A 72,089-nucleotide genomic window follows, 5' to 3' on the forward strand; every position below is an offset into this window, starting at 1 on the left:
TAGGCTCTAGGTTAATAGGTTAGTCCCAAAAATCATATAAAATAGCATATAAATGCATATAAAACATCCAAGGTTGATAATATAATAGCATGGAACAATAAAAAATTATAGATACGTTGGAGACGTATCAAGCATCCCCAAGCTTAATTCCTGCTCGTCCTCGAGTAGGTAAATGGTAAAAATAGAATTTTTGATGTGGAATGCTACCTAACATATTTATCCATGTAATTCTCTTTATTGTGGAAAGAATATTCAGATCCGAAAGATTCAATACAAAAGCTTAATATTGACATAAAAATAATAATACTTCAAGCATACTAACAAAGTAATCATGTCTTCTCAAAATAACATGGCCAAAGAAAGCTATCCCTACAAAATCATATAGTCTGGCTATGCTCTATCTTCATCACACAAAATATTTAGATCATGCACAATCCTGATGACAAGCCGAACAATTGTTTCATACTTTTGATGTTCTCAAACTTTTTCAATCTTCACGCAATACATGAGCGTGAGCCATGGACATAGCACTGTAGGTGGAATAGAATGGTGGTTGTGGAGAAGACAAAAAGGAGAAGATAGTCTCACATCAACTAGGCGTATCAACGGGCTATGGAGATTCCAATCAATAGATATCAATGTGAGTGAGTAGGGATTGACATGCAACGGACGCACTAGAGCTATAAGTGTATGAAAGCTCAAAAAGAAACTAAGTGGGTGTGCATCCAACTTGCTTGCTCACGAAGACCTAGGGAATTTTGAGGAAGCCCATCATTGGAATATACAAGTCAAGTTCTATAATGAAAGACTCGCACTAGTATATGAAAGTGACAACATAGGAGACTCTCTATCATAAAGATCATGGTGCTACTTTGAAGCACAAGTGTGGTAAAAGGATAGTAGCATTGCCCCTTCTCTCTTTTGCTCTCATTTTTTTGTTTGGGCCTTCTCTTTTTTAATGGCCTCTTTTTTTCTCTTTTTTTCGTCCGGAGTCTCATCCCGACTTGTGGGGGAATCATAGTCTCCATCATCCTTTCCTCACATGGGATAATGCTCTAATAATGATGGCCATCACACTTTTATTTACTTACAACTCGATACTTAGAACAAAATATGACTCGATGTGAATGCCTCCGGCGGTGTACCGGGATGTGCAATGAATCAAGAGTGACATGCATGAAAGAATTATGAATGGTGGCTTTGCCACAAATATGATGTCAACTACATGATCATGCAAAGCAATATGACAATGATGAAGCGTGTCATAATAAATGGAAAGGTGTAAAGTTGCATGGCGATATATCTTAGAATGGCTATGGAAATGCCATAATAGGTAGGTATGGTGGCTGTTTTGAGGAAGGTATAAGGTGGGTGTATGGTACCGGCGAAAGTTGTGCGGTACTTGAGAGGCTAGCAATGGTGGAAGGGTGAGAGTTCGTATAATCCATGGACTCAGCACTAGTCATAAAGAACTCACATACTTATTGCAAAAATCTATTAGTTATCGAAACAAAGTACTACGCGCATGCTCCTAGGGGGATAGATTGTTAGGAAAAGACCATCGCTCGTCCCCGACTGCCACTCATAAGGAAGACAATCAATAAATAAAGGGACAATTCCATTTTTCCCCTAACTTTGTCCCGACCTCATATTTACCCCTAAAAAATCAGTGCTCAACTTTGCCCCTCTTCCGTTAGGAGCCCCTATGGAAATACCCTTCCGTGTTGTTTTCGTCCGGTCAAAGGCCGTTGACCGTCATCCAGACATTTCCTGGACATAGTTGCCCCTCTGAGCTTATTTCACTTACATGTGGGGCCTACCTTGTAAAAAGAAAAGAAAAACTATCTTTCTCTCTCACCTCACCTCACCTCTCTCTTACAAGTGGACCCGGGACCCTCAAGCAAAAGAACATTCAACCTCTCTCTCCCTGACATGTGGGCCATAGAACCCATGGCCAGGGTCAAAATTGGTCCACGCTTGCTCGTGGTGACGCATGGGCGGCTCGGCCAGTGGCCGTCGCCGGCGAGGGGCGCTGCGCCTGAGGGTGAGGACCATGGGATCGGGCTTGGGGTGGTCTGGCAGAGGGTGTGGATGTGTTGGTCGAGGTGAATGGCTATGGACGGCGATGCCATGACCGGCGGCAATGAGATGGAGCGGTGGCGGTGAGCGGTGAGCGATGGGAGAGTGGCATAGGAGGAGAGGGAAAAGAAGGAGCGATGCAGAAGCTTCACACACTCGCATTGAGCATACATAGTGGGTCTGCGAGGTTGGAGGCTGTGACGCCCCCAGACTGATGTGCCATGTGTCCTCCAGTTATTCGTTCTTGTTGCCTTGTCTTTTGCTTGTGTGTTGCATCTTGCCATGTCATCATCCGCATTGCATCATCATGTTTTCAAAACTTGCATCCGTCCCGGTCTCCTCGTTCCTTCCGTTGTCCGTTCTGAGCCCAGACACAATTCCACGCGCCTGCGGCATGTCCAAAATAGTATTTTATAAGTGGCCGGAACATGTTCTCGGAATGGGATGAGAGTTGACGTGTGGTCTTATTATAGTGTAGATAGACCGCCTATCAAGTTTCATCGCATTCGGAGATCGTTTGATGCCCCAACGGATAACTATAGCGGCAGTATAGCCGGTCTAACGTCGGATGTTTTCGGTCTCTGGAAACCGTGCCGGGCCGCATCTCTCCCCTCTTCTCTCAGACCAACCCGCTCTTCACAATCCGCCAGACCCAACCTAACCTCTCTCGTCAGCCCGCGACCCTCCTCGCGCGCGCGCCCAAAAGTTGTCCCGGACCCGACCCGGGTTGTCGCTACCATTGTGTCCGGATCATCCCCAAACATCTACAAAACGTCTCCGTTTCTTATTTAGACTTTCCTAGCCTATTTATTCGCGACCGTCCGATTACGATCGGAGGGACGAGTTAGCCCCTAACAAAACCCACTTGCTATATATTAGCCTAACCTAAACCAAATCCCTAATTCCTAGGGATCCATCCCACCGCCGCCACTCACTTCCTCGGATTCCACGCCGAACCAATCCCTGCATCTCTCTCGATCCAAACCTCCACCAACCAGATCCACCCCGATTCCTTCCAACAAACCACCTGTGCCCGAGCCTCCCCTCGAGCTCCTTCTCCTCATCCAACCGTAGCGCCTGCAGCCTTCCCCCCGCCTCCGTCCAGTCAGCCACGCCACCGGCGGACCCACAGATGAGCGTCGCCCCCTTATTCTCCTTGCTATGCTCCTCCCATTTCTCCCTCTCTCATCTCTCTCTGTTCTCCCTTTTCTCTGTCGACAGGAGCAGCATCGCCCACAACCATGGCCGCCTGTCCCTGGAGATGGAGCCGCGCCACCCTAGTCACCTGCCAGCTCGGGTCGCCTATGCTTCGTCCTTGCCGCCCGCTCGTGCTCCGGTGAGCCCTGCCGCTGCATCCCTATCCTTCTTTCTTCTCCGTCTGATCTCTCTATGTGTTCGTCAGGAATAGGAACCCGGCGCCTGACGCCCGAGCCCCATGGCCACTGCAGCGCTGAATCAGCTCGACCTCACCTTGGCTGCGCCTCCACCGCCCGGATTCACGCTGCCGGCAAGCCCCTACCTCCTTGCTCGCTTCGCACTGCGTCGCTCCCAAGACCGGTCGCCGCCCTGCTGCCATGTTTCGCTGCACCGAACCGGTGCGTTCTTCAGCTTCGTCAGAACACGAGCGAGACCAGGCTTCGTTGACCCTTTCGATCGAGCCAAGCAAGCCGGCCCAGCGCGCCCTCTGCGGGCCTCCTTCCTCTCCACCGCCTTGGGCCAAAGCCCAGGGTGAGGCCCAGTGCCCCCCTTTTTGTTTTTTTCTCTCTGTTGGTCCAGCCTGCCATGTTTCGACCCATTGGTATTTTTTTCAGTGCGGCGATTTTCCTTTTATTCCAGCGAATTACAGTTTTACAGAAAAACCCTCATACTCCATGCATATTAAAACTCAACAACCGTGCATCGGATTAAAACAATTTATATATGAAATATGCTTAGTTTTTCATCTAGTTTCATAATATGTCATTTTCATCCATGTTTAGAATGTTTAAAATGTTGTTTGCATATAATTTGCCCCTATGCCATGTTAAAATGCTTTAATTCATAACTAAATAACCGTAACTCGGATTTTAATAAACTTTATATGTAAATGGGGTAGAAAAATGCCTAGTTTAACATGATGCACTCATCTAGCATGTTTAACAACTCTAAAATTATGTTTAGGGCAGAACAGTACCAAACCTAATATATGCATATGAGGAGTTTCCGGACTTGTTGTTTTGTTGTTCCGGCCTCATTTAAACTTGCCTAGATTAGATAGTTTCATCATGCTTCCCCTCTTGCCATGTTTAAGAACATTTAATATTGTTGGGTACATAAACGAGATCGAACTAAATAACTTGCAAGTGGTGTTTCGTCAATGTGCAACGGAGTTGCATGTTGAACTCCACTTAATTTGTAGGATTGTTTGTGCATTTCGCCATGCCATGCTTCATTAAACCGGACATGCATCATACTTGATTTTGCATCATGCCATGCTTATGTCGTGGTTGTTTACTATGTTGTGTGCTTCTTTCCGGTGTTGCTTCTTCGGGTTGGTTCCGATAACGTCGCGTTTGTGAGGACCCGTTCGTCTACGTCTGTTTGTCTTCTTCATGGACTCGTTCTTCTTCCTTGCGGGATCTCAGGCAAGATGATCATACCCTCGAAATCACTTCTATCTTTGCTTGCTAGATGCTCGCTCTTTTGCTATGCCTGTGCTACGATGCCTACCACTTGCTTATCATGCCTCCCAAATTGCCATGTCAAACCTCTAACCCTCCATGTCCTAGCAAACCATCGATTGGCTATGTTACCGCTTTGCTCAGCCTCTCTTATAGCATTGCTAGTTGCAGGTGAAGATTGGAGATCGTTCCTTGTTGGAACATTGTTTTATTGTTGGGATATCACTATATTATCTTGTTATCTTAATGCATCTATATACTTGGTAAAGGGTGGAAGGCTCGGCCTTTTTGCCTAGTGTTTTGTTCCACTCTTGCCGCCCTAGTTTCCGTCATATCGGTGTTATGTTCTCGGATGTTTGCGTTCCTTACGCAGTTGGGTAATAATGGGAACCCCTTGACAGTTCGCCTTGAATAAAACTCTTCCAGCAATGCCCAACTTTGGTTTTACCATTCGCCACCTAGCCTCTTTTTCCTTAGGTTCCGCGGACTCAAGGGTCATCTTTATTTAAACCCCCGGGCCAGTGCTCCTCTGAGTGTTGGTCCAACCTGTCAGCTGCCGGTGGCCACCAGGGGCAACTCTGGGATGGCCTACCCGTACCTTGGACAATCCGGTGTGCCCTAAGAACGAGATATGTGCAGCTCCTATCGGGATTTGTCGGCACATCCGGGCGGTGTTGCTAGATTTGTTTTACCTTATCGAAGTTGTCTTGTAGAACCGGGATACCGAGTCTGATCGGAATGTCTCGGGAGAAGGTTTATCCTTCATTGACCGTGAGAGCTTGTGATGGGCTAAGTTGGGACTCCCCTGCAGGGTTTTGAACTTTCAAAAGTCGTGCCCGCGGTTATGGGCAGATGGGAATTTGTTAATGTCCGGTTGTAGATAACATGAACCTTAACTTAATTAAAATGAATCAACTGTGTGTGTAACCATGATGGTCTCTTTCCGGTGGAGTCCGGGAAGTGAAGACGGTGTTGGAGTTATGCTTGACGTAGGTTGTTCTAGGATCACTTCTTGATCATAGTTTTATCGACCGTGCCTTGCCTTCTCTTCTCGCTCTCATTTGTGAATGTTAGCCACCAAACATGCTAGACGCTTGCTGCAGCTCCACCTCATGCCTTTTACCTTACCCATAAGCTTAAATAGTCTTGAGCGCGAGGGTGCGAGATTGCTGAGTCCGCGTGACTCACAAATTACTTCCAAAACCAGTTTGCAGGTGCCGATGTTACCTAGCAGGTGACGCAACCAAGCTCAAGGAGGAGCTCGATGAAGATCTTGTCCTTTGTGTTGTTTCGTTCTAGTTGATCAGTAGTGGAGCCCAGTTGGGGTCGATCGGGGACCTTGTCGCATTTGGGGTTCTTCTTTTATTTTGGTTCCGTAGTCGGACCTTGATTGTATTTGGATGTTGTAATGCTGTATTCATGTATTTGTGTGAAGTGGCGATTGTAAGCCAACTATGTCTCTTTTCCCCTATTGTATTACATGGGTTGTTTGCGAAGATTACCTTACCTCACTTGCGACATTGCTTTGAATGCAGTTATGCCTCTAAGTCGTGCTTCGCACATGGGAGATATAGTCGCATCGAGGGCGTTACAGAGGTGCTCGGAGACGACCTCCTTGTCATCAATGGCGCACACCGATGCAGCTGCTCGGGGAGTGGTGGCTCGGGGACGCGAGGATACTCGTGGGTGCGCCACGAGATTTCAAGGGTCATTAGAGAGCTACATAACCTGAGGGAATTTGTTAATGTCCGGTTGTAGATAACATGAACCTTAACTTAATTAAAATGAATCAACTGCGTGTGTAACCGTGATGGTCTCTTTCCGGCGGAGTCCGGGAAGTGAACACGGTGTTGGAGTTATGCTTGACGTAGGTTGTTCTAGGATCACTTCTTGATCATAGTTTTATCGACCGTGCCTTGCCTTCTCTTCTCGCTCTCATTTGCGAATGTTAGCCACCAAACATGCTAGACGCTTGCTGCAGCTCCACCTCATACCTTTTACCTTACCCATAAGCTTAAATAGTCTTGATCGCGAGGGTGCGAGATTGTTGAGTCCCCGTGACTCACAGATTACTTCCAAAACCAGTTTGCAGGTGCCGATGTTACCGAGCAGGTGACGCAACCAAGCTCAAGGAGGAGCTCGATGAAGATCTTGTCCTTTGTGTTGTTTCGTTCTAGTTGATCAGTAGTGGAGCCCAGTTGGGGTCGATCGGGGACCTTGTCGCATTTGGGGTTCTTCTTTTATTTTGGTTCCGTAGTCGTACCTTGATTGTATTTGGATGTTGTAATGTTGTATTCATGTATTTGTGTGAAGTGGCGATTGTAAGCCAACTATGTCTCTTTTCCCCTATTGTATTACATGGGTTGTTTGCGAAGATTACCTCACTTGCGACATTGCTTTCAATGCGGTTATGCCTCTAAGTCGTGCTTCAACACGTGGGAGATATAGTCGCATCGAGGGCGTTACAAGTTGGTATCAGAGCCTTCCCCGACCTTAGGAGCCCCCCTGCTTGATCGAATTAGCTGACGAGTTGAGTCTAGAAAAATGTTTTGAGTCATTTAGGAATTATATATCGTAAAGTTTAGGAATTCTTTTTACTCCTCAGTCCCTTCATCGCTCTGGTAAGGCATCCTGACGTAGAGTTTTGTCTCTTCTCTTCTCAAATTTCACTAAAAAAAATTTAGGATCACGCGGGTATCTTGGAATCGTTCCGATCGATTTGTGACGAGAACATTGTTCTTGGTGCCTCCTGTCATTTAGGGGTTGTGGCAGTGTCCCGGGGAGTTGAGCTCCGAGGTGTTGTCGTCACAATTTTATCATTGCAGTTCTGGAATACCTGAGTTTAGTTCGCCGACATCGAAAATCTCTTTTATGCAGTTGTTGGTGAGATAACCTCGACGCCACCCAGTACTGGGGCGGGAATTCGGGAGTATTGCCATAACTTGTATAACGGATGCTTTTCGAAGGTTGAGGTAGACGATTTCTGAAGTTTTTCTCGGTTATGTGTTGAAGGATGGATACAGCTGGATGTAGGATTTGCTAGATTTGGGTGAGATTTATGCTTCCCCTGTATCCCCAACACCTGATTGCATAACCGGAAAGGTTCGGGAGTTTATAAGTGGGAATTCAAGTAGCTCTTAGGATATCTTTCCGACAGATGTATGATATGAAATTGGGGTTCGACGTCTGGTGGTCCGCCTATCCATGGTTGGTTTTACAGTGGTCTCGTTGTGTCTTAAAGAGTCCTTGGCTATGCCGACTCGGGGACGCTTCGTATGTCATGTGCACTGCCTTGTACATGATGGTGTTGTACGATCGAGCCCGTGTAGGCCCCACCACGAAAACTTCGGACGAAATCTCTATCATATGTTTGTTCCGGCTTATTCTACAAGCCAACCCTTTGTTTTTGTTTTGAGTTGTGGTATTCGAGTTGCTTCGAAGTCAAATGTTGATTCCTTACCTTTCCTAAATGGTGTTCTCATACTCTGATGTGGATACCAATCCTTCATGGTAATCGAGTTTGTCATGTCAATCCTTTTCAACCGGCGTGTTTCTCTTCAAGTGGATCCGATCATTTCAACATCTGCAAGATCCAATCTCAGCTTTCTCAACGGTGTTCATTCATCCATCCCAAGTTGTCTTTGTTTTCCCCCCCCCCCCCCCCCTTTTTTTTTTCAAGGACTCAATTTTCTTAATTCGTTATCCATTTTATGAATGTGAAGTCTTTCCGTTCTTTTCAATCAACGTTCTTACCCGGTGGTTCTCTTGAGGAGGCTCTACTCGTTCATCATTCTCCATTTTTTTCTTCTCCAGTGGAACCAATTCAGGCTTTTAGTGTTGATCATATCCCGTTTTTCCTCGTTTCAAATACCTACTCATGCCGGTGCTCATCATATTCATTCATTTCTCACTATTCAATTATTCCGGAGTGCTGAAGATATCTCGGAAGGCTCGTCTTTTCCTTCAAGATCCGTTCAAACCTATTTCGAGGTTGTTATCTCATTCTAGCCATTTAATCTTACCGGTGCATTCTCTCTTTTAAATCGTTCTACGGTGTTTCTTTTGAGTGGGCCCTAACCCACAGGTCTTTTCCCAGGATCTTACCTATCTCTTCTAATTTTTCCCGGAGTTACTCCCAAATTCTTTTCGGAGTTCGAATCCTCGCTGAGACAAGTTTTTCAGGGGTTTTTTCGCTGCTGCTGAGTGTTTGTGGACGGGCCCAGAAAGGCGCCGCAGTGAGCGCCGGTTTGGTTCAGCGGCGCTGAATGCAGGCGAATCCTATTTGGCGCTTCCGCAATGGGTCGCTAGTTACTGTGTACTTTATTCCGAAAATAATAAGCCCGCCATCGTTGTGCCTCGAACAGACCTCTCACATTGAGGTTCGATGGTATAACAACCACACGACGCAACGGGATCTACTAAGCTTCAACTCTTTCTTTCATTTATTCTTTCCTTTTCCTTTTTTTCCTTTTTCTTCTTTTTGTTTTCTTTTTTCCATTTTTTTGTTTTTTGTTTTTATTTTCTTCTTCTTACTGGTTTCTTCCCTCATTGATTTCGTTTTTTTCTGTTCTTAAATACGTGAACCTTTTCAAACTCAATGATGCATATTTTTCAAATTTGATGAACTTTTCTTTTCAAAATCTATGATTTTTTCTATTTTCCGTGAACTATTTGAAAAAATTGGTGATTTTACTTCAAATTCGATGAACTTTTTTTCAAAAGCTATGAACTTTTTTAAATTCAATGAACATTTTTTTCAAATTGGATGACCTTTTTCAAAAATTGATGAACTTTTTTCACTTTTGTGAACTTTTTTAAAAATTGATAAAATTTTAAAATTGGTGATGTTTTTCAAATTTTTGATGAACATTTTTATTTTTTTGTCAACTATTTAATTAAAATTTTGAACTTTTTTCAAAATCATTGAACTTTTCTTGAATAGGGAAACATTTTTTGTTTGCATGTTCATGATTTTTTTTAAATTGGTGAAGTTTCATTTTTCTTAAACAAAACAATATATGAGCGGCTATGAAGGTTTTTCAAGTGTTAGCGTTGCAGTTTGTCAGTTGCACAGACACGCGCTAGTGGTTAGCGGAACACATGGAGGTAGTGCAGGTCACGAGTTCATGTCGCCCTAGTGGTTAGATGAATAGGAGGTCCCTGTCACCCCATACTTTTGGGCTCACTAGCGAAAATTGTATCGGGACGCCCATGACTGGACCGGCCCATTTTATTTTATTTTTCTATTTCTATTTTACTTTCTTCACTTTTTTCCAAGTTTATTTTATTTTTTAAAATGTTCCAAAACTAAAAAATGTCGCATTTACAAAACAAATGCGAAAAGTGTTTCTGTTTTAAAAAAATGATTCCAAAATTCAAGAATGTTTATAATTCAGAAAAATGCTTGTTTTTTCACAAAAATGTTCGTGTTTATCTCAAATCTTCACAAATTTTAAAAACCTTCATATTTTCAATTTTTCTTGGAGTTTCAAAAAATATTTGTGTTTTAAAATTTGTTTGGTTTTGAAAAATGTCCGTGTCTTTCAGTTTTTGCTTCACTTTTTTCCAAGTTTATTTTATTTTTAAAACGTTCCAAAACTAAAAAAATGTTTGCATTTTCAAAACAAATTCAAAAAATGTTTCTGTTCTCAAAAATGACTCCAAAATTCAAAAATGTTTATAATTCAGAAAAATGCTTGCTTTACACAAAAATGTTCATGTTTATCTCAAATCTTCACAAATTTTGAAAACATTCATATTTTCAATTTTTTCTTGGTGTTTCAAAAAATATTTGTGATTTCAAATTTGTTCAGTTTCAAAAAATATCCATGTCTTTTAGTTTTTTGGAACTTTAGTAGTTTGTCCTATTTTAAAAAATGGTTCAAGGTTTTCAAATAATGTTTGAGTTTCAAAAAATATTCATGTTTTTTTGAAAATTTGTCCGCAAATTTTGAAAATATTTGTGTTTCAAAGATATGCAAAAGAAATCAAAACAATTCATGGCCATAAAATAATGTTCGTTGTTAGTGTTTCTTGTTGTTGTTCACTCAATAATGGTTGTAGCTCTAGTTGCTAGCAACACTCTACCCCAGCGGGAGGTTTCTAGCTCGATCCCTGGCCAATGCACGGCGTTTTGGTGAATTTCGCTCGCTGTAGTACTGCACGTATTGCCGGGCCGGCCCAAGTGAGGGCGCACCTATCTGAAGCCCCGGGACCTCCTATTAGGCGCCGGGAAGCCGAACGGCGCTCACTGCAGCGCCCAATTGGGCCGACCCAAGAACTAAAAGCGTGGAAAAATCGCAAAAAAATAGGCTCTCCGGAGGATTGGAACTCACATTGTTGCGTTCAATTATGAGTTTGATTAAGCACTAGACCTACTCGAGCATTGTGATAGATAATAGCACAAACCTTATAAGAACAATGTGGTCGCGCTATTTATTACGCAGTACCATCTATTGTATCACTTAATTTTATAAATTATTTGAAGAAAAAAATACGAATTTGAACATGTTCATCATTTTAGAAGAAAAGTTTACAAACTTGAAAAAAGTTCATCCATTTTAAAAAGTTCATAAATTTTGAAAAAAAAGTTCATGACGAAAGGAAAAAAGGCCATCGAATTAGAAAAAAAATCATCAAATTTGAGGAAATGTTCATCGATTTTGAAAAATGTTCAACGAATTTGAAAAATAATCCATCGATTTTGAAATAAGACTCACTGATTTGCAAAAGGTTCATTGATTTTGCAAAACAAAAGTTCATAAATTTGGAAAAAGTTCATTGATTTTGAAAAAAGATCCAGAATTTGAAAAATGTATAAGGTTTTGACAAAAAATGTTCACGACTTTGCAGAAAAGGTCGACTGTTATGAAAAAAAGTTTACGAATTCGAAAACAAGAGTTCATGGATTTTTTTAAATGGGTTCAAAAAAAAATTCACGTATTTGAACAAAAAGTTCATGTTTTTTTTAAGTTCACAAATTGAAAAACAAAAGAAAAGAAAAAAGTAAAAGGTAAAGGTAAAGAAAAACAAAAGAAACACCGTCCAAAGATAAAACTGAAAAACAAAACAAAACAGATAACCACTCGTTTTTTAGCCTTATATTTAAAGATGAAAGATGTATACTCGTCACAAATGCCGAGGCATCCTGTTGGTTACCGCGTGCCTGCGAATCCTAGAGGTCGCGAGTTTGATGCTGAGCCGGCACATGTTTTTTGAACTTTTACGTAAAAAGAAAAAAATCGATGTACATGGGCTGGCCCAAGGTGGATGGGGGGTGCGCTGGTTGGCCAGTTAGCCTATTTATGGCGCTGTAAGCGCCGAATAGGATCTGCCGAAGCCTCGGCTGTCAATCATGCGTTGATTCCTATTTGGCACATGTTGCGCCGGTTAACAGTGTTCTGTACGCGGTGCACAACCCCTCCCTTGATCGTTTTGTGGGCCGGTCCATTAAGAGGTTTCAGGAGTGAAAGAAAGATGCCCTAGAGGAAATAATAAAGTTGTTATTTTATATTTCCTTATATCATGATAAATGTTTATTATTCATGCTATAATTGCATTAACCGGAAACTTGATACATGTGTGGATACGTAGACAAAACACCGTGTCCCTACTAAGCCTCTACTAGACTAGCTCGTTAATCAAAAATAGTTAAGTTTCTTAACCATAGACATGTGTTATCATTTGATAAACAGGATCACATCATTAGGAGAATGATGTGATGGACAAGACCCATCCGTCAGCTTAGCATTATGATTGTTCAGTTTTATTGCTATTGTTTTCTTCATATTATATACTTATTCCTTTGACTATGAGATTATGCAACTCCCGGATACCGGAGGAATACCTTGTGTGCTATCAAACGTCACAACGTAACTGGGTGATTATAAAGATGCTCTACAGGTATCTCCGAAGGTGTTTGTTGGGTTGGCATAGATCGAGATTAGGATTTGTCACTCTGACTATCGGAGAGGTATGTCTGGGCCCTCTTGGTAATGCACATCATAATAAGCCTTGCAAGCAATGTGACTAATGAGTTAGTTGCGGAATGCTGCATTACGGAACGAGTAAAGAGACTTGCCGCTAACGAGATTGAACTAGGTATGAAGATATCGACGATCGAATCTCGGGCAAGTAACATACCGATGACAAAGGGAATAACGTATGCTGTCATTACGGTACGACCGATAAAGATCTTCGTAGAATATGTGGGAACCAATATGAGCATCCAGGTTCCGCTATTGATTATTGATCGGAGAGGTGTCTTGGTCATGTCTACATAGTTCTCGAACCCGTAGGGTCCACACGCTTAACGTTCGATGATGATTTTGTATTATGTGAGTTATGTGATTTGGTGACCGGATGTTGTTCGGAGTCCCGGATGAGATCACGGACATGACAAGGCGTCTCGAAATGGTCGAGAGGTAATGATTTATATATAGGACGATGGTATTTGGACACTGAAAGTGTTCCGGGGGTACCGGGTACATAACGGGTCACCGGAAGGGGTTCTGGGCATCCCCCCGCAACTACATGGGCCTAATGGGCCAAGAAGGGGACAGACCAGCCCCTAAGGGGCTGGTGCGCCCCATGTAGGCCGAAATAAGGGGGAAGGAAAGAGGGGAAGAGAGAAAGGAAGGGGAGGAATTCGGCCTCCCCTTCCTTCTCTCCTCCCTCCTCTTTCCTTCCCCCTCCGGATGAATATGGAAGGGGGGAGGCCGAATTGGGAGGCGCCCAGGTAGGATTCCTCCTACTTGGGGCGCCCCCGTGGCTGCCTCTCCTCCCCTCCAACCTATATATATGAGGGGGCACCGCTAGCACACACAACAACGATTGTTAGCCATGTGCGACGCCCTCTCCATAGTTTACGCCTCCGGTCATATTCACGTAGTGCTTAGGCAAAGCCCTACACGGATCACTTCACCATCACCGTCACCATGCCGTCATGCTAACGGAACTCTCCCTCGACACTTTGCTGGATCAAGAGTTCGAGGGACGTCATCGAGCTGAACGTGTGCAGAACATGGAGGTGTTGTACATTCGGTGCTTGATCGGTCGGAACAAGAAGAAGTTCGACTACATCAACCGCGTTGTCAAACACTTCCGCTTTCGGTCTACGAGGGTACGTGGACACACTCTCCCCCTCTCGTTGTTATGCATCTCCTAGATAGATCTTGCATGAGCGTAGGAATTTTTTTGAAATTGCATGCTATGTTTCCCAACAGTGGCATCCGTGCCAGGTCTATGCGTAGATGATATGCATGAGTAGAACACAAAGAGTTGTGGGCGGTGATCATCATACTGCTTACCACCAATTTCTTATTTTGATTCGGCAGTATTGTTGGATGAAGCGGCCCAAACCAACCTTACATGACCATGTTCATGAGACCGGTTCCACCGACAGACATGCAACTAGTTTTGCATAAAGGTGGCTGGCGGTTGTCTATTTCTCAAACTTTAGTTGAATCGAATTTGACTGCGGATGGTCCTTGTTGAAGGTTAAAACAACAAACTTGATAAATCACCTTGTGGTTTTGATGCGTAGGTAAGAACGGTTCTTGCTAGAAGCCCGTAGCAGCCAGGTAAAACTTGCAACAACAAAGTAGAGGATGTCTAACTTGTTTTTGCAGGGCATGTTGTGATGTGATATGGTCAACACATGATATGATATACGTTATTGTATGAGATAATCATGTTTTGTAAAAGATATCAGCAACTGGTAGGAGCCTTATGATTGTCGCTTTATTGTATGTAATGCAAACGCCATGTAATTGCTTTACTTTATCACTATGCGTTAGCGATAGTTGTAGAAGCAATAGTTGGTGAGGCAACCACGACGCTACGATGGAGATCAAGGTGTCAAGCCGATGACGATGGAGATCATGATGGTGCTTTGGAGATGGAGATCAAAGGCACAAGATGATGATGGCCATATCATGTCACATATTTTGATTGCATGTGATGTTTATCTTTTATGCATCTTATTTTTCTTAGTACGGGATGTCTATCTAAGTGGGAGTTCTTAAATAATATGATTAATTGAACTTAATTTATCATGAACTTAGTCCTGATAGTTTTTGCATATCTATGATGTAGATCAACAGCTCGCGTTGTAGCTCCCCTATGCTTTTTTATGTTCCTATAGAAAACTAAGTTGAAAGATGATAGTAGCAATGATGCGGACTAGGTCCGTGATCTGAGGATTATCCTCATTGCTACACAGAAGAATTATGTCCTTGATGCACCTCTAGATGACATACCTATTGCAGGAGTAGATGCAGACGTTATGAACGTTTGGCAAGCTCGATATGGTGACTACTTGATAGTTTAGTGCGCCATGCTTTATGGCTTAGAACTGGTGAAAGATCGAGGATGTCGCCTAGAGGGGGGGTGAATAGACGCTTTAAAATAATTATGGTTTAGGCTTGAACAAATGCGGAATAAACCTTAGCGGTTAATTTGTCAAGCACAAAACCCAAAACAACTAGGATCACCTATGTGCACCAACAACTCATGAGCATCCCAAAACGACATGAGTTGAAATATAACTACATTGCTCAAAGCATCGAAAAGCACATTAGAAGCTTGAGCATTGAGATAAGAGTTTTTCTCATCCTCTAAAGATAATCTTTGGGGATCTTTTGGAGGAGAAAAACCCATATCTACAATTCGCTCTAAATTTGGGTCCATGGCCCTAAAGAGATTAAGCATGTGAATTACCCAAACATCAAAATTTGTGCCATCAAAACTAAGATTGTCAGAGAATCCTAATCCCCTAGTCGACATCTTTACTCTCTAGGCAGTTAAGCCTAACAAAGAGAGACAAGGCTCTGATACCAATTGAAAGATCGAGGATGTCGCCTAGAGGGGGGGGTGAATAGGCGCTTTAAAATAATTACGGTTTAGGCTTGAACAAATGCGGAATAAACCTTAGCGGTTAATTTGTCAAGCACAAAACCCAAAACAACTAGGCTCACCTATGTGCACCAACAACTTATTCTAAGTAAGATAAACAACTATGTGATAGCAAGATATATAACATGAAACACTATGGCTATCACAAAGTAAAATGCATAACTAAAGGGCTCGGGTAAGAGATAACCGAGGAACGCAGAGACGACGATGTATCCTGAAGTTCACACCCTTGTGGATGCTAATCTCTGTTTGGAGCGGTGTGGAGGCACAATGCTCCCAAGAAGCCACTAGGGCAACCGTAATCTCCTCACGCCCTCGCACAATGCAAGATGTCGTGATTCCACTAAGGGACCCTTGAGGGCGGTTGTCGGTTCTATATCCGGCATATCTCGTAGTAGGGGTCCTAAGCTAGGCGTCTTGGAGCGATGATAACATGGACACGGGATTTTACCTAGGTTCGGGCCCTCTTGATGGAGGTAAAACCCTATGTCCCGCTTTTGATTGTATTCATATGGGGTGCAGTACAGAGTACATGTGTCCACCACGAGATTGTTCTAATGAATATTAGATTATCTATTGACTAGCCTGGCCTCGGGTTATATAACATGCCGGAGGCCTAGGGTTTAGAGGAGTCCTTGTCTTGGGCGCCAAGTCTTGTGGAATCCTCCTTGTATGCGGCATGGGCTGCCCGAAGTGGCCCATAAGTGAACCGCCATGGGGTCCTCGGCCCGATCCAGCTGGTCGGAAGACGACGTGGTGAATACCCCCTAGTCCAGGACACCGTCAGTAGCCCCCTAAACCAGTCTTCAAGTTGAGGATGCTCCTCGATTCTTTCGAACTATTCTTCATCTTCGGTCGTCAATCTTGAAAACTGGTTCAACAAATCATCTCATGTTCAATCTTGAGGATTGCCTAAGTGAATCCAAAGAGTTTACACGTCGGGTATCCGAGGAGCCCCTTTAAGTTTTCGGCCTTTAGCAATGCCTTGTTATTTTTTACGCCACACCTCGGGTTTGAAGTTGTCCCTGTGCGGCGGTGCCCTCTTACGTCCGAGCTCCAACACCGGACTGCATCTGAGCTCCAAAGTCGGGCTGTATTCGAGCTCCAAAGCCGGACTGTATCAGAGCTCCAATGCCGGACTGTATCAGAGCTCCAACGCTGGACTGTATCCAAGGTGTCATAGATCACCTTGGCTCGAAAAAGTCAAAGGAGTTTAGCCGATCTTAATGCCAGAAATGCCCTCTATAGAGCCAGCCACTTCCATCCATGCTTTATGCCGGACTGCTTCCAAGGTGATGAACCACCTTGGGCTTGGGCTAATTGTTTGCCGATTTTATTTTCGATTGATGCAATTTATTTACTGACGAGATATATAGCCAGTAGACCTCAAGGTGTGTGTCGCCTTAAAACCCGAGATGCACATTAGAGGAGATAGTGATCGGCGGACGGGCCCTTGAGAGAGGGTTTTGAGAAATCGTCATGATATATTAGCTTGATGCCGGATAAGTCCCGGTTGGTACCTATTGTTGTCCGAAGACGGTTTTTCCCATAGTTCGGTCAAGCCGAGCACTGAGCATTTTGAATTTTCTGCATTGAATAGGCAATGCAGTAGCCCCCGGGACACTGGTCGGGTGGCAACACTAGATCAAGGGATCGATGTGCCCCTTTAATATTAGTAAATGATAAGCCCAAAGCCCAGTAGCCCCCGAGCCTTAGTGCGAGCATAGGTGGCCGAATTAAGAATCGATATCCAGAGTAAAATCACAAATTATGTGTAATGATTATATGTATCCAAGTACTCTACATCATTAATGCTCGGATCCGCACTGTACAAAACTTTGTTGACCGACCATCGGCTTCAACCTCCTCGGCCAGTAGTCGGGGAGTGTTTATCACACTTTATAAAGCCTTTATGAGGGCAAAGATTTACGATAAACAAGGCAATCCGACCATACGGTTTTATAAACAAAGGTATGCTAAGATAATGTTATATTACTATTTAATGTAAGAAACATCTTCCAAATAAAATAGTCCTGCTATTGGTTCCTTTCTTTGGTTGTCATGCCGACCATGATCATCTAACCTCACCTCCGATCAATGAGGGAGAAAAATATTGAGGATTAGTTTGGGGAAAGTTCCCGAACTATGTGGTCTTTAGCAAACCTAAATTCTCACTTCCGTCATTGCCGACCAATTATATCCTTTAAGATCACTAGCTTTCGGCTTCACCCAATCTGAGGTACTAACTCGGATGACCAAGTAGTAACAATCACAGAGGTGCTCCCTTTACCGCCTAGCCGAACAATCAGGAACGTAGGGGTAAGCACAGGAACCAGGCAACCCAGCTTGGCCAAAATCTTAAGTCAAATTGATGCATATTTATGGCTTTATAACGATGATTATGGAAGGCAACCCTCGTATATTAACTACAAACGCCGATGATATGTTTATTTTGACTCTGTTGTGACCATTTATCAGTTGAAAGTGGCCCATCATCGGCTTCCACCCCCTTGTAGATGCTACGCAGGGTGTTTCCGCAATAACAAAGCAACCCTTAGCCGACGTCTCGGTGCCCGAAGGCGGTTGTGTCAGCGGAAACGAGGCAATCAGATATGCGGGCTTTAGAACTTTCACTTAGTCATAGGAGCTTTAAACTGGGGACGCTAGCTACGAGCCCCCGGTTAGTGTTCGGCACCGACCGAAGTCTAGCCATTAACACTTTGGCCAATGTTATGAAAGGCCCATCGTTTAGCACGGGGTAATCGGTATCGATCTATAGTTTGACACCATCATCGGATCGCTGACCAGTTTACGCCCATTGTGACAATCAGTTTTCGGCTTTCTCCACTGAGGTGCTTAACATTCGAGCTGGAAGCACAATCGTAGTGTTTCTCCCTTTGCACACCTAGCCGAACAAAGCGGGACATAGGAGGCAAGCACAGGAGCCGGGCAACCCAACTATTGATCGAAGACACAATTCGAAACCGATGCATATATAGCAATATCCGAGAATGTTTTTGCCAAATCTCTAAAGGTGTCTGGCGTTGCACTGCGAGACTTATGCTGGAAACACACAAATAGTTTAAAACTGCCATAGGCCTGGAAAACCAAAAAACTTCAGTAAAAACTTTACACCCAAACTAAATCAACTCATTTGGTGCCAATCCGAAAATTGGTCTTACTTTTGTGCTTCTGTCGTGCATTAATATGACACATCCGATCTTAAGAATTCAAGCGGGTCAGCCTACGGCTGCAACCTCCTATCCCGAAGGCGGAGTATTGCTCGTTAAGCCAGTTTAGTGAACTAAACTCGAGCAGAATTAGAGAGAAAATAGGCTATCCGGCTATTGACCACACACTCGAGTCGAGAAAGGAGTGGTAGAAAAAGACTTTGCAACGACTTAGAAGAAGAACACTTATTATAAAATGGCTCATATAAATTTAAGAGCCCCAGTTAACACGGGCAAAGAAAAGTGGTTTTTAACGAACCTCGCTTTTGACAAACATATTTTAACATAAATATAATGTTTGGTCAAACCGAACAAGAATAAAAAAACTGAGCATGGAAGCGACTTAGCTGGTTAATGTGCTCGGTGTCGATGCGCAGCCCGAGCTTACGACGAGACAAGGTCCTAGCCCCCAAACCGGTCCTAAGGTGGCGGAGCAAAGAGCTCGGTACTCCGAAGTGGTGACATAGCACGGGTAATGTGGCGGGGTGGAATCTCCAGTCCGACTGAGGCGACGGAGCAGGCCGATAGTATGACGCCGAAGTCCCTGGTGTGGGTTAAGGAAGTGATGACGAAGCCACGGTCCAGCCGAGGTGACGTGGTAAGTCGGTACGCCGAGGTGACAGCGCCACCCAACCCGGATCATTTACCTGTGCACAGAAAATAGTGCAAGCCGGAGATAATAGAATAATAAAAAAATAAAAAAATGTTGCATAATTAATAATTTATGAAAAGTGAGTAATAAAAGAAATGACCCGTGAGCCAAAAACTCGATGAGGTAGAGCTCTCTCAGCGATGCCGAAGTGCCTGAGGCAACCGAACATGTCGGTATGGCAATTCGACCAACAAGGTGATCAAGCGAGCTGATTTACACCGATTGGGACGACGGTGTCGGCTTGTCGAAGTGACCGCATGACGCAGTCGAAGTTGATTACCAAACCATCATGCAACCATCGTTAATGCGGCCATCACTTGACAGACCTATGTACAGATGATGGAACAAACCAGAGTAGTAATTCCTCGGAAAAAGTAAACCCAAGGAAGAAAAAATTACAAGGATTAATAGCACCTGGTTTATCTGTTGTAACAATCTGAAGAAAGGTTACTCCCAAAATTAGGACTCGATCCGCACACCCATTGCCTGATGGGCGATGAAGCGACGACATGGCGATGCTGGCAAAGGTTGGCTCGCCGAGGCAAAGCCCCCGGTCCAGCTAACGTGACAAAGCTGGTCGGTTGGTGACGCCGAAGTCCCCGGAGTAGGTTGATGAAGAGATGGCGAAGCCCCCGGTCTAGCCGAGGTGACGGAGTGGGTCAGTAAGGAGATGTTGCAGTTGCCATGTCAGCTGAGCTGTTGAAGAAGTTCGACGTGATAGACATCGGCTTGAAGAAGCAACAGTGTGTCCATGCCAACGCAGGTCGTGACTTGTGACACGGTCAATGTCGGCTTGATGAAGTGACCATGCAACGATGCCGGTGTGCCCGCTCCGTGTAATATGTGGAGCGGCGATGTTGGTGATAATTTATCCTTCATGATGCCGAACTCTTGTTCGGCTCGCCGAGATGATGATCCGAAGAAGTTGAGCTTGGCTCAACAAAGCGACGACGTGTCTAGTGCAGGTCGGCGGCCGTGGAGCAATGTTGCCGAACTTGTTTGACACCAGCGTGATGGTGAATAATACCTTAGAGAAGGCTTAAAATTTTATGGGCACGTGTTTAAAAACAATGCACAATACACTAGAAAGAGATTCTTCTAAAAAAGGTTGTCCAATATCCCGTTCATGAAGAAAGATGAACTCAGGTCGGATTCATATTCACGCAGAAAACAAATCCAAAAAGTGATGCACTAATGGGAAGGTTACCGGAGTTTGAACGGTCGGATCGAGCTGAAATTTTGAGAGGTGATAGATATATAAATTCCAGAGAAGATGAATGGTTGGATCTTCCAAATAACATTCGAGCTAGGATCTGGAGACCATGCCCTAAACTCATCCTGATTCTCGTCCACATTCGACAGACCTCTAGTATATCATAGATCGCCGGAGATTCCTTCATCGGAAGCCGATGAAATTTTACAGGGTTGTTGTATACTCAATTCCGCACAATTCCACCAAAGGGTTCATCAAATCAACTTCTAAGGAGATGGTGGCAGCGAAAACAAGTCTACTGTACAAAAAAACTTTGTGATCGCACAAGGGCAATGTTGACGATGAGCCCCCAGGCTCCATGGACGACTTTTCCATGGTCTCGGTTGAGATTTGAGCTGATGATGATGAAAGTATTCGTCTGATCATGATGATCTGACGTGGAGCACGGTCCTTGGTCCAGCCGAGGTGACCAGTCGAGCCGGCGACAGAGATGCCGACATCGACCATAAAGCTCGGCTCCGATGCGTAGATCGCGCCAGAGACGATCTGAATTCCCATTGCACCGTGGCGACTGCCAGCAGGCTCTCAATGAAAGCACCAATGTCGATTCTATATCCAGCATATCTCGTAGTAGGGTTCCTAAGCTAGGTGTCATGGAGTGATGGTAACATGGACATGGGATTTTACCTAGGTTCGGGCCCTCTTGATGGAGGTAAACGCTACGTCCTGCTTTTGATTGTATTTATATGGGGTGCAGTACAAAGTACATGTGTCTACCACGAGATTGTTCTAATGAATATTAGATTATCTATTGATTAGCGTAGCCTCGGTTTATATAACACACCGGAGGCCTAGGGTTTAGAGGAGTCCTTGTCTTGGGCGCCAAGTCTTGTGGAATCCTCCTTGTATGCGGCATTGGCTGCCCGAAGTGGCCCATAAGTGAACCGCCATGGTGGTCCTCGGCCCAATCCAACTAGTCGGAAGATGACGTGGTGAATACCCCCTAGTCCAGGACACCGTCAGCGGTCACCGAACCCATACAAATGGCAACCCTTGGGGGCGGTCACCGAACCATACACTTTGGCAACCCTTCGGACAGTCACCGGAACTCGTCAAATTGCTCGGGGTGATCTCCACAACCTAATTGGAGACCCCGATGCTTGCCCGGGGCTTCACACCACAATGATTGAGTTCCGAACACCACCGACCGTCTAGGGCGCCCAAGCACCCAGGAGGAACAAGCTCAAGGGTACCAAACACCCAAGAGTAATAAACTTCTCAACTTGTAACTTCCACGTATCACCGTGGAGAACTCATACCGATGCACCAAATGCAATGGCAAGGGCACACGGAGTGCCCAAGTCCTTCTCTCCCAAATCCCACCAAAGCAACTAATGCTATGGAGGAAAATGAGAGGAAGAACAAGAAGGAGAACACCAAGAACTCCAAGACCTAGATCCAAGGGGTTCCCCTCACATAGAGGAGAAAGTAATTGGTGGAAATGTGGATCTAGATCTCCTATCCCCCCCCCCAAAAAAAACTAGCAAGAATCCATGGAGGGATTGAGAGATAGCAAGCTCGAAGAAGGTCAACAATGGGGGAAGAACATGAGCTCAAAGGATAAGGTTCACTGGGGAAGAAGACCCCCTTTTGTAGGACCTCCCGAATCCAACCGTTATGTGCTCAGGTCGTGCACAAGCGGTACTACCGCTTGGAGGAGCGGTACTACCGCTTAACACGGCCAAAATAGCCCAACGAGGCAGAAAACATGAAAAGTAGATCTGCCAGAGAGGTAGTACCGCTCTACTACCGCTTGAGCGGTACTACTGCTCTACTACCGCTTAGGGAAAAAGGCAACATAAACAAGCACAACCATTAAAGCACAAGCGGTACTACCACTTGGGGGTGCAGTACTACCGCTTGAGCGGTACTACCGCACTAATACCCCTCTACTACCGCTTTACTACCCCTCTACTACCGCTTAGACAAACAGACAACCGAAACATGCACATAAGACTTTTCCCAAGCGGTAGTGGCTGCGGTAGTCTATAACGGAAGTACCGCAAGCGGTAGTACCGTGGTACTGAGCGATACTACCTCTTGGGTGCCGCAAAATAGCCCAAGCAAAACAGAAAAAACAGGTAGGACCGAAACAGTCGCAACTTTTGCAAATGGGCTCCGAAATCAACAAACTCAAACTTGTTGGATAGATGACGACTAGTACTATCCAAACAATGTCTGGTAAAAGTAAGAAGAGGTATGGGAGGTATGCCAAATAAATAGAGTTAAACGTTTAACAGAGAAGAACCGGCATAACCTCCAACATCGAAAACATCATAAAATATGCATGTGAACTCCGTTTTCGATGAACTTGAGCTTGTCATCAAGATGACCATAAGCTCCAAAACTCACAAGGAGAAGAACCAAACAAGAACCAATAAATATGATGCAATGATGCAATGGTTTGATCTCTCTACAAACGATATGATCAAGATACTCATTGAGAGCCCACCTTGATAGTACGATAATCGATTCTATAACCCGGTCTCCCAACTACCACCATGAGACCGGTAAAATAGAAAACCTATCAAGGGCAAACCTTTGCCTTGCACATAGTCCACTTGAGCTAGATGATGATGATCTTGACTCCTTCAAGTTGGACCACCTTTCTTGATTGCGTTGGCTTCATGAAAACTAGTTGATTGCTCCGCCATACTCCACTATGGGTGAGCCACTCTTTGGCACATCTTCACAAGTCCATTGACACCACAATGCACGGCAAGCTTCAAGCACTTGATCTCTTCGTGATGCTCCACTTGACCTTGCACACTGCAATCTTGATGACAATCAGCACTTGATGTCATCCTCTCCATGGGTTGTATGATATCTTCCTCTTGACGCAAGCCCATGGAAACATACCTAACCCCACATAGAACTCTCATGTAGACCATGGGTTAGCACACAAAGTGTAATGGACAATGCTTACCATACCATGGGATCACTTGATCTCTCTCGGTACATCTTCCATGCTTTATGAGTTGATCAACTTGATTCACTCTTGACTTAGTCTTGATCAACCTTGAATCTTTCAAACTCTCTTCATTTGGATGATGTCTTGAAGGTAAACATGAATGAGCACACAATTTTCTTCTTCAAGATATGCTTGCAATAAGCTCAACACTCACATGACCAATCTTTGGATAATTCCTTAATAGCACCTTGGCCAACTCATAAACTCCTTGAAACCAACACATGGACTTCAAGAAATGTCTATGGATAAATCCTTCAAATATAACTCAATGCAACCATTAGTCCATAGAGAATGTTATCAATTATCAAAACCACACATGGGGCACCGCATGTCCTTTTAATTTCCCCCATTTTGGTAATTGATGACAATTACTTTCAAGAGAGTTTATATAAGGAATTATGCATCACCATGCAATGCAACAACCAATGATGCATGCTATGAGATGCAAATGCTTAGGAACAAAACCAAAGCAAGAAGAAATAACTCTCTAAACTTCTCCACAAAACTCCCTGAAACTTCTCTCCCATTGGCATTGATTTCCAAAATGGGAGAAAAGATTAGAAGGCCAATATAAATTTTGGTCCTCCATAAATTGTGTATTTCTCAACAAGAGAGAGGAAGGCAATACACATATCCAAAGTTAAATAATTGGAGGAACACAAACTATATTGAGGCACAAAGATTGCTAAAGAACGATATGCCACAAAGACATAAGAAAGAGAGACACAAGCAATCAAGCAATCAAAAGATACCAATTGAAGCAATCAATCAAAGGATATCAATTGAACCAACTAGACCAAAGATCCTATGAGCCACATGAATAAATGATGTTAAGACATGGGCAAAGGAGTGTTCTAAAGAAACTAGAGAATCTCCCCATGATTTGTGCACACATAAGAATTTTTTGTATTTGGATACAAAGTGCACAAGATAGGATCATAGCTCTCCCAAAATCACTAGAAACTTACAACAAGTGCAAGTGAGCATATAGGAAACTAAGCCTGGCACTTGCAACAAACACATGGTTGAGGAACATGTAAATGAGGCAACTTAGGAATAGGCCCAACCAAAATCGATGTGTGTGAGTCAAGGCAATGCACTTGAGAAGACTAATGTACGGATGAGCATTAAGCATCAATACAGTCTTTGAATGAATGAGATATACGATGCAAGGCCTGTCATTCCCACACACAACTAGCAAATGGGTTCACAAGCTCACTAAAAAGTATATAAAGAACATATGCTACCATGGTGAAGATATAAAAGGAAGCTTCATTGAGAGGAGGGATACCAATTGAATTGGCAAGCCTCATCATGACAAGCAAGAGGAAAACAATCTTCACCACAAAAGAGTGCAACAAGATGCAAACATATAAGATCCGCACTCAAGACAATCCTTTCACAGAGCCACCTTGGAAATACAAAGGAAAGAAAGGCGGACCTGAAAGAATAAGGATATCCACCAAAGATGTAACTTATCTCAAGTGTATAAGATTCTAGGTAGATGAAAATCATGATGATATAAATCTACAAAGAAGGACGCACACAAGAAATGGTTACTCAAAGAATGAATAGGATACCCAAACGGAAGTCATAAAATATACTGATAAGATCTTTGCTTGAAAAGCATATAGCGCATGGCTTAATATTATCTTATAGTATATAAATGAGCTTCAACCAAACGAACATCAAAGACATCACAACTATCAACAAGAGATCATTGTTGAGATGCTTTGAGAAGGGAAACACGTATCACAAGAACTAATCAAGAAATTCATGCCATGATGCAACCTACACAAGGTTGTATGTAAGAAATGTATGCATGAGTAGATACTTGTTACCAAGATAACATTGGAAGGATGTATTAGATACCAATTGAATGTAAAAAATAGTAGTTCATTAAACGTCCTAGCTTGACTCCAATAAGCACATGGTGACACCACCTTCCTTCGGAATGAGCCGAGCATCCAATGCATCTCTAGTTGTTCCTAGAACAAGACCAAACACAAAATGGTACCCAAACTCATTGGGACCAAAGAGTTAGCAAACCAACAATACATATGACAAACTCCACATAAATATGTGCATATAGATATGAAATAAAATTTCATGCACATCTTAGCCAATTAGAGACTTGGTGGAGTTTCCCTAAAATATTGGGTCAAAGGAGGAAAGCATGCCAAAGAATGCACATGAAGCAAATAAGCATGCTAAAGACTTTCAAGAACCGACACCAAATGAAAAAGAAATACCAAAAAAAGGATATCAAATGGAGAAATCATCACTTGGAAGATATCAATTAAAATATACAACACAGAATGAGATATCCATTGATACACACACAAAAAGAAAGATGTCGAACTCCCAAAAGAGAGAATGGTTCCAAACAACCAAACGCCCCACAAAGTTTCATGATGGCACAAAGCAAGTACCAAAAAGAAACGGTTTGTGTTCCACCAACACACACTTGATAAGGATCACAAGGTGAGCGTTCTAAGAAAAATAGGATAGCTCTCCCAAGCATTGCGCATTATAGAGAATTTACATTAGAATACAAAATGCACAAGATGGAATCACCACTTTCACTAAATTTATAAAAACACTAGATAAGCTCAAGGAATTAACAAGATCCACAAGTGGTATGGAATACAATGGGAGTTGACACAATCCTAGGCAAGAGATAAGGCAAATGAAAGCAAAGGCCAATGTAAAGATGATCAACAATTTCTACCACATAAATGATTACCAATTGTCAAGAGACAAGATGTATTTGGAAATAAATCCCGGTGGTAGATTTCAAAGATATCCATCACCATCTTCACACCAAATACAAAAGCAAATTGCAAATTGTAGAGCTAACATGCCACCTAGGAACACATTTTTTTACAATATCAATTCTAGGTGACAATATCTCAAATGTACACATTTTCTAGGCTTGTAATTTGCACATAGCACATTACTCCCCCCATAATGTGATACCAATGAAAACTTAACAAGAGGCAATAAGAGGATCCAACAAGTGATAACCAATGGACTTTTTAAAATTTGAATTTCTCATGAGAGATATACCACCTAGCGACTAGATAATCTTGTAGTATCAATACTAGATGGTATTCCTCATGTACACACATTTATAGGATCGTGAGGTGCACAAAGCACATCACTCCCCCAAAATGGGATGTTCCATTAATCTCTCACATGAGACAACTAGGATACAAACAAGAAGAATAAAGGCTCAATGCACGACACACACGTACATGATGTGCAAATCAACACACACATACTTGATTGCTCAAGATAATCAAGTTGGAAGCACAACATATACAAACGCATGAAAGGAACAAAACCAAACATGCAAAGGGGCAAGCAACTTTCAATGTAAACAATTTAAGTACAAGTTACCTTAAGGAGGCACATTGGATATAAGATAGAAACTTGATAATCCAATTGACTTGGCTTGAGACAATAAGAATGATGAAGTCCCTTTAATTATTCATATTGTAGCCAAGTCTCTAGTGCCCTCCAACAACACCTATTGATCAAGTTTGAGCTTGTTGGTCCCTGACCAAGTTGGGTCCTAAGAGGTTAGTCACAATAGGTTTGGCAACCCAAATGGTTCTTTTCTTGACACCACTTTGAGTACCAAAAATTTTGGCAAACACATTGCCAACCTTATCCTTCCCAAGAGAATAGATATCGTCAATTAGAATAGGGTTGGATAAGGTACCATTCGTGCATGAAGAAGTGACGTGACCTTTCTCACGACATAAGTAGCAACGTCTACTCTTCACTTTCTTCTCACTTGATTTCTCAACTTGAGAAGCATTAGCTTGAGTCTTCTTGGGAAGAGGCCTTTCTTCAACTTGAGGTTGAGCATGAGAATGAACTTGTGGCCGCTTCACTTGTTGCTTGTCACTAATGAGCTTCTTCTTCAATGGGAAAGATCTAACATGATGCCCTTCAATTTTGCACTTGAAGCAAACAATCTTTGCCGAATTCTTGACTTGTTCTTGGCCCTTCTTCTTGTTCATCCTGGACTTCTTCTTCTTATTAGAGTTGAATCCAAGTCCACCTTTGTCATTGGGGGATTTTTGCACACTCAAGATATTGTTGAGTGTGGATTTCCCTTCATGACTCTTTTCCAAGTCTTTCTTCAAAGAAGTGACTTGGGCCTTGAGCTCTTTGACTTCCTCTACATGGTTAGTCTCAACACAGGTACTATAGGGAGTATAAGCTTCATCGTTAGAGCAACAAGGCAAGGAAAGCAATTCATCACAAGATGTACCAATGTTATGTTGGGGAACATGGTAATTTCAAAAAAATCCTACGCACACTCAAGATCATGGTGATGCATAGCAACAAGAGGGGAGAGTGTGTCCATGTACCCTCGTAGACCGAAAGTGGAAGCGTTAGCACAACACGGTTGATGTAGTCGTACGTCTTCACGATCTGACCGATCAAGTACCGAACGCACGGCACCTCCGAGTTCTGCAGACGTTCAACTCGATGACGTCCCTCGAACTCTGATCCAGCCGAGCTTTGAGGGAGAGTTCCGTCAGCATGACGGCGGTGACGATGATGATGTTCTACCGATGCAGGGCTTCGCCTAAGCACCGCTACGATATTATCGAGGTGGATTATGGTGGAGGGGGGCACCGCACACGGTTAAGAGATCCAAGAGATCAATTTTTGTGTCTCCAAAGGGTGCCTCCCTCCCCGTATATAAAGGAGTGGAGGAGGGGGAGGGGGCCGGCCACCCTAGGCGCGCCCCATGAGGATTCCTACTCCCACCGGGAGTAGGACTCCCCCCTTCCATGTGGGAGTAGGAGAGGAGAGGGAAGGAGAGAGAGAGGGGGAAAGGAAAGGGGGGCGCCGCCCCCCTCCTTGTCCAATTCGGACTGGGGGGGAGGGGTGCGCGGCTGCCCTTGGCCACCCCGCCTCTTCTCCACTAGGGCCCAATAGGCCCATTAGTCTCCCGGGGGGGGTTCCGGTAACCCCCAGTACTCCGGTATATGCCCGAAACTCCCCGAAACCATTCCGGTGTCCGAACATAGTCATCCAATATATCGATCTTTACGTCTCGACCATTTTGAGACTCCTCGTCATGTCCGTGATTACATCCGGGACTCCGAACTACCTTCATTACATCAAAACACATAAACTCATAATATAACCGTCATCGTACTTTAAGCGTGCGGACCCTATGGGTTCGAGAACTATGTAGACATGACCGAGACACGTCTCCGGTCAATAACCAATAGCAGAACCTGGATGCTCATATTGGCTCCCACATATTCTACGAAGATCTTTATCGGTCAAACCGCATAACAACATACGTTGTTCCCTTTAACATCGGCATGTTACTTGCTCGAGATTCGATCGTCGGTATCTCAATACCTAGTTCAATCTCGTTACCGGCAAGTCTCTTTACTCGTTCCGTTATACATTATCCTGCAACTAACCCATTATTTGCAAGGCTTACAAGGCTTAAAGTGATGTGCATTACCGAGTGAGCCCAGAGATACCTCTCCGACAATCGGAGTGACAAATCATAATCTTGAAATACGCCAACCCAACAAGTACCTTCGGAGACACCTATAGAGCACCTTTATAATCACCCAGTTACGTTGTGACGTTTGGTAGCACACAAAGTGTTCCTCCGGTAAACGGGAGTTGCATAATCTCATAGTCATAGGAACTTGTATAAGTCATGAAGAAAGCAATAGCAACATACTAAACGATCAAGTGCTAAGCTAACGGAATGGGTCAAGTCAATCACATCATTCTCCTAATGATGTGATCCTGTTAATCAAATGACAACTCTTTGTCTATGGCTAGGAAACATAACCATCTTTGATTAACGAGCTAGTCAAGTAGAGGCATACTAGTGACACTCTGTTTGTCTATGTATTCACACATGTATCATGTTTCCGATTAATACAATTCTAGCATGAATAATAAACATTTATCATGATATCAGGAAATAAATAATAACTTTATTATTGCCTCTAGGGAATATTTCCTTCAGTCTCCCACTTGCACTAGAGTCAATAATCTAGATTACACAGTAATGATTCTAACACCCATGGAGCCTTGGTGCTGATCATGTTTTGCTCGTGGAAGAGGCTTAGTCAACGGGTCTGCAACATTCAGATCCGTATGTATCTTGCAAATCTCTATGTCTCCCACTTGGACTTGGTCCCGGATGGAATTGAAGCGTCTCTTGATGTGCTTGGTCCTCTTGTGAAATCTGGATTCCTTTGCCAAGGCAATTGCACCAGTATTGTCACAGAAGATTTTCATTGGATCCGATGCACTAGGTATGACACCTAGATCGGATATTAACTCCTTCATCCAGACTCCTTCATTTGCTGCTTCCAAAGCAGCTAGGTACTCCGCTTCACATGTAGATCGCGCTACGACGCTTTGTTTAGAACTGCACCAACTGACAGCTCCATGATGTCTACTACACAACCTTCTTCTTGTAGACGTTGTTGGGCCTCCAAGTGCAGAGGTTTGTAGGACAGTAGCAAATTTCCCTCAAGTGGATGACCTAAGGTTTATCAATCCGTAGGAGGCGTAGGATGAAGATGGTCTCTCTCAAGCAACCCTGCAACCAAATAACAAAGAGTCTCTTGTGTCCCCAACACACCCAATACAATGGTAAATTGTATAGGTGCACTAGTTCGGCGAAGAGATGGTGATACAAGTGGTATATGGATAGAAGATAATAGTTTTTGTAATCTGAAAATATAAAAACAGCAAGGTAACTAATGATAAAAGTGAGCGTAAACGGTATTGCAATGTGTGGAAATAAGGCCTAGGGTTCATACTTTCGCCATTGTAAGTTCTCTCAACAATACTAACATAATTGGATAATAAAACTATCCCTCAACATGCAACAAAGAGTCACTCCAAAGTCACTAATAGCGGAGAACAAACGAAGAGATTATGGTAGGGTACGAAACCACCTCAAAGTTATTCTTTCCAATCAATCCGTTGGGCTATTCCTATAAGTGTCACAAACAACCCTGGAGTTCGTACTAGAATAACACCTTAAGACACAAATCAATCAAAACCCTAATGTCACCTAGATACTCCAATGTCACCTCAAGTATCCGTGGGTATGATTATACGATATGCATCACACAATCTCAGATTCATCTATTCAACCAACACAAAGGACCTCAAAGAGTGCCCCAAAGTTCTACCGGAGAATCACGACGAAAATGTGTGCCAACCCCTATGCATAGGTTCATGGGCGGAACCCGCAAGTTGGTCACCAAAACATACATCAAGTGAATCATGTGATATCCCATTGTCACCACAGATATCCACGGCAAGACATACATCAAGTGTTCTCAAATCTTTAAAGACTCAATCCGATAAGATAACTCCAAAGGGGAAACTCAATTCATTACAAGAGAGAAGAGGGGGGAAGAAACATCATAGGATCCAAATATAATAGCAAAGCTCGCGATACATCAAGATCGTATCATCTCAAGAACACGAGAGAGAGAGAGATCAAACACATAGCTACTGGTACATACCCTCAGCCCCGAGGGAGAACTACTCCCTCCTCGTCATGGAGAGCACCGGGATGATGAAGATGGACACCGGAGAGGGATTGCCCCCTCCCGCAGGGTGCCGGAACGGGTCTAGATTGGTTTTCGGTGGCTACGGAGGCTTTTGGAGGCGGAACTCCCGATCTATTGTCTCTTCTGGAAGTTTTACGATACGTAGGTATATATGGGTGCAGGGGGTACGTCGGAGGAGCTACGGGGGCCCCACGAGGCAGGGGGCGCGCCCTAGGGGGGGTGCCCCCCACCCTCGTGAGCACCTCCCGTATCTCCTAACGTGCAGTCCAAGTCTATCCGGTGGCTTTCGTTCCAAAAATAACTTCTCCAGTTGATTTCGTTCCGTTTCGACTTTGTTTGATATTCCTTTTCTTCGAAACACTGAAATAGGCATAAAACAGCAAGTCTGGGCTGGGCCTACGGTTAATAGGTTAGTCCCAAAAATAATGTAAAAGTGGAAAATAAAGCCCAATATTGCCCAAAACAGTAGATAATATAGCATGGAGCAATCAAAAATTATAGATACGTTGGAGACGTATCACTCCACCGTTCAATATAAACACGTATCCAGTTTGTGATTTAGACTCGTCCGGATCAGTGTCAAAGTTTGCATCGACGTAACCATTTACGACGAGCTATTTGTCACCTCCATAAATGATAAACATATCCTTAGTCCTTTTCACGTATTTCAGGTTGTTCTTGACCGATGTCTAGTGATCCAGTCCTGGATTACTTTGGTACCTCCCTGCTAAACTAATAGCAAGGCACACATCAGGTCTGGTACACAGCATTGCATACATGATGGAGCCTAAGGCTGAAGCATAGGGAACATCTTTCATTTTCTCTCTATCTTCTGCAGTGGTCGGGCATTGAGTCTTACTCAACTTCACACCTTGTAACACAGGCAAGAACCCTTTCTTTGCTTGATCCGTTTTGAATTTCTTCAAAACTTTGTCAAGGTATGTGCTTTGTGAAAGTCCAATTAAGCGTCTTGATCTATCTATATAGATCTTGATGCCCAATATATAAGCAGCTTCACCGAGGTCCTTCATTGAAAAACTCTTATTCAAATATCCTTTTATGTTGTCCAGAAATTCTATATAATTTCCAATCAACAATATGTCATCCACATATAATATCAGAAATGCTACAGAGCTCCCACTCACTTTCTTGTAAATACAGGCTTCTCCGAAAGTCTGTATAAAACCAAATGCTTTGATCACACTATCAAAGCGTTTATTCCAACTCCGAGAGGCTTGCACCAGTCCATAAATGGATCGCTGGAGCTTGCACACTTTGTTAGCTCCCTTTGGATCGACAAAACCCTCTGGTTGCATCATATACAACTCTTCTTCCAGAAATACATTCAGGAATGCAGTTTTGACATCCATTTGCCAAATTTCATAATTATAAAATGCGGCAATTACTAACATGATTCGGACAGACTTAAGCATCGCTATGGGTGAGAAGGTCTCATCGTAGTCAATCCCTTGAACTTGTCGAAAACCTTTTGCAACAAGTCGAGCTTTATAGACAGTAACATTACCGTCAGTGTCAGTCTTCTTCTTGGAGATCCATTTATTCTCGATCGCTTGCCGATCATCAGGAAAGTCAACCAAAGTCCATACTTTGTTCTCATACATGGATCCCATCTCATATTTCATGGCCTCAAGCCATTTTGCGGAATCTGGGCTCACCATCACTTCTTCATAGTTCGTAGGTTCGTCATGGTCTAGTAACATAACCTCTAGATCAGGATTACCGTACCACTCTGGTGCGGATCTTACTCTGGTTGACCTACGAGTTTCAGTAACAACTTAATCTGAAGTTTCATGATCATCATCATTAACTTCCTCACTAATTGGTGTAGACGTCACAGGAACCGGTTTCTGTGATGAACTACTTTCCAATAAGGAAGTAGGTACAGTTACCTCATCAAGTTCTACTTTCCTCCCACTCACTTCTTTCGAGAGAAACTCCTTCTCTAGAAAGGATCCATTCTTAGCAACGAATGTCTTGCCTTCGGATCTGTGATAGAAGGTGTACCCAACAGTTTCCTTTGGGTATCCTATGAAGACACATTTCTCCGATTTGGGTTCGAGCTTATCAGGTTGAAGCTTTTTCACATAAGCATCGCAACCCCAAACTTTAAGAAACAACAACTTTGGTTTCTTGCCAAACCACAGTTCATAAGGCGTCGTCTCAACGGATTTCGATGGTGCCCTATTTAATGTGAATGCAGCCGTCTCTAAAGCATAACCCCAAAACGATAGCGGTAAATCAGTAAGAGACATCATAGATCACACCATATCTAGTAAAGTACGATTACGACGTTCGGACACACCATTACGCTGTGGTGTTCCGGGTGGCGAGAGTTGCGAAACTATTCCGCATTGTTTCAAATGTAGACCAAACTCGTAATTCAAATATTCTCCTCCACGATCAGATCGTAGAAACTTTATTTTCTTGTTACGATGATTTTCAACTTCACTCTGAAATTCTTTGAACTTTTCAAAAGTTTCAGACTTATGTTTCATTAAGTAGATATACCCATATCTGCTTAAATCATCTGTGAAGGTGAGAAAATAACGATACCCGCCACGGGCCTCAACATTCATTGGACCACATACATCAGTATGTATGATTTCCAACAAATCAGTTGCTCGCTCCATAGTTCCAGAGAACGGCGTTTTAGTCATCTTGCCCATGAGGCATGGTTCGCAAGTACCAAGTGATTCATAATCAAGTGATTCCAAAAGTCCATCAGTATGGAGTTTCTTCATGCGCTTTACACCAATATGACCCAAACGGCAGTGCCACAAATAAGTTGCACTATCATTATCAACTTTGCATCTTTTGGCTTCAACATTATGAATATGTGTATCACTACTATTGAGATTCAACAAAAATAGACCACTCTTCAAGGGTGCATGACCATAAAAGATATTACTCATATAAATAGAACAACCATTATTCTCGAATTTAAATGAATAACCGTCTCGCATCAAACAAGATCCAGATATAATGTTCATGCTCAACGCTGGCACCAAATAACAATTATTTAGGTCTATAACTAATCCCGAAGGTAGATGTAGAGGTAGCGTGCCGACGGCGATCACATCGACTTTTGAACCATTTCCCACGCGCATCGTCACCTCGTCCTTAGCCAGTCTTTCGCTTAATCCGTAGTCCCTGTTTCGAGTTGCAAATATTAGCAACAGAACCAGTATCAAATACCCAGGTGCTACTGCGAGCTCTGGAGTAAGGTACACATCAATAACATGTATATCACATATACCTTTGTTCACCTTGCCATCCTTCTTATCCGCCAAATACTTGGGGCAGTTCCGCTTCCAGTGACCAGTCTGCTTGCAGTAGAAGCACTCAGTCTCAGGCTTAGGTCCAGACTTGGGTTTCTTCTCTTGAGCAGCAACTTGTTTGCTGTTCTTCTTGAAGTTCCCCTTCTTCTTCCCTTTGCCCTTTTTCTTGAAACTGGTGGTCTTAGTTGACCATCAACACTTGATGCTCCTTCTTGATTTCTACCTCCGCAGCCTTTAGCATTGCGAAGAGCTCGGGAATTGTCTTATCCATCCCTTGCATGTTATAGTTCATCACGAAGCTCTTGTAGCTTGGTGGCGGTGATTGAAGAATTCTGTCAATGACGCTATCATCCAGAAGATTAACTCCTAGTTGAATCAAGTGATTGTTATACCCAGACATTTTGAGTATATGCTCACTGACAGAACTATTCTCCTCCATCTTGCAGATGTAGAACTTATTGGAGACTTCATATCTCTCAATCCGGGCATTTGCTTGAAATATTAACTTCAACTCCTGGAACATCTCATATGCTCCATGATGTTCAAAACGTCATTGAAGCCCCGGTTCTAAGCCGTAAAGCATGGCACACTGAACTATCGAGTAGTCATCAGCTTTGCTCTGCCAGACATTCATAACAACTGGTGTTGCTCCTGCAGCAGGTTTGGCACCTAGCAGTGCTTCCATGACGTAATTCTTCTGTGCAGCATGAGGATAATCCTCAAGTTACGGACCCAGTCCATGTAATTGCTACCATCATCTTTCAACTTTGCTTTCTCAAGGAGCACATTAAAATTCAACGGAACAACAGCACGAGCCATCTATCTACAACAACATAGACATGCAAAATACTATCAGGTACTAAGTTCATGATAAATTAAGTTCAATTAATCAATTACTAAAGAACTCCCACTCTTAGAATAGACATCCCTCTAATCATCTAAGTGATCACGTGATCCATATCAACTAAACCATAACCGATCATCACGTGAAATGGAGTAGTTTTCAATGGTGAACATCACTATGTTGATCATATCTACTATATGATTCATGCTCGACCTTTCGGTCTCAGTGTTTCGAGGCCATATCTGCATATTCTAGGCTCGTTAAGTTTAACCCGAGTATTCTGCGTGTGCAAAAACTGGCTTGCACCCATTGTATAAGAATGTTGAGCTTATCACACCCGATCATCACGTGGTGTCTCGGCACGACGAACTTTGGGCAATGGTGCATACTCAGGGAGAACATTTTTATCTTGAAATTTAGTGAGAGATCATCTTATAATGCTACCATCAATCAAAGAAGAATAAGATGCATAAAAGATAAACATCACATGCAATCAATATAAGTGATATGATACGGCCATCATCAACTTGTGCTTGTGATCTCCATCTCCGAAGCACCGTCATGATCACCATCGTCACCGGCGCGACACCTTGATCTCCATCGTAGAATCATTGTCGTCTCGCCAACTATTGCTTCTACGACTATCACTACCGCTTAGTGATAAAGTAAAGCATTACAGGGCAATTGCATTGCATACAATAAAGCGACAACCATATGGCTCCTGCCAGTTGCCGATAACTAGGTTACAAAACATGATCATCTCATACAATAAAATATAGCATCATGTCTTGACCATATCACATCACAACATGCCCTGCAAAAACAAGTTAGGCGTCCTCTACTTTGTTGTTGCAAGTTTTACGTGGCTGCTACGGGCTGAGCAAGAACCGTTCTTACCTACGCATCAAAACCACAATGATAGTTCGTCAAGTTAGTGCTGTTTTAACCTTCTCAAGGACCGGGCATAGCCACACTCAGTTCAACTAAAGTTGGAGAAACTGACACCCGCCAGCCACCTGTGTGCAAAGCACGTCGGTAGAACCAGTCTCGCGTAAGCGTACGCATAATGTCAGTCCGGGCTGATTCATCCAACAATACCGCCGAACCAAAGTGTGACATGCTGGTAAGCAGTATGACTTGTATCGCCCACAACTCACTTGTGTTCTACTCGTGCATATAACATCAACGCATAAAACCAGGCTCGGATTCCACTGTTGGGGAACGTAGTAATTTCAAAAAAATTCCTACGCACACTCAAGATCATGGTGATGCATAGCAACGAGAGGGGAGAGTGTGTCCACGTACCCTCGTAGACCGAAAGCGGAAGTGTTGGCACAACACGGTTGATGTAGTCGTACGTCTTCACGATCCGACTGATCAAGTACCGAACGCACGGCACCTCCGAGTTCTGCAGACGTTCAACTCGATGACGTCCCTCGAACTCCGATCCAGCCGAGCTTTGAGGGAGAGTTCCGTCAGCACGACAGCATGGTGACGATGATGATGTTCTACCGACGCAGGGCTTCCCCTAAGCACCACTGTGATATTATCGAGGTGGATTATGGTGGAGGGGGGCACCGCACACGGCTAAGAGATCCAAGAGATCAATTGTTGTGTCTCCAAAGGGTGCCTCCCTCCCCGTATATAAAGGAGTGGAGGAGGGGGAGGAGGCCGGCCACCCTAGGCGCGCCCCATGAGGAGTCCTACTCCCACCAGGAGTAGGACTCCCCCTTGCATGTGGGAGTAGGAGAGGAGAGGGAAGGAGAGAGAGGGGGAAAGGAAAGGGGGGTGCCGCCCCCCTCCTTGTCCAATTCGGACTGGGGGGGAAGGGGGCACGCGGGTGCCCTTGGCCGCCCCTCCTCTTCTCCACTAGGGCCCAATAGGCCCATTAGTCTCCGAGGGGGGGGGTTCCGGTAACCCCCCGGTACTCTGGTATATGCCTGAAACTCCCCAAAACCATTCCGGTGTCCGAACATAGTCGTCCAATATATTGATCTTTACGTGTCGACCATTTCGAGACTCCTCGTCATGTCCGTGATCACATTCGGGACTCCAAACTACCTTCGGTACATCAAAACACATAAACTCATAATATAACCGTCATCGAACTTTAAGCGTGCGGACCCTACGGGTTCGAGAACTACGTAGACATGACCGAGACACGTCTCCGGTCAATAACCAATAGCGGAACCTGGATGCTCATATTGGCTCCTACATATTCTACGAAGATCTTTTATCGGTCAGACCGCATAACAACATACGTTGTTCCCTTTGTCATCGGTATGTTACTTGCCCGAGATTCGATCGTCGGTATCCCATACCTAGTTCAACCTCGTTACCGGCAAGTCTCTTTACTCGTTCCATAATACATCATCCCGCAATTAACTCATTAGTTGCAATGCTTGCAAGGCTTAAGTGATGTGCATTACCGAGAGGGCCTAGAGATACCTCTCCGATAATCGGAGTGACAAATCCTAATCTCGAAATACGCCAACCCAACATGTACCTTTGGAGACACCTGTAGAGCTCCTTTATAATCACCCAGTTACGTTGTGACGTTTGGTAGCACACAAAGTGTTCCTCCGGCAAACGGGAGTTGCATAATCTCATAGTCATAGGAACATGTATAAGTCATGAAGAAAGCAATAGCAACATACTAAACGATCGGGTGCTAAGCTAATGGAATGGGTCATGTCAATCAGATCATTCAACTAATGATGTGATCCCGTTAATCAAATGACAACTCTTTGTCCATGGTTAGGAAACATAACCATCTTTGATTAACGAGCTAGTCAAGTAGAGGCATACTAGTGACACTCTGTTTGTCTATGTATTCACACATGTATTATGTTTCCGGTTAATACAATTCTAGCATGAATAATAAACTTTTATCATGATATAAGGAAATAAATAATAACTTTATTATTGCCTCTAGGGCATATTTCCTTCAAAACACATGATACCAGGATGGAATATGTACGAAAAACAGGACGGCATGGCATGTTCACAACTGTTTGTGTAAACTAAGCAGAAACCATTCCAGGAAATAAGAAGCAATGCAAGCTAGACACCACATGAAAGATGCAACCAATATGACTCTGCCAAGTTAAAAGCATCCCATCATAAATGGAATTTCAACAAATTAGAAGCAGCGCATGCTATAATCATATGAAAGATGCAACTAATATCGCACTGCATATACTAAAGGTGTCTCGTCATGTTTGATGCGGGATACAAAAAAAAACAATAGTTTTATGTAAGGACATGCTTAATAGACAGATGTACTATGTACTAAATACAGGAAGGCATGTCACATTAACAGGTATAATGTATAAGCTAAGCAGACTAGTACATGCAGTTTAACCAGATTGCAAGAATTACAATCTAGACACCATATGCAACATGCAACCACATATCACGCTGCTAAGTTAGAGCAAGCACCTGCGATGCTAGTGTAGGGGAAATGCTATAATCAACTACAGAGCTACGTTCACTATCTTCATCTAGCATTTCTGTTTCTTGAGAATCATGTCGGGAGGCTGACGCTGCATTCTTTAAATGAGAAGTAGTCCCCTTGCCTGCCTGCCTCGTCATAAGTGATTGATGAGGGATACACAAGAACATTAGTTTGATGTAAGAACATGGTTAATACACAGATGTACTAGTATGTACCAAAAACAGAAAGGCATGCCATATTCAAAGGTATAATGTGTAAGCTAAGCAGATGCAATTTAACCAAATTGGAAGCAATACAAGCTAGACATCCGGCTGGAGTGGTGAGCATGATCATCTAGGACCTGAGAGCCTGGTGGGAGGCGGGCTGCTTCGCCACCATCGCAGCTTTTTAGTTGGCTTCCAGGTGATGCCTATCTTTGCTGGGCTTGTCACTAGCTCGGCCAGTGCCCTGACTAGCTATTTGTCTTCTGGTGCTCACGGGATGGTGGTTCATGTAAAAAAATATATTTCCTTATCTTACCGACTTCGGCCTTTCGAATACAGGCTAGACACCATATGGAACATGCAACCACATATGACACCGTGAAGTTAAAGCAAGCACCTGAGATGGTGGTTCATTGCGAGCGAGGTCATCAACTCCAGAGCTATGTTTACCGTCTCCATCTGCTGACACTGCACCCTTTATAGTGTTGTAACGTGTCTTGCCTACCCGCATATGAAGCTAGAGCGACTTCTCTCTTTTCTTTTTGGCTTCTCTCATGGCAGTAGAGTCTGAAATACCCTTGCATGAAAACACAATAGTGAGAGTAAGGGTGAAGTGTGTGGAGAACTAGTGCACTGTAAAAGTAGCAGATAGCAGGTGGCTGAAAAATAAATGACAGGAGACATATGATAGCTCTACAACATTGCATGGCAAACAAAATTAGATTCTACTCCGTATGATTTTGTAATATATGAGCACAGGAAATGCAGGTACTCCTCCAGCACACCACCACATGTGGTCATATCTAAGATAACAGTCGACTGAAAATAAATAGGTCAGTCGATTTTTTTAATGAACCGTCCGATCTATAAGGAACGCGCAGATGGCCTTCGTCTATCTCCCGCCGGTCACTGTTGACGATCTTTCTCGAACCGCCAGCGACCACCGGCCCAGACCCCTGCCTCCGCCGCCCCGCCCTCCCATCGACCTCACACCACCGTCGTGCTTGGCAGCGCCCCTAGGCCATCCCTTTAATCCCGGCCGACCTCCAGATCAGGCGCCAGTAGCTCTAGGCCGCACACTCCCCTAAGATAAACACCAAGGCGCTACTTCCCCGGTGTAATAGGCGTACTAGCGCCTGTTACGCCGGGGAATGCTTCCGTTAATTGGGAATCAACTGGCCAAAAATTGAAATTCAGGGGGGCGACGGACCTCTAGCTAAGGTGAAATAGTATATGAGGAGAAACATTGTGCATCGCGAGTTACTAGGAACATCTAGTATCAAGAAGAAGCGGTCAACTAGTGTCTTCTGTGGGATGAATACCGTGCAAGCAGAGACGTAAGATTTGCACGAATAAGGGATGAGGAGTACCTTTTTCGGTTGCTGGTGTGGTCACCTCCACATGTCGCGCCGATCTTCTTCTTTTTATCGGGGAAACCGATGTTCTGGAGGGTGCAGGCTTGGACGAACCCATGGCCAAATTTTTGACTGTGTTGCCATGGCCGTATGTCAGCGGAGGGGAAGCAGATCCGAGGCGGCGAAGGACGGCGTAGCAGGAACAGCTCCGGTGCGGTGGAGGGTGGCGAAGTTGGAGCGGCAGCGGTGAGGCGCAGGACAGCGTGGTTGAACTGGCTCGGGTACGAACGGCTCGGCCTCAGCTTCAACTACTAGCCGTGGAGGGCGTTGCGGTTGAGGTTGCGGTGGACGACGACGTCGGGGTATTGGCTTCGGCGTGATGGAGGAGGGCGGCGGTTGATGGGTGGGATGGGGTGGCGGACGGAGGACGCCGAGGTTTCGCGGCTGGTGGAGAGGTAGTTTTGGCGCCCACGGAGTATGAATGGGGAATCGGACGGGTGGGCGGGAACCATGTTTCGGTCTGGGACGCGCTTGTTTTTGGCTTTTTTTAATAGAAGATGGGACGCGCTTATTTGAAATTTGGGGAAAGTACAAACTTTGCCCCCTCTTAAATTTCGGACCTACTGCGGGTCAGGGGTAGGATGGTAATCCTAGGTGTCCCAAATAGTGGGCGGGAGCGATTTCGGCCGCGCGCATGTGTTCTTAGGCGGCCATTGTGTATGAATGTTTTTCGGATGCGGTTGCATGGCGTCTAGATGAAGCTACAAACCTACCCCGGTTTAGACCTTTGGACGTCGGGCCGGTAGGTTTCATGGGTCGGAGTTATTAGAAAAGTAATTCCCTTGTACTACCAAACATTGGTCTCACGCGGTTTCGGGTGAGTAGAGGCTCTTTTGGCGCTTCATTCGAAATTTTGAAACACAAGCATTCATGTTTAGAGTACTCTTGAACTATTAGGATTGACCTAAATAGACAATGTTATATTTGACCTTGCATGTTTGAAAACCTCATTAAATTATTCGCTTATTTTTGAAATTTTGACACTTGAAAATCCTATAACTACTATTATTTTGGAATGGAGGAGCTAAATTTGAATCTATTTTGTACACGACTACATATGCTATTATGTACAAAATCAGAGCAAAGATTGGTGCCCCCATAATTTAGGTATGGTTTACAAATGCCATGATATCAAATTCAAATAATTGAATGGACTTCATGTTGAATTCGATTTTTTAAACCACCTTAAGTTGAATTCAAATGTATGCTAGTTCATAGGTAGTAGCTATTTATAATGTCCATTGTGTAACTTTCGTATGTATAATGTGCTTTACACACACAACATGAACTATACTCACGTTTATATTCGATTGCTAAAGCGATGCATTGTCTGGAGTTCAAAATACTAACTATGTGGATCAATTGTGTCGAATAATAACATAGACATGCTCAAATTCGATAGAATCTACATGTCTGATGAATCAATGACCGCTCCTTACGTGAATTGCAAATATCATGATCTCATCCTAATATTTGGATACAATTTATATCTTTAATCAATGTGTAGAGCATTCTTTTACGTGTAGTTTCACTCTCCATCAGTGGTCTCTCACACATTCTCACACACTCTCTCCCGAGGTGTCTTTCTCACACACATGCTCTAGATATAACCCTCCCTCCCTCTCGTAACCATTTACAACTGTTTTCACTAACCTTTATCACAAGCACTCTTCCTCTCACAAACATACACACGCACAATCCTCATCGACCCTTTCTATATACATGGACCTGCCTACGTGTCTCATGTACGCATATTATCTTTACGCCTATCTCTCACGCATTGTCTCACACCTCTCTTCCTAATCGACGAGTATGATTCTAGCAGAGCATTCTGTAGGATGCCCCTTAAAGTTAGGTTGGATGAATAGTAATATCAGAGATAAAGGGGTTACCTTAGTCCGAGAACCTTGGGTTACAAATCCTAGTTGGCTTTGTCAGTGGACACAGAGTCCTTCACAATTCTGCTATCTTTGTCTTGTACGACTAGTCATCCATGGGTCTTCCTAAATGCATCACGGGCCAACCAATGTGGCGCAGGACGGAACAGAACGAAGGGCCTCACCTCGACCCACCGGACCTCACGCGGTGACACACCCTCTGCCCCCACGTCTCATTATCTTCTCACACCCACACATACCAACACAAACACCACACACACAGAAAATTTCTCCTGGTGCCTCTATTCCCTCCCCCTTGCATATACACACTCAAGGGAATAGAATCTCTTGTCGTGACGTCATATTCGTCTCTCTCTCTAGACCACTCTCATTTCTCGTGCTATCTCTCCCACCCCCCCGTCGGCCCCTCTATCCATGCCTCTCTCGAATACGTAATACACACACATACCTCTCTAGGCCCCACCAAATGCATCAACTACACATTCACACATGTTACATCACGTACCCCATTGATCTAAAAAGCCCTCTCTTCACGTTTATTTTGCATACAACATTCCTTTTTAATAAAGTGTGGCCAAAAAATTATTTTAGAGTTTCTACATATATACAACATTACAAAGTTATATGGAGGAGTACGAACGCTAATTTGCATTGCATGGTGCCCACAATGATATTTATTCCGCACTGTGAATTTGTATATTTTTATATTATATACAAAGTTAGTCATAATAAAGAGAAACGAAGAGCATCTCTCTCCATTGCATACCCCCCCTGTACGCCCCTTTCACGTATGCACACAAAACTATCTCCAGGTCCTCTAAAAGTAAGCCCCCAGAAAATTCACACATGTTTCATCTTTCTCTCGTGATATATGCAATGACGATCATTGTATTTGAAGCGAAAGCACGATACGTACATTGGACTTCAGAATCCACTCATTACGGTCACCATTTATGTTTAGTGGTTATTATGCAGTCATGAGCTCACCGTACAACTCTGTATTTGCTCATGACATGACTAGTTGACCAGTTAAACGCTCCACGTGGCACCTCTAGTGTTGCATCACATTATCTCACTACCATCGTGTCCACCTGTCGACTTGTATCTACTCTACATCTACACTCCTATAAAATATATAAATACACTCTTATAAAAAATAGAGTTGGTGATGATGCTGTGCCTGCCATCCTGCAATATAGGTCGTCCGATTTATATCTAACGGATAGGAAAGAAACTATGGCAATTTCGCAAAAAGGTACCCACACACCTCTCCACATTTGCAAATAAGGCCTTCCCTCGTTCATCATTTTCTCTCACAAGATAAAAAAGTCATACAAATGCATCTTGATGTTACATGCAACGCACGGGCATCTTGCTAGTAAGAATGAAAACAAACGACAAAAAATATTTGGACGGTGGTTCGAAGTCATGACCGCGGACACATCGGACAAGGTGGCCTTGTATTGGTATGCTGAGCCGTCTGTTTTAACACACAGGAGCTGGTGTGGCAATTATACACACACGCACGCATGCACACGAACTGCATCCACGCAACACTCACACAAACACATGCACCCACGCACGCACGCGACACTCACACGTACACACGCAACCACGCACGCACGCAACACTCACACGCACGCATGCAACACTCATACGCACACACGCACGCATGCATGCACACACCAGTACACCACACGACCAACACACACTCTCACGCTCAAGTGCTCAACCTACATGTGCATGCGCACACATCAGGCCCTGACAGACACATACACAACTAGGTGATTCCCGCTCACGGGTTGGAGCCTTGTCGCGCCTGCGTAAATTTGTGTTTGTCTGACCTTTTGCCTATGCGAACTGACAGGTGGGACCCACAAGGAACGTGGTCAATTTAACTAGTCAACATGGCGCCACGCAGACTATTTGGCCGGTCAACAGAGTGCAATCCGATACTGACCTGTGAGCAAGTGACCGTATAATCACCGCAAAACGTATATAGTGACCGTAATCAGCTTATTCTGAAGTTCGATGACCGTATTACGCTTTTCTCTCTGTAGGCCCTCCAAAAGTAGATCTCTACACGTTCTCGCATGTTACATCTAACAACTATGCAATACAGCACTACTACTACACTCTAACACAATAAATCATATGTGTTTTTAGTTTTACTAGATATCATATTGTTACTTATAATTATTCAGTTTGCATACATTAAAATTGCCTTTGAAATGTATGGCCAGTATCATCTACCGCGCGGTAAAATCCCGCCCTTTCCTGTTTAATCGGGTTTGTATTGATGGATCGTGCGAAACAGCAAAACTATAGTACTATATAGTACAAGTGACAGTTCACTGGGCCGTCGTGTCGTCTACTCCTCCGTCGTAAGAGTGGAGCGCTCGCTTTCATAAATCTTCTAGTCCCTTTCGCCGACATGTGGGACATCAAGCTACCGGGTCCACGTGCCATACCGGAATACAGTGCAGAGCAGCCGGGGTGAAGCACCCCAGTCATGGCGCGGCGTAGTAATGAGCAATGAGGCGTCAAATCACAAAGCTGCACCTTTCCCACAGTTAAGTTGGAGGGACGAAGCAACCATCATTTCACTCGTTGCTGAATCCCCTTCTCCCTCATCTTCTTCAACTTAACCACGTGTTGCTTCTGTCGTTGTTCTGCCTCATGTGGTACGCGGATCGGCTTGGTAAAGCTCTAACACGTGGGACCACATGTTAGCAAACCGCGAGGACAACGTCCTCCGAAAATAAGAAGCCTAATCCTAGACTTACAAAGGGCTACGTACCTGCTACATATACTTTCCATCTAATCTATATATGCCCCCCTAATTTTCAGGTGGGGTTGGCCTAATCCTCTCCTTTAATCCAATCAAATAGTCCCACATCACATCAGTTTGTAACTTTACGTAAACCATTACGTGGATGTAGCATTGCTCAAATAAGAAACCTCCCCCGCCATCCGCGCGGCAAAATCCCCTCCTTTTTACTAATCTTGATTCTATAATTTTTTAGATCAATATAATTGAGATTTGTATAGATAGCACACAAGAGCAAAACCAAGTGGTACGGTTAAGGGCATCCACAATGTGTAGCCAAATGTGAAAATAGCTTTTGGCATCATGGGAACCATTGTGGACGGTGTTGCCAAAGCCAAAAAGATGGAACCGAAGCTCCTTGATTGATTGATTGAAGGAATAGAAAATGCAACGTCTCTCCTCTTTCTCCCATGCTTGGACGCATGTAGTATAGTATAGAGCACAGAGTCTACTCCCCTGTCCCTTCTATCACAAATCACAAAGCAGTGAGGTGTCAAATCACAAAAGCAGGGACGAAGCAACCATCATTTCATTCTTCGCTGACTCCGCTTCTCCATCGTCTTCTTCGATAAACCATCTCACCGCACTAGTACTCCTAGTAGTACTCCCTCTGGTCCTTTTTTGTCTGCGTCTAAGAAAATTTCGTTTTCCCCGCAATGCTCTGCGCATTGGCATTTTTTCGCTGCTCTTTCCAACCGTGCCCTCCATCCATTTCCACCGCATGCGTGCCTACAGTAATCCCATCTCTCTTTCCCATGTGCTTCGCATCTTCCCAAGGCAGAGAGAACTGCTTGCATGCAGAAACAGGAGAGAGAGCGAGAGGCGCATGCGTGCAAAGAGATGGACAGGGGAGAGAGAGATGGCATGCATGCATGTGGAAGTGAGAAGGTTGGTTTGCATGGCGCTGCATTAATCAAGCGATGAGGAGTGAGATGGTTAGCTCTTTGGTCTTTGGAGAAAAAAATACGCATTAATTGACACGCGAAACGGGGATTTGTATTGACTAAATCCCGCGAAGGAAAACCCCGCCTTTCTTTTTTAACACTACTACTCCTAGTACGTACGTACTTATCCTGTTTGGGTCTAGGCCTTGCATTGGCAAACTTCACCACACATTTTTGCCAAGCTTGCCTAAAGTTTTCAAAATGATAAGGAGGTACACTTGCGCACGGCTGTCGCGGTCGCACCGCACCCTCACACGGTCGCTCCTGCACGCCGCGGTCGCACCGCACCCTCACACAGTCGCTCCTGCATGCCGCAAACCCAACCAAGGGAACGCACCCTCACTGACACGTGCTGTCGCATGTGAACAAACCAAACTCAACCATCCTATGGCTAACACATAATTTTCGTTCATAGAGTATGTTTATCCAACCGCATGTTGGGGAGTATCCGTACGGCCCGTGCGGTGGTCTGTTGGGGAAGAAGAAGAGGTGAGGAAGATGGAAAGAAGGGTTAGGAGATGTGGGATATTCATCCAACCGCCTGAAATGGTAGACTAACCCAAGTCAGGCGACTTGCATAACAAATATATGTTTTTACACACCAAAAGATCCATAAAAACAACAACATAAAGAAAAACTATCACTGCTCGCGGAAAGAGACGGCCTCGTCGTCTTTGGCTGCCGGCGCGAACCAGCCGTCGCTGCCGACGTGTGTCTCCGCACCATGGTTGTCCTCGGCCTCCAGCTACTCGTTCAAGCGGAGCCTGCGGGCGCTCTGCACGGATGAGAGCATAGCCCGGTTCAAGTCGACGATGTCCGGTTCTGCCTGCAGGAGGGCCTCGATGGCAGCGGCATCCGCGCGCTCCGCGTCGAGTCGAGCCTCCGCCACCCGGTTCAAGTCCAGGACGTCCGATTCCGCATGCAGGAGAGCGTCGATGAGAGCGGCATCCGCGCGCTCCGCCTCAAGTTGAGCCTCCGCCGCCCGGTTCACATCCACGACATCCGGTTCCGCCTGCAGGAGAGCCTCGATGGCAGCGGCATGCCCGCTCTCCGCGTCGAGTTGAGACTCTGCCTCCTGGTCCTCCTTTAGTATTGCCATGTTGAACCGTTGGTCCACCTGCACCATGGGGGACTCGAACGCCGGCACGAAGTCGACGTCCATCGTCTCATACCCATCGGGGGCCTTCTGCGCCGCGACCTCCGCCATGAACATTGGATCGGCTTCCTCCTCCTCGTAGCTTGGCTCCAGAGAACTCGGGGATTGGCCCGCCGCAAAGCGAGCTTGGGAACGGAGCTCTGTGGCGCCGACCACCGCCATGATTTCTGCGTGGCGCTCCGGCGTCAACATCTTATAGTAAGTGATCTTGAGGCGCACCATGGCTTTCCGGCGAACTAGGGGACGCTTGATGCGGGCTAGGGGATTGAAAGGTGGGGGAATGGGCTGGAAATTTAGTGTGGTTTTAGGGCAGTGGCTGGCATAGGCCGAGCAGCGAAGGTTCTGGTGTGAATAGTGGTTCCAGTGACGACCGGTCAATCGGTTTTCACTGTACATCGCTCTTGTCGCGTTTGTGTTGCAGCCTGGCACGTTGGACCCTCCATGTCGCTCACCGAATGGAACATGCTTCGTCTTGCGTTTTCGCTCGCTTGTGGGACCGCAGTTGAGAGCAAACCGATGTCCCTCCCCCTCCCCCCCCCGCGTCATTTATTGTACCACCACTCCCTCCGTTTTATGCGGAGTAAATAAAAACATAGGGGGTATACTACGGATGAGGATCCCCTGACGTGGCCGAACCCATTGAGTAACTGACATGCGGGGCCTAGCAAGCATGGGGTCCGCCAATAAGTGACCGAAAGGGAGGGTAAGGCAGGGATACCTACGTCAGAGGATCCACTTCCACTATACTACTTTGACCAAATGTTAGAGTAATAATATATGACATGCAACTTACACAAATGTTAGAGTAATAATATATGACATGCAACTTACACAAAGCATACAGGGTCTAATGCGTTTTTCGAGGCTAACTTTGACCAAATGTTAGTGTAATAATATATGACATGAAACTTACACAAAGCATACGGTCAAATTCGTATGTGAAAGGAGTTTCCAATGATATAATTTTCACATTATACATCTCATGTACTATTAATCTTGTCAATAGTCAAATTGGAAACCATCTCGAGTACAAATCTAGGAGTACGTACGAATCTAACAATATTGATTGGGCGTTGTTGAATGTTGATACCTTTTTGATCAAAGTAGAGATACTTTGACTACACATAAAACTTATATGTAAACTAGAAAGGATAGGAGGGAGTATATTGTACGTTCAAAAACGAAACGAACATTGAATACCCTTTATATATGATTTGCGGATGCTATGATCACCAGTTCAAAATTTTGAATCCGCCTTAGGTATCATGTGCCCCCACTCGTTCCCTCTCGATTTCATCTCAGGGTCCGGAGATCTATTGAAAGAGGACTGTGGTGGGTACATGCGAATGATACTCGGCGGAATGTTCAAATGAGGCATGCGGAAGGATGGACTCGACTGGAGGGCGACATGATCGATGGAGAAGAGGGTTGGAGAGGAATGAGAAATAAGCAAACGCCACATGATTATACTTGAACGGCTCAAATAAACAATAAGTTGTCTCGCTTGGCCTACATAGTGAAAGGCCTAATGCGCAACGCGGAGCACTGACGCTCGAATATGGCCGGGAAAACAGGGAAACCGACATGTGGGGCACACCCGTCGGGACGATGTAGCGCAGACTAGTCCAATAGAGGAGCTGGCCCACGACCTCCTCGCCACTGACAACCGTTCCTGTGGGTCGTTGGGGCCAACAACGGGGCGCAGCTCCAGCACCTCCTCTGGACACGACGACCGCGGTGAGCGACACGCTCATATCGTAGCTAGACACGATCGGTTTCAGTGTGCCGAGGGTTGCGTTAGTGTTGTGGCACGACCAAAGGTATGTTTGGTTTGTGCCCAAGGTTACCCCATCAAAGCATTGGGTAGCCAAAATTTTGGTTGAGGTATTGGTTGCCCATGATTTGGCTGACATTGGCAAGAAAAATGAACTAGAGTTGGCTAGAGTTCATTGGCATGCCAAAGAAATGGCAACCATCCAAACAAAGACCAATCTTTGGGTCATGACCAAAATTTTGGTTGAGGTATTGGTTGCCCATGATTTGGCCGGCATTGGCAAGAAAAATGAACTAGAGTTGGCTAGAGTTCATTGGCATGCCAAAAAATGGCAACCATCCAAACAAAGACCAATCTTTGGGTCATGACCAAAATTTTGGTAAGGTGCACTTTGGCCACAATCCAAACACACCCCAACACCCGACTCGTCGAGGATGCACGGCGCGCCGCGACGCATCCGCGGAGTGGTGTAGCGCGGCCAACTACATCCTTCCCAGCCGGCGCCAACTGCCCGCATTCATGTCGTTCGTTCGTATGTCATCGTTAAGAGGCTCGGTGCCCGAGGAACCAACTCCGGCGACTTAATGACGCACCCGAACGCTTGGCCTCACCGGAATGCGCTACTTAAAGCGGCAACGCCCAGCTAACCTCCACATCATAGCGCACCGTCCTCCTACCTGGCACCACATCCGCCATGACCGCAAGTGTGAACGCTCTGCGGGAGAGCTTGTCTTCGGGGATGAAGCTCGAGGTCGCCGCCCTCGCTCAAGTCGCCTCTCGCGACGCAATAGTGGCGTAGCCGGACGTGGATGCGAGCGCACAAGTGATGGCCACGCTGGCGGCCGACGACGGGAGCACCGTCAGCCACACGTCCTACTTGCCGCCGTCCAACATCCGGCACCGCCGAGGTCGGGGACTCCTCCGAGGATGAGTAGGGCATGGGAGGCGGCAGGGCATGGTGTGCCAACTGGCCAGTCCGTATCCCGTGTTCTACTCTTCCTTGCCGGAGACCGCACCTTCACTTCACGGGTCTTGAACCCCGCCCCCGTACATAGAGATCGCAGATGGAGGACGTCGAGCTTTAGGGTGGGGTTTCTTTTATTTTTCTCTCCTATAGAAGTTCGAAATGTAATGAAAATCGGCCGTGTTTGCATTAATCTCGGCCCGTGTATACGAACTTTCACAATAATATACATATTGTAGGAGTACTAGCAAGATGCCCGTGCGTTGCACGGAAGATCAAGATCTTGTGGGATAAAAGGATGAATGAGGGAAAGCCTTATCTGCAAATGTGGAGAGGAGTGCGGGTAAATTGTCATAGTTTCCTTCCTATCCGTTAGATATAGATCAGACGACCTATATTGCAGGATGACAGGCACACCATCATCACCAACTCTGCTTTTTATTGAACCGAGACAAATCTAACATGCGAAGTAAAATAAACACATAGGGTCTATACATACACAAATTATCTTAGGCACTCCAATAGTACGTCCACTACACATTCACGCATTTCACATCTTTCTACATCTATGGGAACCTACGAAAGGGTTAACGTAAATTGCCTCTCTCTCTCCTCCCCTGATTTTCATGGTGATGGGCCCCTCCCTCCCCTCTACAATCAACAGCTCACACGTTTCACATTACGTTAATTACGTAACTGGGATTACGTAGGTGTAGCATTACTCGTCCTAAAAAACCCAATTAAGCCAACCTCCCAGCATATCGCGCGGGAAAAGACTCGGCCGTGCCGTTTTAGTCAGGATTACCGGATTACTAGTAGTAGTATCGATGGATCGCGCGAAGCAACAAATTTTTTTTGAGGGGGCAAAGCACCTAGTTTAAAAGGAAAAAAAGGCGGTACACTCACAGCACTCCTGTCGCGGTCACATTGCACCCCACACACGTTCGGTCCTGCACACGGCTCACGCAAACGGAACGCGCTTCGGCTTGCCTCTTCACTGACACGTGGTACTGCACTTGGAGAAACCGACCATGCGCCAAACTCCCCCCGCCCACCGCGCGAAAATCCTCCCCCCCCCACACACCCAAAAATTCCGCCCAAATCCGATTCAACCGCCCTTCGGCCAACTAGCCAATAATATTCCCCAAACCCCCCTCCCCCATGTCCCCCTCCACTCCATTCGCTCCGCCAAAGCCGCCCTCCCCGCCGCGCCGATACGTCGGCGCCACGGTTCGGCGATCCTCTGGCTCCCACAATACGCTCTCGTAGACTGCCGTCCTCTAGCCGCGCCGCCACCTCTAGCTACGTTCTTGTGGAGGCGCACGGCGGTCAGCGCCGTCACCGCTGGCGACGTTCGTGTGGAGACGCACGGCGGTCAGCTTCTCCCACGGTACGCGCATTCTTGACTGAGGCCCCGCTCGTGTCGGTGTAGCGCTGAATGTTAGCTGATAGACGCTGTTAATCTCATTGTTTGCCGAAGTAGTTTACTGTCAATATGCTCTGCTTAAGAAGCTTCCTTGCCCTGTTCTGCACTCAATCTGCTTAGCTGAGATGGCATGCCAAGGCCGATTAGTTGCTAAAATATCCTGCCATATATTTATTGTGACGTAGATTGCCATGGTCTAGTAGCCAATCTGTTAGGTGAAATAGCTCTACACCGTTTTATACTCGATCTTTGTTGCTGCGATGGCCTTCGATAGTTCGATGGCTGTGTGCTCGGCCTCATTGACTGCTGAAACAGCCTGCCATAATTTGGCACTCAAATCTGTTTTCTGAATTAGCTTTACATATATTTCATTACTTAGATCTGCTCGTCCAAATATCTTGCCATATCTTTAGACATCGACCTTGGTATTTTTTCTGGACTTCATAAAAGCATATATGTTTTTCATGTAATATCTAGTAGAAGAACTAATTTGTATGTCTAGCAGATGGACAGGACTTGGATAACTTCTGGTCGAAGATTCTCCGCTGCATATGTCGAGGGGGTTGAAAACTTCATGAACTTTATCAGAGCTGAGTACGGTGGTCTGAAATCAGATGTGCTCTGCCCGTGTAGCAGTTGTATGAATTCAGTTACAAGACCCCAGTCAACTGTGCAAAATCATTTACACTTGTATGGGATGTCGGTCACATATACTAGGTGGGTTCATCATGGTGAAGCTGTGAACGTCAATGTTATTGACTACGTGGAAGCAGCAGATCACCATCTTGATCTGCCTGATGCTCACGTGGAAGAGGAGGACGAGGAGGTGGTGGCGGAGCCAGTGAGTTTGACCAACATTGAAACAATGCTACGAAATGCTCGTGCATTCCGTGAACTTTCACCTGCAGAAGAAAAACGGTGGGCCCGCATGTTGGAACAATGCAACGTTGTTGTCACCCCAGGAAATAAGCTGTCAGTATTCTCAGCTATGGTCACCTTTCTTCAGGTGAAGACATCTGAGCGGATGACCAACAAATCATTCGATGCGATGTTGGCTGCTTTCTGCAAATCTTTCCCAGATGCGTCTGAGCTTCCACACACCTACAGTAAATGAAGAATTTCCTTCGTGCAGTTGGAATTGGATATGATATGATCCATGTTTGTAAGAATAATTGTGTTCTATTCCGAAAGGATTATGCCAACTTAAGTGAATGCCCGAAATGCAAATCATCAAGATGGAAAGATGGCGATGCTGTGAAGAGGATTCCTCATAATGTTCTGAGACATTTTCCAATTACACCAAGATTGCAGAGGTTGTTTCATGATGCTGAAACAAGAGAGGATGTACTGTGGCATTCTAGGAACCAGGAGTACAGAGATCACAATGTAATGAGCCATCCATCTCATGGTAGTGAGTGGAAAAGCTTCAATGATAAACACAAAGAGTTTGCTGCTGACCCGAGAAACATTAGACTTGGCTTAGCTTCAGATGGATTTAACCCATTTGGCCACCAGAGCGCCACATATAGCATGTGGCCAGTGCTTGTTATCCCTTACAACATGCCTCCAAATGTATGCACCAAAGAATCAAACTGCATGATGGCCTTGCTCATCCCAGGTCCAAAAAGTCCTGGAAAGGATTTTGATTTGTTCATGGAGCCTCTTGTGGAGAAACTTCAACAGCTATGGAAGGGTGTTCTCACTCGAGACCTATATAGCAGCCCACCAGCTGATTTCTTTCTGCGTGCTGTTATAATTTGGTGCATCCATGATTATCCGGCTTTGGGCACTATGTCAGGGCGAACGACACATGGTTACAATGCATGTGTTCGATGTGACAGGGATCCGCTGTCATACGCAATACTTAGCAAGACCTGTTACATTGTACACCATCGTTTCCTTGCCAAGGACAAGCCGCATCCTAGAAAATACCGAAGCCATGTGTTCAATGCAAAGCATGAAAACCGTGATGCGCCAAAGAGGCTCACCGCTGATGAGTTGCAAGTGGAATTAGAGAAGGTCAGGCATATTACACCAGGAAACTATCCTCGTAATGGTAGCGGGAAAAGGAAGTGTGGCAGGGTAGAAGAGAGATTATTGTTTACCCGCAGGTCCACTTTGTGGGACTTGGAGTATTGGAAAGATTTGGATCTGCGGCATAATATTGCTACAGAAGCGTTGACATTCTGCTCAAAATACATTGAAACAGCTGATCAGCTTAGCAAAGAGGTGGGTGAAGATAATCCCGGGCTCAATGTTTTTGATTATTCTGTTCGAGTTACAGGGAAGAGTCGACAAGAGGACAAACCTAAAGATTTGGACAAAATGGTTTGGTATGTGTTGAATAACTGTCCTGAGATACTACCTTATATCAAGTAAGTGCAGTACTGCAGCTTATACATCGTAATCTACTAAACTTGCAGCACATTCTTATATATTTAGATGTTTGACGTGATCACTATGTTGTGCAGCATCTACAAAGAGGAGTTATTACCGCAAAATCCAAGAAACATTGACAAACTGGTTATGGCAGGATTTGCGAAATGGTTCAAGAACCATATAAGCTTTTGAAGTGCACTGTCAGTTTTTTAATATATTGAGTACATAAGATGATCAGCTTGTCTATTTTCTAACCATAGGTTAAGAAGATGCGGGAGGATGGGCAGGCAGTTGATGATGCCCTTTACTCACTAGCAATGGGTCCTGATACTCGGGTAAGACATTATGAATCTTGCATTGTTGGAGATGTGCGCTACAACACCCTTTCACGAGACGAAGGCAGGAAGACACAAAACAGTGCCATCATGAGCACGGATACGTATGACAAAGAGACAACTGAAATGTATGCTAACATAACAGACATTGTTCAGTTGTAGTATATCTCCAGTTTCGAGGATCATTGGTGTGTGGTTCTGTTGTGCTGTCGTTGGTATAACCTGTTTTCCAGGATCGCAAAACCCAGAGCTAATGATTATTTCAAATCCATCAATGTCAAGGCGGCGTACTAGACCAACGAGCCTTTTATTTTGGCAAATCAAGCAACACAAATATTTTTCTTGGAAGACACATTTGCACGTAGCGATGACTGGAGAGTATTGCAAACATTTGAGCAGAGGAATTCGTTTAATGAAGTTGCACAACAAGATGGTGCTTACACTGCTCCTGATGTACAAGATAACACAGATGTTCCTAATATCTTTGAGAACCATCACGTCAATGACGCCGGCCAAAAGATTGCCTATCATGTTGTGGACATACAAGAGTTGATCAAGAAGAAGCCAATGTTCGAGGATGTTGAGGACGAAGACGAAGATGACACCGTGGGGAATTACGATTCAGACTCATACACATGGCGAAGATGTTGACGCTGCTGCTGCGGATGATGATTACATTGCTTTTGTCGTATTTGCCTGTCAAAAGACGTTTTTTATCTACTATGTGAAATTGTGTTTGCTATGACAACTGAAACCTGATGAACATGTTGTTTAGTATTTTGCTGTGAGAATATCACTTGTTATGTATGCTGATTTGTGTTTGGTGATTGTATGACAACTAAAACATGATGACATTGTTGTTTAGTTGTACTCATATTTGGCTGTGAAACTTGAATTTGATGACATAGTTTGCTGTTGGACTGCAATTTGCTCGACGTCTTCGAACGAGAACAAAGCTGACCCGACAGGGCCTCTGCTATTTATTTATTTATATGAGCAAAAGGGGATACCCCCTGATTTCCATTAATAGAAATCATTAGATGTTCACAACACTACGCCCAGCCTGCTACACAGGTTTCATTCATTACTAGTTTCAGCAAAGTGCTCATGTCGTAGCCATTGAATACATCACGAGTGCTACATACACTGCAAATAAAGAGACAATCATCCTACAGAGCACATCGATTTTGCCCATTATCTTCACAAGCTCTTTCATCTCCTCATTGCTGTCAAGGCCGTTTAGTAGTTGTTGCTTGGCCATGATCAGAGGAACATCTTTAACCTTCTGCTCTGCATCTTCCTCTTCTGCCGTTCCTTCAGTTACTTGTCCAACACCCCAACCTGCTGGTATTGGGATTCCTCGGCTAACCAAATAATCAGCGTAGTTGCATTCCCCCATATCAGCAACTTCCTAGAAATACAAATAACATGAATCTTCCATTTTCTGCACGAATCAAATTGGCAGATCATCAACCAAACTATTAAAAAACAGCAACTAAAAGCAGCAGAACAACACTTAAACATATTATTACCCCATGATTCGGGCATTTGTAGAAGACTCGGCCAGGGTTGCGGATTGTGGTTGAGACGCGACGGACGACTCTGCGTGATTTGCAGCAGTGGCACCACACCAACGGCAGCGAGTTACAATGAGCAATCGGCTGCGGTGCGCGTGCCGATGGGGGTGTGATGAGACCCACAGGCGATGGTACGGGTGGCGACTTGGCGCATATCTGGTTGTTGCCTGCTAAAGAGCAGGTGGACGAGCAGCTAGTGGACATGGTTGCTGCGGCCAGAGCTTCTGATGCTAGGAAGAGTAAGTAGAGAAGAGGAGAAGCGAACGTTGGATATGTCAATTTCATTACCTGCAGAGTAGCATAGCACCATATATAGTCATAGTCTAGGTTTGGATTCGAACCAGCTACAGGAGCACGTCTTTCTTTTTTCTAAAACTCGGCAACGTCTCTTTACTGGTACACTAGCTTGTTCTGTACACTTTCCCAAGTCTTTGATTTTCTTTCTATATATAAAAAAGTATGCTACTTGGTGTCCCTTAGTCAACAAATGATTGTGCCAACCTTGACCGTTGGATTGACATTCAACGTCTGTCGCGTTTCTTCAGTCTCTTCTTCCTCGAGCCGCCAAAGCCAAACCAGCGCCAGCGGGACCGCCTGCTCCCGCCTCCCACGGTTGGCTGTGATCTTCCCCGGCTCCTGTTCGTTCTCGTCCGAGGCCTCACCATCGTCCTTCGCCTTGGTTCGCTCGCCGCGGCGCCACCCTCCGGTGTTGTCAACATGGTCAACAACCAAGAGGAATAAGGAGATGACTGTACATGGTGAGGATGACAGTAGGGACCCAGCAGCGCGCACAGTAATTTTGTTTTTTCGGGACGGAGAAGGGTATCAACTGGGTTGTGCGGGACCCATGGCCCGTCTAGCCCAGGCTTTTATTTCATATGTTTAGCACATGACCAGCCCAGTTTGTTTTTTTCCTTTCTGAAAATGGCTAGCCAGCTTTTTTGTTTTTTTGCAGAATAACCAGCATAGGCCTACTTGCTTTTCTACGCCCTGCTGGGCCGTAAATCTTTTAAGACAAGGAGGGATGCATTTTGCCCAGAAAATGGGCTATAAGTAATAATAAATGGGCTATAAAATGAAAAAAAATACATCAAACAGGCAATTAGTTCCAAAATATTGTTTTCTTTCGGATTTTGATATTTTATATTTCATTGTTTTTGTGTGGGTAAAATTTCATTGAATTTAAATTAAGGTATATTTAGATTTAAAATTAATTTGAATCTGACTAGAAATTTCGGGCTGTATGCTGTTTGGGATAGATTTGGAGGCTGACTTGTGGGTCTACTAGGTTGACGTGTACTTTGGCTTTGTCAACTTAGTCCACAAACGATTCTAGCAGCAGTGACCGTTGGATGTTAATCCAACGCCGTGTTGCTTCTTCAATATCTGATTTTCTTGCTCCAGCCGCCCAAACCAGCTCCGGTGGGACTGCCTGATCCCGCCTCCCGTGGCCGGCTGTGCTGCCGCACAGGCCGCACCGCACCGCCCCACCATATTTCATTGCTGGCCACGCCATTCCTCTACTCACCCACACCTCCTGTTATTTTCCGGCGACGGCAGCCGGACCACTAAACCCTCGTACTCCCCACCGCGTGGGCAACCATTGCCGAGTCTTCCCCGGCTCCGTGTCGTTCCCTTCCTAGGCCTCGCCGTCGTCCACCGCCATGATGCTCTCGGTGCGGCCTGGTCAACGTGGTCAACGAACGACATCCATCGGCCGTGGACTGTACGCGCAAAATAATGATTCCTCCACCTGGCAGCTGGGACCCACCGGAAGGGCCTCTGTATTTCACGAAAAAACGTTCCCCCCGCTGACATGTCGGACCCACCAGTTATATCTTCGCATGCAAGGAAGTGCCTCCTTATTACGCACAAAAAAATGAATACCCCCTGCTAGCTGGGATCCACCATTGTGGGAGGCTGACTTGTGGGCCTACTAAGTTGACGGGGACGGAGGGCTTTGTCAACTTAGTCAATATGAACGATTCTAGCTCCAATGACCGTACGATGGCCATCCAACGGTCGTAGTGCTTCTTCAACCTCTGGTCTTCTTGCTCCAGCCGCCCAAAGCAGCGTCGGTCGTGCCGCATGCTCCTGCCTCCCGTGGCCGGCTGTGCTGCCGTGGAGGCCTCACCGCCACCTACTATTCCCACCACTGGCCAGGCCCTGCGGTGACGGCAGCCTCACACCGCAGCCGAACCAGTGAACCCTCGTACTCCTCTCCGCGCGGGCTTCCACTGCCGCGTCTTCCCCGGCTCCGCGTTGTGCCCTTCCTAGGTCTCGTCGTCGTCCACCTCCGTGGTGCTCTCCGCGCGGCGTGGTCAACGTGCTCAAGGAACGACTTCCATCGGAAGAGTACTGTACGTGGAGAGGCTGACAGCTGGGTCCACGGCTACAGCCCAGTTTTTTTATGATTTGCCAAGTAAGTCGCTTTGTCAGGCCTATTGGGCTGCAAATCTTTCAAGACGAGGAGAGCTTTCATTCGGCTGGCCGAGAAAATGGCCCATCAATAATGAGAAATGGGCTGTACATTTTTAAAACACATCAAACCGGCAATTAGTTTCAAATATCTTTTTTTTTCATTTCGAGATTTTAAATTACATTAATTTTTATGCGTGGAGAATTTGTTGGATTTTATATTGATATACATTTATTTTTAAAATCACTTTGAATGTGAGTTGAAATTTCGGGATTAAAAATAGTTCGGACAGCACCGAAATATGCAAAATTTCGTATAATTTTTTAACCGTGGCCACAATATGGGTTGTAATGCTAACAAAAAGAATATGATCTCAAAAAAACCTTAAGAATTAGCAAATAGACTGTAAATTATTAGAAATAATGGCAGATGGGTTGTATGTTGTTTTCCACATATTTGAGGCTTTCCTAAAAAAAGGTTGACGCACAAGCAGTGACTGTTGGATGTCCATCGAACGGTCGTCCTGCTTCTTCAATCTCTGCTCTTCCTGCTCTAGCCGCTCAAACAAGCGTCGGCGGGACTGCCTGCTCCCTCCTCCCCGCGGCTAGCTGTGCTGCCGCACAGGCCTCACCGCCCCACCGTACTCCCATCGCTGGCCTAGCCATCCCTCTACTCACCCACACCTGCTGTTATTTTCCGGCGACGGCAGACGAACCAGTAAACCCTCGTACAGTCATACTCCCCTCCGCGTGGAAAAAAACTGCCGAGTCTTCCCTGCCTCCATGTCGTTCCCTTCCTAGGCCTCGTCGTCGTCCACCGCCCTGGTGCTCTCGACGCGGCCTGGTCAACGCGGTCAACGACCAACATGCATCTGAAGTGGACTGTACGTGGAGAGGCCGACAGTTGGGTCCACGGCCGCACACAAGAAAATGCCTCCTTATTTCGCGCAAAATAATGATTCCTCCACCTGACATCAGGGACCCACTGAAAGGGCATTTGTATTTCGCGAAAAAATGTTACCGTCGCTGACAGCTCGGACCCACCAGCTATATCTTCGCACGCAAGGAAGTGCCTCCTTATTACGCACAAAAAATGAATACTCCCCCTGTTAGCTGGGACCCAGTATAGTGGCAGACTGACTTGTGGGCCTACTAAGTTGACGGGGACGAGGGCTTTGTCAACTTAGTCAATATGCACGATTCTAGCTCCAGTGACCGTACGATGTCCATCCAATGGACGTAGTGCTTCTTCAACCTCTGGTCTTCTTGCTCCAGCCGCCCAAACCAGCGTCGGTCGTGCCTCGTGCTCCTGCCTCCCGTGGCCGGCTGCAATGCGGCGGAGGCCTCACCGCCCCCTACTACTCCCACGCTGGCCAGGCCATCCCTCTACTCACCCACACCTCCTATTATTCTGCGGCGATGGTAGCCTCACAACGCAGCGAACCAGTGAACCCTCGTACTCCTCTACGCGTGGGCATCCACTGCCGCGTCTTCCCTGGCTCCGCGTCGTCCCCTTCCTTGGCCTCGCCATCGTCCACCGCCCTGGTGCTCTCGGCACGGCGTGGTCAACATGGTCAAGGAACGGCTTCCATCGGACGTGGACTGTACATGGAGAGGCTGACAGCTGGGTCCATGGCCGCAGCAAGGAAGTGTCTCCTTATTATGTGCAAAATAATTATTCCTCCACCTGACAGCGGGGACCCACCGGAAGGGCCACCATATTTCGCGAAAAAAATGTTTGCCCCTGACTGCTGGGACCCACCAGCTACATCTTCGCACGCAAGGAAGTGCGTCCGGGCAAAAAAACGATTCTCCCCCTTGACTGCTGGGACCCACCAGCTACATCTTCGCAGGCAAGGAAGTGCCTGATAGTCGGGACCCACCTGGTTGAAGCATACGTAGCGTTGTCATTCTGGTCGCGAACGTGTACGTACATATATACTAGTGGATGTAGAGGCGCGCACGTGTTGTAGTAGAGGCGCGTACGTGTCGTAGTAGAGGCGCGCACATAGCATGTACACGTACGTACAGCGGCCAGGGTGCAAGAAAGAAAATACGGCCACATATGTGTACATACGGGCGGGGTCTCGAACACCTACTCGCGCATACGTACGGCCGTACATGGCTGGGTCGGAATGGAGAAACAGCGTCGTCGTCGTGTTCATGGGGAGGCAACGGAATGCGTCGTGTTCATGGGGAGGCAACGGAATGCGTCTTGTTCATCAGGAGGCAACAGAACGCGTGGGAGCCAACCGGCTGGGTCGGAATGGAATGCGTGGTCGTGTTCATCGGGAGGGCTTGGACGGAACACGCGATGGAAACGAGGCCTGGCTTACCGCACAATGGAGGAAATAGACCTCCTATGTTCGGAACGGGGTCCTGTTGATCGGGAGGGGTGTGGCGTACCGCAAAACGGAGGAAACAGACCTCCTATGGTCGAAACGGGGGTCCTGTTGATCGGGAGGGGTGTGGCGTACCGCAAAACGGACGAAAGGGACCTCCTATGGTCGAAACGGGGGTCATGTTGATCGGGAGGGGTGTGGCGTACCACAAAACGGACGAAACGGACTTGCGTTGGAGCGCTACGGTCGAAACGGGGGTCCTGTTCATCGGGAGGGGTGTGGCGTACCGCAAAACGGGACTCCACGGGATACTGTTCATCTCCACCGTCGACCTCCTCCAGCCTCCATGGGCTACCGTCGACCTCCTCCAGCCTCCACGGGCTCCTGTTCATCCAGCCTCCACCGCGCGCTACTCCACCGGCTACTTTTCAACCACCCCTCCACCGTCTACTGTTCATCCAGCCCTCCACACCACGGGGTCCTGTTCAACCACCCCTCCATGGGCACCCCTCCACCGTCTACTGTTCATCCAGCCCTCCACCACACCACGGGATCCTGTTCATCCAGAGGCAACGCCACCGCTCACTGTTCATCCAACCCCCCCCCTCGCAACACTCATTGTTCCTCCAATCGACCGGCTTCAGTTAGCAGCAGTAGCAAAGGAATCGCTCGATCGGGTTCAGTTAACAGCCATCGATCGATCGCTCGGGTTCAGTAACGCGTAGCCTGCAGTGCAATCGCTCGGGTTCAGTTAGAGCCCAACGCCTCGCTCGGGTTCAGTTAGAGCCAACGCCTCGCACACATGCGCATACGTGTACGAGAGAAATGCGCATCTCTCGACCCCCGACCTCCCACCGTAACCGGGAACTCCCCGAAATTTTCCTCGCCCTCGCTTCTACCACGGTTTTTTCCGTCATGGACGGCCCAAAGAATGTCATGCAGCTGCGTCTCCGGCCCGCCCAGGACAAAAAGCCCATTTTCTGTCATGATTTTTTGTCATAGAAGTAGGAGCCCACCACATCTATGATGATACCGGGTTTTGTCACAATTATCGTCATAGAAGTGTCATATGTATGACAGAAAAAAATTGTTCGGCCCAAAATGTCACGGATGTGTCTTTTTTTGTAGTGAGTCAAATTCGGACTAGGCCTTGGGGGGCGCAGCCTCCTCTCTCTCTTTCCCCTAAAGCCCAATAAGGCCCATATACTCCCCGGCGAATTCCCGTAACTCTCTGGTACTCCGAAAAATACCCGAATCACTCGGAACCTTTCTGATGCCCGAATATAGTCGTCCAATATATTGATCTTTATGTCTCGACCATTTCGAGACTCCTCGTCATGTCCTCGATCTCATCTGGGACTCTGAACTACCTTCGGTACATCAAAACACATAAACTCATATTACCGATCATCACCGAACGTTAAGCGTGCGGACCCTACGGGTCCGAGAACTATGTAGACATGACCAAGACTCGTCTCCGGTCAATAACCAATAGCGGAACCTGGATGCTCATATTGGCTCCTACATATTCTACGAAGATCTTTATCGGTCAAACCGCATAACAACATACGTTGTTCCCTTTGTCATCGGTATGTTACTTGCCCGAGATTCGATCATCGATATCTCAATACCTAGTTCAATCTCGTTACCGGCAAGTCTCTTTACTCGTTCCGTAATACATCATCCTGCAACTAACTCATTAGTTGTATTGCTTGCAAGGCTTAAAGTGATGTGCATTACCGAGAGGGCCCAGAGATACCTCTCCGACAATCGGAGTGACAAATCCTAATCTTGATCAATGCCAACTCAACAAGTACCATAAGAGACACCTGTAGAGCACCTTTATAATCACTCACTTACGTTGTGACATTTGGTAGCACACAAAGTGTTCCTCCGATATTCGGGAGTTGCATAATCTCATAGTCATAGGAACATGTATAAGTCATGAAGAAAGCAATAGCAACAAACTAAATGATCGTCGTGCTAAGCTAACGGATGGGTCAAGTCAATCACATCATTTTCTAATGATGTGATCCCGTTAATCAAATGACAACTCATGTCTATGGTTAGGAAACATAACCATCATTGATTCAACGAGCTAGTCAAGTAGAGGCATACTAGTGACAATCTGTTTTTCTATGTATTCACACATATATTAAGTTTCCGGTTAATACAATTCTAGCATGAATAATAAACATTTATCATGATATAAAGAAATATAAATAACAACTTTATTATTGCCTCTAGGGCATATTTCCTTCAGTCTCCCACTTGCACTAGAGTCAATAATCGTGGCGCGCAACGGGTTGGGCGAGCCGGCCCTATCGCCGCGGCCTTAGCTTTGGCGGCCTTCCTTGCCGCGCTCGACGATGAGGAGGCATCGATGTCGGTGACGAAAACCTCCACGCAGAGGTCCATCGCGCCGGTGGGAGTGTCGTCGTTGATGGAGAGCGGGAAGTCGGAAAAGCTAAGTACCTCGCGGGGGTACTCGTCGTCCGTAGGCGCGTCAAAGATGCGCAGCGTGGCGGAGGAGGCGGCGAGCGTATCAATGACGCCGTCCGCCGGCGTGACGGGCTCGGAGAGGATCCCCGTCCGAAGCATTCTCCCGGCCAGGACCTCGAGCTGCCCCACGGTGGGCGTCAACTATCGTGGTGGGCGTGCGGTAGATGCCAAGGGATGGCTAAAGATAGGAGGAGGCTTGAGGGCACTGGTGGGTTTTAGAGGCGAGGTCAACATGAGCGAGCGCGGGATGCAAGACATACCCAGGTTCAGAGCTCTCCGGAGAGATAACACCCCTAGTCCTGCCGAGTGTGGTTTATATGTAACAGTACAAAGTTGCTCCTAGAGCTGTATGGAGGAAGAAGGAGGTCTGGCCAAGGCTTAGGCTGCTCCCTCTCCTCGGGTGTTGCTTTGCTGGGTGTGTGTGTGTGATCGATTGTGTGAATGAAGTGAGTTGTCCGTATGCATGGGGGCTCCTGGGGGGTTTTATAGGTCAACCCCCTAGGGGTACAAGGGTAATATTACAAGGCCGTAGGGCCGGGTTGTTAGTGTCCAGGAACCCGGTGCTGGGACCCGCCGGGTACCAGGGCTCGCCGGGTTCTCCGGGCGCGGGCCCCATGCGCCTAGGGGGCATTGTGTGCTGTCTTGTCGATCGTGAGGGCATGGCCGGGTTGAGTCGGCTACAGTGGCGCTCCATCAGGTCGCCGCTTGTTGGCATCATAGGTCATGTCGGGGCACTGTTGCCACACCAGGCCTAGTCAGCGGGTAGGTGTAGGGCACTGTAGCCATGCAGACCCTAGTCAGCGGGTAGGCGAAGGGCACTGTTGCCTCATCCGGCTGACCAGAAGCATGGGCGGGGTACTGTTGCTTTGATCATTAGCTGGCGGAGACTCGCCTCATCATACGGCTAGGATGGGACAGCCGCTGACCCTTGGCCGGGTTTGAAGAACACGCCAAGGGCAGTGTTGGCTTGCTGGAGAAGTCTTGATCTTGGTTGTTGGGGCCGAGTCGAGGAGTCTGCCCGGGTCGGCCTGCTTGGCCGTGTCGAGCGACCTGGCCGAGTCGAGCGACTCGGCCGAGGTTGGGCCGGATTGAGGGGCGATGCAGGCCCCGTTGTTTTTGAAAAGGATCTGGATTCCGTTGCCTGCCTGGATTCATCCCCCGACAAAGTGTTATAACCAGATTGCAATTATAGGGGTACGCATGTGACTACAACGGGTGGAGAGATGTCAGCCAGTTGCATGACTATTGTTATACTGCAACGACACAAAATACACCTATAATTCAAAACAATAAGGTGTGCATCAAGGGCAGAGCCTCGCGGTGTCCACGTCGGTAGGGCGTGACTGTTTGCGATAGCCAATTGAAGCGACGGTCGGCACTTCTCATTTGCTTTATCGAGAAGAAAGGGAGAGACAGAGACAGGAAGTCGCCTCGAGCCCCCAACCTTTCCCCCTTTCTCTTCCAAAACACGCAACCTCAACACGCAACCTCTGGTCGTTCCCATTCCTGGCCATCGGGAGGAGGCAGCAGAGCAGCGGTCAGTGGCTAGGAAGGTAGGGCGCAAGAGAAGGAGAAGGTGGGGCGTAGGAGAAGCAGGAGGGGACACGGCTGCAAGCACGCCACCAGCCATGTATCTCGACTTCTCGAGGGAAGATTGGGTGGGAGGAGAAGGCGGCGGCGACGGTTTCGATTTGTGATCTGCTACAGGCGCCGCCACAGGGATGGATACCAGGATCTGAGGTGAGTCTGATCCCTCAACCCCTTCCCATTCCTTCCCGGCCCTGTCTCAGCACACACGGGGGAGGCGCCGCGGGACAAACAAGGCTCTTGCAGGTTGCAGCGCGTGACGGTGATGGGAGCGGCAAGAAAAGGAAGAGCAGCGGTGGCGCATCTCTGTCTCGTGGGGCCAGCCCTCCCGTCCGCGCGTGCGACAACGCCAATATGGAGTCCCAGGCTCGGATAGCCACCACGACGTTGGGTGCCCCGGCGGGGGCTATGGGGACCATGCGGCGTCCGGCCATGATTCCGGCGACGGCAAGCCGTATATATGGGCCATCGTCTCCACTTTCTTTCCTTCATGTTTTAATCTGCACCTCTACCCCACTCCCCACTGCCTACCTCCCTCTCTCACGTAATCTCGAGCTCGGGGCGGTGAAATCCCTCTCAGGTGGCAGAAGCTGACTGTCTTAACATCTTCAGAGATTCTATGTGTCCAGTTGTGGTTGTGCACACCAATCGTTTGATGAATTGCTAAAAGAAATTGTACGTTTTTTTATGTATGTTGGAATCAGGTAAAATGTGATTTTAGCCGTCTGTTGATTGCTTTCGGCGTCTTGCTGAATTCTGCGCATTGCAGGGAGCAGGAACCGACGTCGTCGTCTGGGAGGCAGCCAAGGATGGAGGTCACTCTTAGTTCATCTTCCTCTTTGCTCCGTCTCCTGATGGCTGCCATGGAGGTGATTTTGATTGCGCTGGATGTTAATTTTTGCTTAGGATGTGCTGATGCTCCTCTTTGTGCTGACATGTGCTTTTTTTCACAGGTTGCTATTAAGTGAGCAGGTAGTTTGTCATTGTTCGTGAATCATCTGTTTAGTCTTTCTCTTCACTTAATCGATGTTCAGCTTTATAATAAGTAAACTATGGTATGGTGAGTACCTCTTAATACTCGATGGCTTCCCTTATTTAGACTGTTGATTTATTTTCGAATAATAGGCCCCTGTTCCAGTTCAAAGGGGAATCATGTAGCAGCAGCAATTAATATGCTTTTCAGTTTTATTATAAGTAAATTTCAAAATAACTGTGTCATAACATAAGTATTGAGTCTATGATTGTATATATGTATCGAACCTTGATGAACTGGTTTGGTTGATATTATTTTAAATTTAGTTTCAGATACTACCGAATTTCTGATTTTCGGTTACATATAATTATGATATATGTTGCATCATCTTTGTGTTCAAACTTCAGATATGTCAGCAAGCCACTTTCGAGCCTTGCTCATTTACATCAGTATTTGTTTTCACATTAGTGCACCATGGTCTTTTTGTCTTTCATTTCTACCTAAAGAGCAACAATCAGGTGACTTCCCTTTCCTCCTTTTCTCTTGTTTTAAAACTCTTAATGTTCAAACCATTGCAACTTCGTAATCATCCAATCTTTCACCTTTGCAGACTTCCTATGAGAACTTCAGGTATCGGTGCGACAAACGGGCTAACCCATATAACATGATTGCTTGGAGCTGACATAGAGGTTAATTAAATTAATCTTTAGCTCTTCTCTTGTCGTGTTTTCATTAATCAACCTTAAGGTAAATTCTCTTTAAAATCACCTCTGTTTTTTTTCTTGAAAATGATATGATATGATATTTGCAGAGATCAATTTTGTACCTATATATGTTTAATACAGATTACGTTATTTGGGCTCTCTCTCCTGCAATGTTTAATAAGAATGGTATATAGTACTGTAATGCTTATCTTATCCAATGAGGATATAAGGCACTGCTTACAATCATTATTGAGTCATTTTTGCCATATCATTACATTTTTCTAACCCAAACAACATTTTTTGAAATGTTGTTTGGGTAGGGTGGCGAGATGCAGAGAAGCCCTAGGTACAGGTGAAGGGAGACGCTGGGTGGCAGGTCGAGCAACTATGGTTGGGGTGGCTGTGTGAAGAAGAGAGAGGTAGGAAAGGAAGTGTTGGGCTAACTGATGCTACCGGGATGAATCAGGGAGATTAGAGGAGAGAAGTTGAGAGAGATTTCGGCGATGTTCAGGAGAAGAGGATTTCTCTAGCTATGCCAACCCAAGATGTGTGATGCTCAAGAAGGTATGTGATGCTAACGCATATACAAAGAATGAGGTGTGTTGTTAATTTGGTGGACAGTGCCCTTCTTAAAATAAATATGTGGTGCCGTAGACAACTGAAGAATTATCACTTATAGTTCCGTTAGGTTTGTTACCTCCATTGTTCGGACACTTAAATGTTTCACTGAGGATTTTTTAATCCATCCGGCCATCAGCTTATACCTGGATGTACCTTCATGTTCTACAAATCTATTAATTTATCATAGGACAAGCAGACGATGGAAGTAGTATAGTTTCTTGAATTATTACCATGGTCCGCCAAATTTTTTAATTACTGAATCAGCATAAGTTTTATGTTTCTCTGTTGTAATTCTTCTGTAGGCTGTTTTCTGTGTCTCTACAAGTGCCTTTTTGCTTAGATGCTTTTTTTACAGTGCATCAAGTAGAGTTTAGTTCATTCACCTCTCCACATCTCCTCATTTTCATGATTGTTCAGATTGCTAACCGACGGACTAGAAGCATGCCCACCTTTCTGTTCCTTTTAGTTCCAAATAATCTTTTTTTTCGAATGAATGCATGCTTATAGTATTGAAATATATTTTTTCTATACTTGGTAGATCATAAACCGCCAAATTACGCTGCTATTGGTGTGTTTACTGCTCCATAATTGAGTTAGTTTTGTGTGCATTATCTGAACAATGTCAACGCTACCTTCCTTCTGACATACTATTTCGGCTGTTGATCGATGTTGCGGCTGCTGCGGCTGGTGGTGCTCTGGGCACGCAAGGGGAGCGCGGCACACAAACTCTGCCTGCTCAAGACGTTGCGCCACAACCATGCCGGCCTCGGTGTCAGGCGCAACGATTGGTTTGCACTATGGCGAACTAGAATTCGCCAGCGCACACTTGCTCCAGTTTATCCTCTACGGCAATGGTCACTACTTCTGCGATGCCCGTGAGAGGGATGTGGACTGCATCGAGGACTACTACGATGGCGAGCAAAACGAGCACGGCCTGGAGAACCTCGATGATGGGCAGATGAGCAGTTGCTCTATAGTGGCAGGTCCTCGTGGCTGCAGTACAATGACATGAGATGTGCTAGATACAGTGCTAAGATTGCATGTTTATTTGTCAATCTTGATACCCTTTTGGACAAGCCACAGTATGTGGAATGCATCTTGTAAGCAGCACTACTACTTCCCTTGGTTTATACTTTCAGCTCTAAAACTTGGTTGTCATTCATTCAAAAAATTCTAAGCTATATATGCATATGTGCTATCAATTAGAACACAACCAGCTGAAAGGGTGCTCATCTATCTAGCACCGCACCAGCTACCACTCAGGCAGTGCAACTTGAAGGGGTACAACAAGACTGCAACTGGGTCGCCTTGCATTTTATGTTCATTTTTTTATCGTTTTCTACTTTAGTTTTCCAAAAAGAAATAAATTAAATAAAAAATTGGAAAAGGAAAGAAACGGGAGGGTCATTATGCCCTGGTTTTTGCTTGTACGGTGGGGTACTGGAGCCGACCCAATCCTATCCGTTCCAGCGGGGCCAAGTCAGGACAAGTCTTTTTTTAACATTGTATAATCAAAATTACTCACATACACGAGTATACACACACTCTAATAATACACGCATATCCTATCCCTATGAGCATCTTTAAGAGAATGAGCCCGCCTACCATTTTGAAATTTTACATAGTTGTCACACACGCCTCTTAGTCGACGGGAATATTTCCTCCCATTAAACAAACATCGTCGGAAGCCTGAAATAAATCAAGGAATAATGCGGGCGTCAATGTCAAGTCTAGAACTTGAACCCTGGTAGACTGGAGATATCGCTGTTCTTCTAAACATCCAACCATAGGACAAGCCTACAAGACATAACGTACGTGCAGGGAGATCAAATAGAGTGTATTCAGTAAGCGGCGCACCCCGCTCCCCGATCAGAATGGGCCGGCCCATTTAGCATAGTAGCAATAGTTTTGTTCTTTTGGTTTCTCTTTCTCGCTGTTTTTCTTTTTTTCTCTATGGTTTTAGGCCGGGCTTTTTATTTTACTTTTCCTTTTTCAATTGTAAATTTCATGAATTTTCTCTTTTGAAATTCGTGAACAATATTTCTTAAATTTGCAAACTTTTTTCAAATTCGTGAACTTCTTAACTCAAATATGTGAACTTTTGGGTCTCAATGTTGTGATATTTTTCAAATTTCATGAATTATTTTTTAAAATATGTGATTTTTTCAAACTCATGAACCTTTTTCTAAAATTTGTGCACATTTTTAAAAAAATCATGAACTTTTTATAAATTTGTGATTTTTTCAAATTCATCATATTTTTGCTAAATTCATGAACTTTTTTCAAATTCGTGAAATTTTTCAACCTTTTTAACTTTTTTCAAATTTGTCATCTTTTCTTTTCAAATTGGGGGAAAAATAAAATTCTTGATCTTTTCTAAATTTAATGAAAAAAACAATAATTTCAACTGTACTAAAATTCAGGATTTTTTTTAAATCTGTGAACATTTTTTTCAAATCTATAAAAAAATCAGTTTTGTAAAAATTTCTTGAATTTGTAATTTTTAATAATATGTGAATATTTCTTTATTGAAAAACCGGCAGCCTATTTTTTTTGGACAGTAGTACATCAGCATAAGAGGAAACCAAGGAAAAAAAAGAAAGAATGAAAAAAAGCAGGCGAGTGAGTGAGCTTGTGCAAGCACTGCAGTGTTGGGCCATGTTGTTACCTGGTGTCGCGTGTGCGCCAGTGTGCTTGGGGGCGCATGAAGCGCTATTTAGGATCTCTTGGAGATAAGCTGATCCGATTTTATCATACACTATAATAATGCACAAAAAGAAAAGGAAACAGACAAAACAAAAGAAGAGACAAAATGCGGTACAAATACACGATCAACACATTGACGATGTGAGGTGAATGAGACATAGTTATGTCTCGGCTAGATGAGTTCAACGCTTCCATATTCATATCCCCTTGCGACGCATGGACAGTTATTACAGATACAAGTAAAAATGATGAACTTAAGCTTGGGTAGAAATAAAAAGTTCCAGTGGCCGGAAGTAAGAGCTTGTTTGGTTTGTGTCCTGGCCACCGTGCCTGAAAAAAGTCAGTGCCTGAAACAGACCTGAGAGCATATGTGTTCTATGCCTGGGCAGGCTGGCCTGAGAGGAGGACGTTTGGATGATACCCTGGCCTGAAAAAGCATTAGGGAATATTTTATAGGGTCAAAAGTATATACGGTTGTGGAGTCCATTGTACCGGCAGAATATTTTAACACTAATATGTAACCAGGCACGCACCAGACATTCGGAATCGTTCGCCTGGCACCAAGCTAATGATGGTGCCTGTATTTGCCCAGGCTAATGACCACGACAACTTTTTTAGGCTAGGCATTGTGTCAAATCGCTCAGGACATTATCCAAACATGTCTCGGGCAGGTTTCAGGCACACTTGTGGCCAGGCACGAAATCACGAGGAAGGCAACCAAACTGACCCTAAATCCGTTTTTTCGCTTCGAGATTTTGACCATGCGTTGCCCAACCAAGTTGAGTGGGAGAAGAAGAGGCATCTTTCACCAAATCAACGTTATTGTAATCACCGCATCATCGTGGGCAGGGTACAACGCTAATCTAAACAAGAGCCCCAGGAAGAAGAGCATACCTATGCCTACTCCAGATTCTATTACCAACGCGGTGACTTACAGCTGCACTAGATGACATCGATCCAAGGGCCTCGTCGCCCTGTCCAAAACCACCCGAAGCCGCGGCGAAGCTGAATATACACTGAGCACACCCGCACACCCGCACATGTAATTTAACTTGCTACAGCTGTACGCAGTCACGACGCTGATCTCGCAATATTACAGGTACCACTGTTTCACAGATCGCACGGACGGACGGCTAGTTAAGCTCCCAAAAGCCGTTGAAATGAAAATTTCCCGTACTGCCTGCAAGGTCACTTGTACTGCTGCCGTACAGTCACATCGCCGAGCCGTGCGTCTGTCGTGGAGCAGGCAAGGGGTAGTGGCGACACGCAGGCAGGCAGGCATGCATGGCTCTGCGCCGGCGCTGTTGCCCATGCTCATGCGAGCCAAAGCACGGGCTCACTGATCGATCGTTCGGTGCCCGCCGATCCGGTTCGAGTTTCCGAAACTGAAACGGCTGGCATCTAGAGTAGGCATACTCCCGGTTAGGCCAACTCCATCGCACAATTCTATCCTGTCCAGCCTCATCCGTTTAGAATAAAACGGACAAAAAAGATGGCCCAGCGCGGAACGGCTCAGACTTATCTTATCCGTTTTGTGTCCGGGCCGACCCATTTCAAGCGCATCTTTACGTCGGATTTGGGTCGCCGCGGACACCAAACGGACGCGCCGCTCGTCCGTGTCTGGCCGCGTGGCGGGGCGACCACCTACCTCCCGCCCGCCAACATCAATGCACACGAGCGGGCGGCCCCACCTATCATCCGCACGTCGAACGGTCGCCGTCCTTCTTTAAGTGGGAAGCATGGACGGGGCGTCGTCTACGCTGCCCCGCGCCATCCCGCGGCCTCCTCGAAACCCGACAACCCCAGTCCGAAACCCTAGCCAACATCTCGCCGGCCGGCCGCCCGCAGCCATGGGCCTCTGGAACTACGGCTGCAAAGGCAAGCACGGCCGCGAGGCTGGTTCCTCGTCGGGACGCCGCCACGAGCCTGCGTCGCCATCGCCACCACGCCGGGCCCCCGCGCCGCCCGCCTTCTCCATCGCGCCCACGTCCGCCGGCGAGCGCGACGGACATTACATCCGCGCGTCGGTGTGCCGCCGTTATTGGGAGACGAGGACGCCGCTCCCCTGGAGCGACGTCCATCTCCTCAATAACTGGCATCTCTCCGCCGACCGGGTCCCGATCCCGCCGGTCCCGACGAGCGGCCGTGCGCGCGACAAGGAGATCGAGCGCCGCCGCCGCCTTCTCCCCGGCGACCTCTTCTACGACCCCAGGTACGCCCCCGACTGGGCTCTGGGACACCTGATTTCGTGACGAGCACGACACCAGGCGCGCGTCGTTCTTCGTCGGCACCTCGACGGGGCCGCGGCGGCCACGACAGGAGCGCGCAGTGCCTGCTCCCCAGGAGCGCAGGCGTAGA

This window comes from Triticum urartu, chromosome 1 (assembly GCF_003073215.2).
Source record: "Triticum urartu cultivar G1812 chromosome 1, Tu2.1, whole genome shotgun sequence".
Lineage (NCBI taxonomy): Eukaryota > Viridiplantae > Streptophyta > Magnoliopsida > Poales > Poaceae > Triticum > Triticum urartu.